Below are 72,089 nucleotides of genomic sequence, written 5' to 3' on the forward strand. Positions count from 1 at the left end.
GGTAGCGATCGCGGCGGTCAAGACTAGGTCTCAAGAGGGGTGAGGGTGACTGAAAGCCCGCAGTGAGCACACAAAGCAAGAGCGCGTACAAACTACTCCAAACAGTTGTTTATATCAAAAATAGATACACATTTATTATAAGGCCTTGAAACTAATAACCACAGTAAAAGCAGCAATATACAACGATATTAAACCAACACATACACTATCCACCCAATATATATACAGAATACACAGTTTCACAGCATTAGCAGCACGAAATATGTTATCCACCTGCAGGGGAAGGAAAACAGGCAGTGCGAACCAATGCGTGGGATATGTCCGCCTTCTGAGGCCCCTAACTAGATGGTAGTCCAATCCCTACGAAGAGTGGAGCCTAGCGCTCAAAAGTACCTGCACACGCCGGTGCCAATGGGCAGAAGGTGAAGCTCTTCGGAGGACGTTGGACAGCTCTGTAGGGTGCCCTAATGAAGGAGAACACGGTCCGCGACTCTAGCGCAGCCTCCACTGTGAGGCAGAAGTAGGGCGCGAGTACGGACAAGGGGAGCTGTATTTACAGCGGGGAAAAGCAAGGGGCACTGCAGGAGGGCGACCAGATCCTAGCTAATCTACTCACCGGTCCCCGAAGCAAGCAGGCCCGAGCTTCTCCTCGATAGATGCAGCTTCTGGCAGGTTCTGAAGAGCAGGGAACGTCTCGTCGTCGTGCAGAGTAAAAAGACGTCCCGATCGAAGAATCCTGCACAGTTTTGTCGCCACGGCAGGGCAACGGAACGGCCGGGTGTATTCAAGCCAAACGAGCACCGTTCACCTCTAGCTTAGGGTTGCTAAGCAAACGAAGCGTGTGAGCGTGCCCCGGACTCAGAATACCACCCAACCTGTCGGCGATTACAGAGCAGGACTCCTTAGTAAGCTGGTCAGTCAACTGGATGGCCCAGAGACACTTCCGAAGGCTTACGGCAGGAGTTGATGAAGGTGCCGGGAATAGCTGGTCCTGCTATTCCAATAGGTCGAAGCGCCAGTACAGGCCTTCTTGTTCGATCTTAGGTGGAAAGGGCTTCACCGGACGACAGCAATGAGGAGCAGAAGTTCTTCAGGGGGTCACCAGCGATTCCTCGGTCCAGCCTCGTGTTCGCAGGATACTTGGCTCCTGTATCCCTGGGTTCGTAAGAACTCAGGAGATCGACCTGGCAGTGGTGTTTCCAGCTCCCTCTTATCCACGGTTCCCTTCGCGCCAAAACGGAGGGGAGCCAATGGGAGATCCGCTCATCAACACACATACCATACGTGGACCAATCACGGACCACAGTGGTCCCAGGCATTCACACCACCCTAGACTCTCTGGCACCCAGGATGTGTATTGGGACCAGACAGCCCAGCCCACATCCTGGGGGCACTCAAACGACATGTAGAAGCCCGCGAAAGCAACCGTGTTTCGCGGGAAACTACATGCCCAAATAAGGAAGGCCCCGGGTCGCCTGACCCGGGGGAAGGTAAAGGGAGCAAGACGGACAGTGGACGAGACAAAGGAGCCTCGTGGTCCGGCCATTTTGGGTAGCCGGGCCACCCTTTTGTGTTCGCGGCAAAAAGGTGCTCAGAACGGCAAAAGGAGCTCAAAATAAACCAAATGATCGCTGCCACCAGCCCAGTCCCTGAATGACTTGCATCGATCCAAAAACCATCCTACAAGAGTGTCTAGGGTCTGTAGAAGGCTAGAGACCCAAGAGAGCTGTAACTTAGCTTACAGTGCCCTCTTGTGTCGTGTTGCACTAAAATGGCGACACGATAAAAGAAACTACGGGAAACAGCGTTCCCCGGTACTGACTGTCTTAAGGGCATGTCAGTTTCCCCGTAAGAAAGGAGCGAAAGCCCAGAGAAGTGCGGCAGAAGGCTGTACTTCTCTGGCAAAGTCAACAACAAGGTTAAAAACAATAGCAAAAAGTTTAGGGGTTGCCACATGGAAGGAAAGTTCCCTACAATAACGAAATCTTTCCTAACACTCGTCCCTCCCAGACTATGGACAGGGGGAACTAATCCACCCCTGGATGAGTCTCTTGTTCAGGTCGGTAAAACATTCTGGACAACCCATCAGCATTGCTATGTTGGACACCTGGCCTATGCTCAATAGTGAAGTCGAAGCCTTGTAGACTTATGGACCACCTAAGCAACTTTGGATTCTCCCCCTTCATGTTCATTAGCCACTTTAACGGCTTATGGTCAGTCTGCACAGTGAAGTGGGTCCCATAGAGGTAGGGCCGCAGCTTCCTTAGGGCCCACACAACAGAGAAACATTCTTTCTCTACCGTGGACCATCTGAGCTCTCTGTCCTTAAGCTGGCGACTAATAAAACCGATAGGGTGTTCCTTACCCTTCTCATCTACTTGTGATAGTACAGCTCCTATCCCAGTGTCAGAGGCATCCGTCTGCACGATAAAAGGTCTTTGATAATCAGGGGCCCTGAGCACAGGGGCCTGGCACAAGGAGTCTTTCAAGCCATTGAAGGCCTTCTCACACTCGTCAGTCCAAGTTACCTTCTTGGGTTTCTTCGGAGTTGTGAGGGCAGTCAGAGGAGCAGCTATGGTGCCATAGTCTGCCACAAAATTGCGGTAATAACCCGTGAGTCCTAAGAAGGCTCTCACTTGGGTTTGTGTAGTGGGGGTAGGCCAGTCTTGTACTGCTTGTACTTTACTGGGGAGAGGCTGTATCCTTCCTCCACCTACTTCATGCCCAAGGTAAACCACTGAGCCTTGTCCAATCTGGCATTTACTCGCCTTTATGGTCAAGTGGGCTTTCTGAAGAGCCTGGAGCACAATCCCGAGGTGTTTCACATGGTCTTCCCAGGTGGCACTGAAAACTGCTATATCGTCTAGATATGCAAGACAGAATTCGTCCAACCCATTCAACACATGATTCACAAGCCTCTGGAAAGTGGCAGGTGCATTCTTCAATCCGAACGGCATTACCCGGAATTGGTAAAGCCCGTCGGGAGTTGAAAATGCTGTCTTCTCCTTGGCATGTTCTGCTAAAGCTATTTGCCAATAGCCCGCAGTCAGGTCAAACGTGCTGAGGTACTTGGAGGCACCCAAGGTATCCACCAGCTCGTCAGTTCGAGGCAAGGGGTGAGCGTCTGTCTTGGTGACAGCATTCAGAGCCCTGTAATCCACGCAGAACCTCAATTCAGAAGTGCCTGCCTTTGGAACCAATACCACAGGACTGGACCAAGGACTACTAGAGGGTTCAATCACCCCAAGGTCTAACATCTTGTTGACCTCGGTCTTAATATAAGACCGTACTTTATCCGACATCCTGTATCCCCTACTTTTGGTAGGTACACTGTCTCCTGTGTCAATGTTATGTTTGCACCAAGGTGTCAAACCAGGCGACTGTGAAAACAGGGGGGAAAACTGCCTAAGCAAACTTTTCACCTCAGCCTGCTGATCAGAAGTCAGGTGAGGGGCCACTCGGACACCCTCAACGGAGCTATCTGAAGGACCGCTTTGGAACAGGTCGGGAAGAGGTTCTGACTCCTCTTCCTCAACGCCAGTAGCAGTGCTGCGATTTCGACTCTTGGGACGAAAGCCTTCAGCCTATTTACGTGGAACACTTTTGGAGCCTGTCCAGGCCTTCCAAGGTCCACTAAATAGTTCACCTCACCCAGGGGCTCCACCACTGTGTAAGGGCCTGACCATTTGTCCTGTAAAGCGCGAGGCCTTATAGGGTTCATGATCAGGACTTGCTGACCAGGGGTAAAGTGAATTAAGGAAGCTTTCTGGTCGTACCAATGTTTCACCAGCGCTTGTCCTGCCTTCAACTTTTCACTAGCCAAGCCCATCAGGAGTACCATCCGTTTTCTGAGCCCTAGCACATAGTCAACTACATTGGTAGTAACAGGGGGAGTGGGCATCTCCCATCCCTCTTTGACGATGGCTAAGGGTCCCCGTACGGGATGACCGAACAGAAGTTCGAAGGGGCTGAAGCCAACACCCTCCTGTGGTACCTCTCTGTAGGCAAACAGCAAGCATGGTAAAAGAAGATCCCATTTTCTTCTCTGGGGCTCCTCCAGAGCCCCAATCATGCTCTTTAGCGTTCTGTTGAAACGCTCCACCAGACCATTGGTCTGGGGGTGGTATGCAGAAGAGAACTTGTAGGTGACCCCACATTCTTTCCACATAGCCTGCATATACTTCGACATAAAGTTGCTGCCACGATCTGACACAACTTCTTTAGGGAAGCCAACCCTAGTAAATATGCCGAGTAAAGCTTTTGCAACTGACTTGGCAGTTACAGTCTTTAATGGGATGGCCTCAGGATACCTGGTTGCATGGTCGACCAGCACCAGGATAAACCTATTGCCTGAGGATGTTTGCGGGTCAAGGGGACCAACGATGTCGATCCCTACCCTTTCAAATGGTACCCCCACAACTGGGAGCGGTACCAACGGAGCTTGGATTGTCGCGCCAACCTTACCAGACAACTGGCAGGAGGCACAACTCCTGCAGTGACTTTCTACTTGCACCCCCATCTTGGGCCAGTAGAAGTGCATAGATAACCTTTGCTTGGTCCTCTTCATTCCAAGGTGACCAGCAAGGGGAACTTCATGCGCCAACTGCAGGAGGAAGGGTCTAACAGAAAGGGGAACCACCAACCTCCTATGGTCTCCTTCTGTAGACTCTGTGGGCTCACTGTACAGGAGTCCACCTTCCCAATAAATCCGATGCTTCCCAGGAGGTTCCCCCTCAAGCTGGGAGCAGGCCTGTCTCCTTAGGCCTTCCAGAGATGGGCACTCACGTTGGCCCTTACTGAAGTCGTCCCTATCAGGACCTCCTTCAACTAACAAGTCTTTTAGTTCAGGATGGTCGTTGGGGTCGAACACTTCAGGCATCGCCACCTCCTCGTCAGGCTCGGGCGATTGACCAACTCCCTCCACCGCAGTGGTAGGCGAGCTCGGGGGAATATTCTCTTTCCCCCGTCGGGACTTGTTGACTCCTTTCGCCTTGGGTTTCCCCTTCGGCTGGGGCGGCGTATTGGACTTGGCCAATGCTGCCCGTGCTTGAGACCGTGTGTAGGGTCTTTCGGCAGTGTCTCCTACGAGCCCTAGAGCTCTGAGATCATTGCCCAACAAGACCTTTCCCGGGACGTTTCTCTGAATGCTCACTGGAATCCTAACTGCTGTACCATTTAAAGTTAGATTAACAGGGATCACGGGAAACATACGGAGGGGGGCGTCAGCCAACTTAGTGGGCATCAGAGGAGCTCTGGCAACTTCCTCTGAGTCTACCAAGGTAGAATCCACTACAGTTCGACTGCACCCACTATCCCTAAGAGCTGGAGTATCCACTCCATTGATCAGCACACTGTCTTTAAAGTAGTGCTTGGTATTATCCGGAATCCTAGCATAAGCCTCTGCGACTTTAGGCTCCCAGGAACCCAGGGACACTAAAACTACCTCAGCCTCTATTCCGCTGGAAAATGAGTCTGAGGAGAAGGATGCTCCTGTAATCTCTTCTTCCTCGTAGGAGGAGAAGGCCAGATTAGCGGAGTGGACCCCCAAAGGTCTAACCTTACAACGGGGATCCCCCTTCACATGGTCAGTTGCTCCACAAGAAAAACAAGCCCCATTGGGTCTGTTTACGTAGGGAGGCTTATTATAACCAGAGTTCTGTTTCGGAGGCGAACCTCCGCTACCCTGTGAGTTCTCGTATGGCTTACCCTTATTTTTCTTTTTGTGGCCCTTTTGGGAAGAAGATTTAGCAGATTCCCCACCCACCACATCCTTGTACTTTTTCCCTTCCTCCTGCTTATCAGGATGAGTTTTGTCCTTATGGGACACTCGATGTGACACCCATAAGTCTGCTGCAATGGCCAGCTTCTTAGAATCTATCTCCTTCGAATCGGCCAAATGCTGCTTAAGCTCCGGGGAAGAAGAAGCAAAAATGTGTTCCAGCATGACCAGATTGATCATGCCTTCGAAGGTAGAAACCTTATAACCTTCAACCCAGCCAGTTAAGTTTTTCAGGGACTCAGCTACATACGACACCCAAGTACCACCTTCCTTTTTCCTATATTCTCTAAACCTTTTCAAATATTGGGTCGGAGTCTTCCCAAACTTTAAAATTAGAGTCTGCTTCAACATTGCAAAATCAGCGCGCTCAGCCTTCGACATTTCCATAATGGCACTGCAACCAGAATGGGGCAGTCTGCTGAGTAACCATGCAATCTTATCCGCATTATCAACCTCTTGAACCTCGCATGCATACTCAAACGCATTTAACCAGTCCATAATGTAATTTCGTTCCTCATACACACTGAGCAGATCTTTTGGAAACCGTGGATGAGAGGAAGCCCCAGAACCATGTCCAGGACCCTTGGACCCATTTGCGAACTGAAGCTTGGCCAGTTCCAACTGGTGATCCCTGTCTTTTTGTTTTTCTGCCTGGTCGATTTTCAGTTTGGCTATGCTGAATTCAAGCTCCTGCTGCCTAAACCGCAGCTCTTGCTTCTTGAATTCAAGCATAGCCTCCCCATCAACACTGGCAGAGGAAACGTTAGACATTACATCCTCCCTGTCCTCGTGGTCGTGATGGATCAGTGCAGCGGCAGAACCGTCGGTTCTGCCAGTGAGAGCAGCCCCACCACCTTCTGCACTGTCCTCGGAAGTTATAGCGTCAAGCTGCGCTTCTTGCCACGCCACGATTCTCTGGATCATTTCCAATTTAGTGCCTTGAGAGGAAACTCCTCTCTCCGCACACATCTTCTTCAATGTTTCAGATTTCGAAGCATTTAAGGTTAATAAAGTATTCGTTTCCATACTGTTGATAGGACTATGGCCTCTTTAACGTTATATTCAATACTTTACTGCGTGTTCTGGTTGGAATAACCTGAAAACGCCTTCGCTCGTGCGCAACACTGGATACCTTCAGTCGTATCCCACCGCTGTACACCAATTTGTTAAGACGGATTTCTGAACTCTGTCCTGGTGGCGCAGAAGTTCAGAAGGCCAACCTAATTACTTGGAACAGGGTAACATCTGGACAAGCCAGACCAATCAAGGTAGCGATCGCGGCGGTCAAGACTAGGTCTCAAGAGGGGTGAGGGTGACTGAAAGCCCGCAGTGAGCACACAAAGCAAGAGCGCGTACAAACTACTCCAAACAGTTGTTTATATCAAAAATAGATACACATTTATTATAAGGCCTTGAAACTAATAACCACAGTAAAAGCAGCAATATACAACGATATTAAACCAACACATACACTATCCACCCAATATATATACAGAATACACAGTTTCACAGCATTAGCAGCACGAAATATGTTATCCACCTGCAGGGGAAGGAAAACAGGCAGTGCGAACCAATGCGTGGGATATGTCCGCCTTCTGAGGCCCCTAACTAGATGGTAGTCCAATCCCTACGAAGAGTGGAGCCTAGCGCTCAAAAGTACCTGCACACGCCGGTGCCAATGGGCAGAAGGTGAAGCTCTTCGGAGGACGTTGGACAGCTCTGTAGGGTGCCCTAATGAAGGAGAACACGGTCCGCGACTCTAGCGCAGCCTCCACTGTGAGGCAGAAGTAGGGCGCGAGTACGGACAAGGGGAGCTGTATTTACAGCGGGGAAAAGCAAGGGGCACTGCAGGAGGGCGACCAGATCCTAGCTAATCTACTCACCGGTCCCCGAAGCAAGCAGGCCCGAGCTTCTCCTCGATAGATGCAGCTTCTGGCAGGTTCTGAAGAGCAGGGAACGTCTCGTCGTCGTGCAGAGTAAAAAGACGTCCCGATCGAAGAATCCTGCACAGTTTTGTCGCCACGGCAGGGCAACGGAACGGCCGGGTGTATTCAAGCCAAACGAGCACCGTTCACCTCTAGCTTAGGGTTGCTAAGCAAACGAAGCGTGTGAGCGTGCCCCGGACTCAGAATACCACCCAACCTGTCGGCGATTACAGAGCAGGACTCCTTAGTAAGCTGGTCAGTCAACTGGATGGCCCAGAGACACTTCCGAAGGCTTACGGCAGGAGTTGATGAAGGTGCCGGGAATAGCTGGTCCTGCTATTCCAATAGGTCGAAGCGCCAGTACAGGCCTTCTTGTTCGATCTTAGGTGGAAAGGGCTTCACCGGACGACAGCAATGAGGAGCAGAAGTTCTTCAGGGGGTCACCAGCGATTCCTCGGTCCAGCCTCGTGTTCGCAGGATACTTGGCTCCTGTATCCCTGGGTTCGTAAGAACTCAGGAGATCGACCTGGCAGTGGTGTTTCCAGCTCCCTCTTATCCACGGTTCCCTTCGCGCCAAAACGGAGGGGAGCCAATGGGAGATCCGCTCATCAACACACATACCATACGTGGACCAATCACGGACCACAGTGGTCCCAGGCATTCACACCACCCTAGACTCTCTGGCACCCAGGATGTGTATTGGGACCAGACAGCCCAGCCCACATCCTGGGGGCACTCAAACGACATGTAGAAGCCCGCGAAAGCAACCGTGTTTCGCGGGAAACTACATGCCCAAATAAGGAAGGCCCCGGGTCGCCTGACCCGGGGGAAGGTAAAGGGAGCAAGACGGACAGTGGACGAGACAAAGGAGCCTCGTGGTCCGGCCATTTTGGGTAGCCGGGCCACCCTTTTGTGTTCGCGGCAAAAAGGTGCTCAGAACGGCAAAAGGAGCTCAAAATAAACCAAATGATCGCTGCCACCAGCCCAGTCCCTGAATGACTTGCACCGATCCAAAAACCATCCTACAAGAGTGTCTAGGGTCTGTAGAAGGCTAGAGACCCAAGAGAGCTGTAACTTAGCTTACAGTGCCCTCTTGTGTCGTGTTGCACTAAAATGGCGACACGATAAAAGAAACTACGGGAAACAGCGTTCCCCGGTACTGACTGTCTTAAGGGCATGTCAGTTTCCCCGTAAGAAAGGAGCGAAAGCCCAGAGAAGTGCGGCAGAAGGCTGTACTTCTCTGGCAAAGTCAACAACAAGGTTAAAAACAATAGCAAAAAGTTTAGGGGTTGCCACATGGAAGGAAAGTTCCCTACAATAACGAAATCTTTCCTAACACCCGCCTCGAACCTGGAACACCTGTAAGGAAAGAAGAGAAGAGAAAGGTGAAAACCAAGAACTTATTCAAACTTCTTACCTGCATCCGGAATCTTCACGCCAGCATTCTTGAAGAAAGACTTCCATTTAAAAGCATTGCGTTGCTCGCTGCAGCGCCGCGCTTCACTCACCTGTCCTCGAGACATCTCCCGGCTCCATCGCGGCTGTCAGCACCGGTCGCCACATCTCTGCACCTAGGGGAGAGAAGAAGAGACAAAAGGTGAGCAGAGGGAACACAGGAGGAAAGCCGAATTTTCAGCCATAACACTTACCGGCTTTTCTTGGTGAACCATTCCACATTTCGGGTCGGCGCCGCTTCGTTGGCAGGTACCGCACCCCGGCCCCTATGGGGAAAGGACAAAAGACATTACTGGGGAATTATAAAGACATTTAGAGGGGTCGCCCTCATTGCTAACTCACCTGATTTTACCATCGGCAATTTAACCCCTCAAAGCATCGCCTTCGTTCTGCACCTGAAATAAAGGACAGATCACAGGTTAGGAAGACAACATAAAAAGAGGGTTACACTTGAACTTTTGAATCTTCATACTTACGGCGTATCGCTCAGAAAAGTCAAGTGGATTTTGCCAGCGCCATTCTGAAAAACAGTGAAGTAACTGGACGAACGCGCGCCCCTGCACCAGAAGCAGGATGGAGAGTTCATCCTTCCAAACCATAAGGTGAGCTTAAACCGGGGGTTTTGGAGGAAGTCAGAGAAGAACGAACGGGCAAAGGGGGGAGCAAGCACACTATTCTGCAGGCAGTTAATCCCCTTTCTCATCTGCAGAAGGATATTCCTACGGGCCAGACAAGCAAGATTTGGGGGTCCTGTTCAATCGGTGGTCCGAGTTCTGCGCATCACGCTTGAAGAGGCCACAGCAACCCAGACTAGACCAGCGCCTCCGTGGGAGCCAGGTGAGCGTTACAGCAATGGATGGCATTGTAAAGGAAAGAGAAATACTAAGACAGAAGATAGCAGAGTCTGACATATTCCCACCTGGAATGAAGGTGGAAAACTCTCGCAACCCAAAGAAGTACGTAGGGAAGTGGGTATGGTGCAAACCCAAAGGCGGATGCGTCTACATGTACTGGTCGTTTGAAGATCATGTTTACTACTATGGGCACATGGCAGGAATAACAAAGGTGTGGTGCCTCATAGATGATGGAAGAAGTAACAGTGGTGGGGTTGACAAGTCGACCAGAGGGGGGACTGAAGAGGGAAGGTCAGAATATGCCTTCCGTCCCGAAAGGCCCTCCAACCAGAAGAAGCACCAAAGACAATATGGATGTCGGTCATATGAGTTCACATCTATTCCTACTGCTCCCTCAATAGACAACTACCAGAAGAGATACCCTCTCACCAGACCCTACAACCCAGGATCAGTATGAACACTACCCAGAGCAGATGAAGATGAACAAGAAGGATCCAGAGACAGACTCATGGATAGAATCGACTAAAGCACCAAAAAGCCATGTCCCACGTTGTTAGTTACACCATGATGACACAGCTGCATTTGACAGGCAGCACACGTGCCATCCGTACATCCGGGACACTCACACACCCAACCACATGAAGAACACATGCGTCCTGTAAGTTAGAGGACAGTGACATATACATACTGTCTGCATGTTTATTATTTTTGCCATTAGCTTGCCACAGCAATGCAGGAATGCAAGAATCAAGAAGAGCATGTGTGAATGCTTGCAGATGCTTACATGCAAATAACCCTATGGAATGACAGGAGCACACGAGGGACCTGACATCCATAACGCACTAACCTATGGATACTATGGGAAGCACATTCAGTAGAAGCCACACCATGGCTTAGGAAATTCTAGTAAGCCCTGACCATCGTAGAAAACCTGAGGCCACACAGAATGCTGTGCAAGCAGAACTACGGCAATGAGACCAAAGCCACTGCCAAGGTCGCAATGTTGCAAGTGACATTCCTCACCCTGAACCAAAGTAACACTGGCCGCCGAAGAAGCCAGTCTCCTAAAATACAGAATAAATTCAGATCTCCTGGGCTCACAAACGTGATCTCCAAACATGTGATCTGGCTCAGCTGAGGAGCTGCAAAGATCTGTTGGCTGGGAAGAGCTCTCACGGCCAGACAATGGTCACAACAAAGTTGTTACAGCCAAGCTACAGTGCTGGGAATGAAGCACACTCACGGCAGTAATGGTCCACACATGGTTATGATGCTGATACATAGATGCTGACACTCCAGGAGTGTTGTGCCACCAATGATCTCTGCCTTAATGCCAGTAAGACTGTGATTCTCCTCATCGGCACACCTGTTCCCTCCTTTCCTATCGCTCTCTGGCCGGCCTCTCTTCCTTTCTTGGACCTCCTCCTTCTCCCACCTGTGAGGCTAAAAACCTTGGGGTCATCTTCGACTCCACACTCTCCTTTTCTACTCACATCTCTGACGTCTCTAAGAAGTCACACTACCAGCTGCACCTCCTCAGAGGTATTCTTCCTTTCCTCTCCTTCCCCCAGAAGCTCACTGTCTCCAGAGCTCTGGTTCTCTCTAGGCTGGACTACTGCAACAGCCTCTTTCTAAATCTGCCTGCTTCTACTCTCCGCCCTCTGCAACTGATCCAGAACAGGACTGCGAGACTTGTCCTTGGCCTCAAGCCCAGGGATCGTACCTCTCCAGGACTGAAATCTCTGCACTGGCTCCAAGTGGCTGCAAGAATTAAGTTCAAAATCCTCTGCATCATCCACAAGGCCTTCTGGGGCCTGGGTCCTCAATACATTCAATTCTCTCTTCCTAAATATCTTCCTTCTCAAGCTCTTCGCTCATCCGCCTGCAACTCGCTCAGGGTTAGTCGCTTCTCCAAGCAACGAGTTGGTGGTAGATCTCTTTCTTCTGCTGTGGCCTCCCTCTGGAACAGCCTCCCTGCCTCCCTGAAATTTGAGGAGAACCATCTCCGGTTCCAGAAGCACATCAAGACATTCCTCTTTGCCTCTCCTCTCCCCTGCTGAACTCCTGACTGAATCTGCACTGGTCACCTGGCTAACCTCTGATCTCGGGCCCAGGTCCCCTCCCGCAAAAGCTGCACATCTGCACTGCCTGCTGGGCAACCCCTGCACTTGGGGGTTGTTTCTGTATCCCTACAGTCCCCACCAGCTCTTGACACTTGATGTCTGCACTTACTCCTGCACTGGCCACTAGCTGACCCCACTTTTCACCTATCATTATTTTTATTTTTTTTATTTTTTTATTACTGTTGATCCTATGTACTGCACTGCCCTCTCTCCCTTCCCCCTGCACTTACCCTTTCCCCCTCCACCTGCACTTGTGTGATCTCAAATGCACCTGGCCTAGTAAGATTGCAGTCTGTCTTCGCTGTGTTCCCCCCTTCCTTGCTTCGTCGTGCCTTGAAACACTTGTGTATAGGCTCGTTATAAATGCCATATCATATCATATCATATCATAGTTGCACCTTGCAGACACATAATTGTACATGCACCATTCAAAGGTCACTTGCGGGCTGGGATCAGAAGTTGTCCCTGGCTTGGGAGGCCGCGGCTCTGCCACTCAAACTCCATGGCCTAGGGGTGGATAGCGGGGTCACTGACCAATCACATGGTCCGCACACAGTTACAATTCTAGAGTAACAGTTTTCGGGGATAGTCCAAGCCTGACACCTGGCATGGCCTGGGCCAATAAGCTAACATATATGTAGGATCATATAGGAGAACTACCACTCAGCAGCCTATCCATAGCGGGGATAGGTTTTGGAGAGGGGCCCGGATTATGACGCAAATTGTGACACTGTATATAATCAAAACTGGCCTGCGAGCCATAGCTCTCTGACAGGTGCATGGACTTCCCTCCGCGCATGTGATCCCTGTGGTTTGTTGGCTGCAATAAACCACTGTTGTACCTTGCTACTTGCGTGGACCCTGCGTTTTTTTTGGCAAAGGGAAGGAGTTAGGCCTTCCACGAGTTCGACATCCGCGGCCTCCTAGCACAGTTCTGCCTGCCTGGGGGTTCGCCCTAACACTTTGCTGGCACATACTTGTATTTTTTGTGATATTAAAGTTTGTTCTCCTGTTCTCCCTGCAAGACGTGTGCTGGTTCTTTTTCCCTAGTAGGTTGTATGTGTTCTGTTATGAGCGTTTAGAGGTTACTCTACACTGGTAATCATTCCTGTGAATCCTTCCTCACCCTCTACTAACTCACCAGTTGCTGTACAACATTTCTTTCTATTTTAGTATGTTTGGCAGTATGTTGGTGGGAATTCTGCTGGAATGCCACATGATTCCCTCGGTAAGACAAACATTGCCTTCTCGAGCTCTTCGCTCATCCACCTCCAACTCCCTCAGGGTCAGTCGCTTCTCCAAGCAACGAGTTGGTGGTAGATCACTTTCTTCGGCCGGGGCCTCCCTCTGGAACAGCCTCCCAGCCCCCCTGAAACTTGAGGAGAACCATCTCCAGTTCCGGAAGCACCTTAAAACCTTTCTCTTTGCTTCTGCTTTTTCTCCCCCTCGCCCCTGCTGATTTCCTGACTTATACTGAAACTGCACTGGTTTACCTGGCCACCCTCTGATCTCAGCCCCCCAACTCCCTCCGCCAGTCGCACACCTGCACTGCCCTCCTGGAAGCCCCTGCACTTATCCCTACAGTCCTACCACTAGCACTTGACACCTGATGCCTGCACTTACCCTTCTCCCTTGCACTTGCCACCTGCTTGCCATACTTTATTTTGTTATTTATTCTATTATCCCATGTATTGCACTGTCCCCGTCCCCTTCCCCGCCTGCACTTCCCCTTCCCCCTTCCCATGCACTTGCACGATCTGAATGACACTTGGCCTAGCAGGATCGCTGTCTGTCTTCCCTCCCCTCCCTTGCCACTTGTGTATAGGCGCGTTATACATGCCTTATCATATCATTGTGTGGTACAAACAGGCTCCCTAGCAAACCCCAACTTCCACAATTTGCATGTGGCCCTCTTTCTCCCTCCCCACCTTCAACTTGATATAAAGCACTAATTTCCCTCCTCCAATAATCCTTGTGATCAGTTTTCTTTTGGGCTTGCCTCAGGATTACCATGGAAGAGGATGCATCAAGAAAAAAAATATTCATTTCTGAAAAGCCTCAGGTACTGCAATCCACTTTGAGAGATATATTTTTTAAAAAATTGGTACCCCAGGACTTATCCTTCTCCATCAAAATGAAAAATGAAATATTGCAAGGTTTTAGCCCAAATAAAATAAAGACACATCTGAAGTGCATTGTGCCCACCTTTTTATTTGGTGCAAAAACTGTCCAGAAGCAACTTGTTCTCTATCGGACTATGAATGGGAGTAGATTGTAAACAGCTTTTATTGTTTTATTGATTACTTGTTAACCCTTTAACAATTTATTCCAACAAACTTTGCAGTTTGGAGGGGCCAGTGCAGTCTTTTCTTTTTGAAATTTTCATCTAAAAACGCCCAGCAAGTCAAACGTTATTAGCACTAGAACTTTGGGAAAACTCAATGCAAATTGGTTTTACCTTAACTGTAAGGTGATAGCGGTCCTGTTCTTATAGTTAAGTAGGTCCCCTCGTTTCCCAAAAATAAAGCACTGACAAAAATGTTTGGGAAAGTATTTTAAATCCAGATTGACTTGAATTTGAAAACATTCCTGTCGCTGGATGGGTTTTTATCAAACTTGCCCGAGGAGTGGCTTCCTTATCCCGAAAGGGGTGATTTTGCAAATTTAGTGGTAGTCGGTTCAGCACACGTTTTAAAACAATGGCTAAAAAGTAGGTAAAAGATTGATTTCTCAGTTCAGTCCATGGACTCACTTCCTGGTTCGGTGTCCACAGACATTTATGTACAATTAAGGGAAGTGTAATGTTTGTGAACATCACATAACGGTACTGATTGGTCTCTTGAGAAACGTGAGGAATGTCAACATGTTTCAAACAGACGCCATATTGGATTTGCATACTGTACCCCTAGTCAATGAACAACGTGGTAAGAATATATTTATAAATGCAGCATTACACTTGCCATATATTTGAAAAAGCATCTGGGGGGAAGTGGTGCTCAGTGGATGGTGTGGACTATTTTTAGAAAAGGGCAAAACAAGGGTGCTGTTTTTCAAATATTTGCATAGACACCTCAGATGTTTGCAGACATTGCTGTTAATGTAGCCTCAACATTAGACACCTTCGCAAGTATACATTTCCTAATTTACACAGGTACAGGTAAGCTGACAGAGAAGCATTGACTAGTGGACTGGAAGCATGATAGATAGCTGGACAGATAGGGAAATAGACATATGAGTACCACGCCCTAGGTGTTAATTTTCAGCTGTCTATAAAATGCAGTCAGGTATTTTGAGTTTGTCTGAGGCTTAAAAACCACTTGTTTCTATCGTCCTCTGTTACATTTTACATGTCACTGCAATAAAGTTGGCGGCGGCTCCGGGGAGTTCTCTGTAAAGTACAGTGCCCTGGGCTATGGGAGACGGAACCCTCAATAACTGATATGAAAGAACCCTAATTAAGCACTTAGCATTTCAAGGCAGCTATCACAGCGAGCCCACAGACCGAGCTGGCGGTCCGTCAGCACGGATAGGCCACCTCTCCGACTAACGTGGGTTGAGTGGAGTCTTTTGTACTTCAGGCGAGGAGCCCCGAGGCATGCTGCTGATCCCGTGACCCGCCCAGGCACACTTTCTCTGCCGGAAGGGGCTCGAGATCGGTTGTGACAACACAGCAGACAGGGGAGCGCGTTTTCTCACCCCCTAAAGATCAAGCCGCGAGGAGAAAGTTCCAGGAGAGTGGCACTTACTATGGGAAAAGAAAACCAAGCAGTAAACGGGGATGCATTATTAAGGCAAAGGGAAAACCCTAAAATGGCGGAGCATGAAATGATTTGAGAATTAGCAGTGACTTGCATCGGAAAATGGAGCAACAAAATAACTTTACACCATGTGCTGCATTTATCCTGTGACAGCTGGACCCTATTACAGAATGTTTGCACTGGTGCAAGTGCAATTTTCCACGATATTAGCACCAGGGGAAAAAAAGTGCCCTTTAGCTAAAAATATAGGGCCTGATTCATGGAATGTTTTGCACGTTGCAAAGTGACTTTTCACTGGTGTAAATTGACTTTGCACTGACAACAAACACCCTAATTCCTGCAACCATGCAAAGTGTCTTTTTGCCGAGAAATTTCACTTTGCACTGCAAAAATACACTTTGCACGGTTCCATGAATCAGGGTGGAACTGCACAAAGTGTATTTTTGCTGTGCAAAGTGACTGCACGGAAAAAACAACACTTTGCACGGTTCCATAAATCAGGGTATTTGTTGGCAGTGCAAAGTCAAATTTGCACCAGTGAAAATACACTGTGCAAAAAATGTCATGAATCAGGCCCATATACTTTACTACATGTCTGCAGTAGTTTCATTAATTTTCATTGGTATTAATGTGGAATGGTATTAGCACTACGGTAAACTTTGCCCTGGTGCAAAATTGATATACGATGTGTTCTTTGCCCTAGGGGAGTCTTTGCTTTTGTGCTTCAACCGTGCAAAGTTGCGCATGCGCCCGTGCAAAGTTTCCGTGACATGCTCGAGCCGCGGAAACCGACGAAGCCCCTTTCTCTGAAACTTTCTCCTGATATTTTAAAAAAAGAAATATACGAGAGACTTTGGCGGCATTAAAAATGAAAGGGTTAATGGAATGAACTATATAGATTAAATTGGAAAGCAATCAAAGAGAGCCAAAGAGTTTATAGCAGCCAGCCATCGTCTGGTGTTTGGGTCTGTGTCAAGGCATGGATGTGGAAAATTAAAGCCATACTGAGGAGGGAAATGAACCATGTCTAATACTTCCCCAGCAATAAAATGGTTTCACTAGGACTGTAAAAGTCTGCCTTACATTAGGAAAAAGAAAATCACACTATATGTCAATTCCACATCATGGGACATGAAGTGTCCACAAAAATTTATATTACTATTTAGAAGTGTTTCATTCGGGTGTTTTATTGTGATTGGATGCGGCCTTTCCCTTATCTTTTGACTGGTATGAAAATGATTTGAACTCGTCTTTTTTAGCATTTATTTCCCATCTATTACCTGTTCTATTACTTGTTATTATTTTATTGTGCTTGTGTAGAGGATTTTGCACAGTTTTCATTATAATGCAGCATTAAGTCAATTTATTTGTGCATTACGGGCTGTATAATTGCACCTTTTTCTGGAGCAATTTGGATTTTCATTACGTGAGAAGCCTGCGCTTTAACATTGCTAAAAGCTGGATGTAGGGGAGCTGAGTGAATCTTAAAAGCGAGGTCAAGATTCCAGCGGTACTGAGGGGGTCGCTGCCTCAATGCTGCGTTCACCAGGTGACGGCAGAGCGGGTGTTAAGGCAAGGCAAGGATATGTTGTTACTATGGGTGCTACCAGCAGAGGGCGCCAGAGTGCTGCTGTCAGTATCGATTGCGGGACCCTTGCCGGCGCAGGTGGCGAAATGCTCCGATAACAAAGCATTGAAAAGAATATCGCTGTTGTTGGGGTTGCAGGTACATCCAGACAGTAAACGATCGCAATTTCTAAAGTGTTTGCCAGATGGAAGCATCTTGAGCAACAGTGGAGGCCTGAGCTTGCAACACAAAATGGCGTCATTTTGTCAATCCGATCTCACAAACAACCTCTATCTACCTGTCTAAGCTTGTCCTTGGGGACCACAGCGAATCAGACGTTCAGTTTCGAATTATAAAACGAATACGCAAAATACATGCCCATCAGATCCACTGTATGCAGCTTTGTCTCATTAATAGTCACTGTAGAAATAGGATTCCAGACTGGATTTATCCCAGAAGAACCATCAGCAACTGTTATATGATATTTGGTATGACCATGTGCTGTGCTCGTGAAACAAAACGTTCACCATTTTCACCAGCGTTCCGTAGAATCAGGAAACAGAAAACCGGATTAAACCACAACTGTAGAGGAGACGTGGCAAAGAGGTGGAAGGCTGATATGCAGGCATGACAGCTAACATTCGCCTAAGGCAAAGCATGACCAATGAACTGAAAAGTATCATTTCACATTTTTCAACGACGACGTCTGTGTAATGATTGTCACTCGCATAATCCTCCGTGCATATTGTTGTGGGTTCAACGAGGGATGGGCTCCATTTGAAACATTGGTCGAATCATGTAAATCATTTTGCATACAATATAACTGTTATACTGAATTTCCAGCAGATACGAAATTAAAGAGTTGGCTGTACAAAAAACATGCTATTTGAATGTTAACTGGTGAATCACTTCTTTAATTTAAAAGTGCACATATTTCACAGTATTTACAGGTGGGGGCAGAATAAGGAAGTCCTTGTTCAGTGCTCAACCTCCAGGAACTCTGCCACTGATTTCCATTTACTGCTCAGGTGCTGCTTATTGCACAACGAAAGTCACAGGTGTACATCTTTCATTTTCATATTACAAAACGCTGTTGAAGCATCTTAGGCTACACACCAGGTGCTAGTTTCCATGGGAACTGCCTTGTTTGTACCTTCAGAATTGAAACATCCTTGGCAGGACCATCTTAAGCACTTTTGGGGGGCGGGCAGTTTTTCTGAACATTTTTCGCCCCGCCTCAGTATGCCACGTCCATGGTTCTACAGTTGTAAGAAGCTCACTGCTTCACGTCAAATCTGATTTCTTATCTATTGTGCATCCTTTTGTGATCAAAAGAGCATTGTTTCTCCTGTAAATAAATAAATACAGTTTGAGACCAGATCTGGAAGCAACTACTTTGCATGCTTTTCAACATGATTCCCAGACTTATTTGGCAAGTGAGGATGCAGGGATCTGGTCACTCCTCAGTGGACTTTTCATGCCTGGTATCCAGCTCTACTTGAAATGTAAGTAGATTTTCATTTGCTAGTATCCTGAGGGCCTGTTGGATACAGATGGAGGTTCTCATGAGAAGTTGCTCCAGGGTGCCCTACAATTGGTAGTGTTGAAGATTCCAAGGGCTTCAGGAACCTTCAGGGACTTAATTCAGCTACAGTTCCTTCCATTGTTAGGGAATTATGGACCCCCAGAACTTCCAATGGTTAAGAAATGGTTTTGGGAGTTTAGCATTTCTTTTGTGGGAGGAGGCTTGGATCCTGCTAAGGCACCTCCAAAAGAGGTATTGTAGGATGCTTTAATGGTCCAACAACTAGCTCGGGAGAATGTTCCACCCACCCCAAATCAGCCATGCACGATTTCCATTTATTGAATAAAGTTTTTTTTATGAATCTTGGACTGCCAATTTAACAATTCGTTTTCCCTAAAGGCTCCATCACCTTAGGGGATAAGAAACAGACAGGATTGCACAAGTGGTCTATGTATTAATAACATATAAATAAGTAAATCGATTAAATATCAACAAATTATACATCTATTAAATTCAAATGCCAATTGTGACTCCGATGTACAGTGATCAAAACACTAATGACTTCAATCTTCAGTGCTACATTTGCAGGAATAAAAACTCTTGTAACACACACATCACCATACATACATATATTTGGTTTACCCTAAGAGGACATTCACCATGTGTTTAATGAATGTGTTTCCAGGACAAAGCTTTCATTTGATTACAAAAACAAAATTGAATCAGAACAAACCTGCCTAATCTATCTACATCTCATTTATTGACAATAAATACCTCCCCCTTACTCAATGGACATGTCAGAATTCCAAACAGTGTTCTATACAACTCTATTGAAGTATAGGCTGTTTGATTCCCTTGCATGTAAATTGCTTGTAAATAAAACAATGGGCCTCATTACGACTCTGGAGGTAGCCGTGCCCTTATTACGGGCACGGCTGCCGCCGGTAATTCATTTTTACCGAAGCACAGAAAAGGGCAATAACCGGGTCATGCCGACCTTGGCGGACCTGGTAATTGCCCTTTTCTGGGCGCCGGTAAAAAATAATCCCCATTCTCATTTGAGACCCATAGGGCTCAATGGGAATGGGGAGGATGCTAACAACGGGCCCGTTAATGATGGGCCCGTTGTTAGCATCTTGGTTTTCTAGCGGGTCCCGCTAAGGACGCCTGGTCTGACCAGGCGTTCCTTAGCGGGACCCACTGCAGACCTCATAATAGGGTGGCCCGGAATGAACGGTGCCAGTCCCTTAACCGCACCGTTAATTGCGGGGCTGCCAGGGTCCTAATGAGGCCCAATGTCTCTTCAACATGTCTGTTTGCTGAATTCCCTTCAATGGTGTTTCTATTGCATTAATGTGTAAAAATGTACCTCACCATTCAATATCCTAAAGTACCAATGTTCTATTTGCTACACAAATTTCATACAAATTCTACTCATTATCCAGTTAGACCAATAGATGCTGCCACTAAAGCAATTATGCAACCCCTCTGAACATATATAGACTTCTTTTTACAGTCCATGATTAAACAAAAACATACTTGCATTAAAGACACTACTATTTTCTTCAGATACTAGAATTGATCCAATACAAGGCTGATGACATTGTATTTACCATTGACGTGAACAGCCTTTACATATGAAAACCACATGACTTAGGGCAGGAGGCTGTTGACTGGATATTGCTTAAAGAAGACTACAATAGGTGCATCTAAGGAATTTATCCTGTTACTCTTTGCCTTTAGTTCCAAGAATTGCTATTTTAGTTTCAAGAACCAATTTCTTCTGCAGATATCAAACTGCTTTAGTCATACATTTGAATGTGACCATATAGTCGGCCACCCTGTGTGGCATGTGTACATGAGATATTGGGGTTGGCATATCAATTATATGAATTCATACTGGCATGGTCCTTTGCCAACATTACTTGACCTCATAGAGTATGTCTTTGCTATTGATAAACTTAAACAATTCACAGCAGATTCAAGGAACCCACGTGTTTATTTTCTGGATGTAAAAGGCATCATTGACTAAGGTAAACTGTCCACCACCCTTTTTCAGAAACCCCCTGACAGGAATAATCTGCTTCACTGCTTTTTCATCCTCCAAATAATATAAAGAGTTTGCCATTTAACTATGTACTTTGAGTAAATAGAATTGTGAGCGATGAAGAACAAAGTCTTGAAGAGTTCAGTACATTATTAGATAGGTTTACAGGTAGAGGATATCTCAATGAAGAACTTAGAGCAGCCCGAAACCAGGCAACGGACCAATCAAGATTACAATACACAATACAGCTATTATGAAACAGCCATCACCAGAATGTGTTTCTACTTTCTCAGTACAGAGCAGAAGAATGAAGAAGTGTATACATAAACATTGGGAGATATTCAAGAATAACGTCAGAACCAGAGAGTTGCTCACCACACCTACTGGCTTTACTTACAGGAGAAGTAACAATTGATGTGTCCTATTAGTACAGACAGGTCATGAAAAAGGAGAAACATGTGTACACTCACAGGAACACACCCATGCTTACACTGTGGTAACAACAATACTGTCATAAAAGGTATTACTGTTTTACACCCTATGACAGGAGACAAAATACTACTTAGGTTCTTTTCAACATGTGACATGGAAAATGTTATTTATTCGATACGCTGCCCCTCTGGCATTTACTACAGACCACCAGGAAAGTCAGGATTAGATGGAATAAGCACAAATCATGTATCTTTATTTATATATATGGGAATAAAAAAGTAGTACAACAGAAGTGATTATATTGGCCTTGTAACAATCCTACCATGCAAGTGCATGACAAGGGTTTATTTGCAAGGGGAAGGGGAAGAGGGAGAAGTGTGCAGGATTGGGATAACCCCAGGGTGGGGGTGGGGAAATGCAATGTGGCCAAGACAGCAAGTGCCAAGGGAAGAGGGGGGGAAGGGATGTTGAGTGTGGTGGGCAAAGATGACCACGTTGGACAAGACTGCAAGTCTGGGGAAAGGGGCTGGGGTAAGTGCTGTGAAAGGACATGGGTGCACTGGTAGGGGGTGGTTTGGCCCCTGTAAGACTCTGAAGGGACCAGACCCCATCAAGGAGGCAGATGGCGAATTAGCATAGGAGGGGATAAGGGAAGGAAAAGGGGAAGAGGAAAGGCTTGAGAAGTTTCTGGAACTTAAAAAGATCTGGCTCAAGTCTGAGGGAGGGAAGGAGGCTGTTCCAAAGGGAGGACCCAGTCGAGGAGAGGGATCTACCTCCCAATCTCTGCTCGGAGAAATGTTTGTCATGTGTTGGAGACAGAAGACCGAAGGATTCTGGCTGGGAGGTATTTAGGGAGGGAAAGCTGGATTTAAAGAGGTTCCAGGCTCCAAACAGCCTGTCTACTGTTTCTTGTGAACGCGGAGCTTTAATATTGAAAGACCCTAAACCTCATGGAGCAAGCACAGTGTGGCACTGAGTGGTGCAGTCTGGCAGTCGGTCAGTCTGTTTCTGCTGTCTACTGTTTCTCTGTGAAGTCCGAGCTTCAATATTAAAAGACCCTAAACCTCACAGAGTGATGCTGAGATGTGCAGTCTGGCTGTCAGTCAGTGTGTTTCTGCTGTCTACTGTTTTCCAGTGAAGGCAGAGCTTCAATATTAAAAGACCCTAAACCTCGCGGAGCGAGCACAGAGTGGTACTGAGTGATGCGGTCTAACAGTCGGTCAGTCTGTTTCTGCTGTCTACAGTTTCCCTGTGAAGGTGGAGCTTCAATATTAAAATACCCTAAACCTCTTTGAGAGAGCGTGCAGTGGTGCTGAGTGGTGCAGTCTGGCAGTCAATCAGTCTGTTTCTGCTGTCTTCTGTTTCCCTGTGAAGGTAGAGCTTCAATACTAAAAGACCCTAAACCTCACAGAGTGATGCTGAGAGGTGCAGTCTGGCTGTCTAGGGAGCTGGGCTGTTGAGCTGCCAGGGGCTCTGGTGCAGTGGACTTCATACAACTCTTATGATTTATCAAAAGAGCTGCTGGGGACCCAGCAAGTGGGAGAACTGGTGAGTAACCTGTGCTCGCAGTCTTCTTACTGGGTTTTAGCCACTTTTGCATTCCCATTTCCATTCAATGTACTCTCATCTCTTGAATCACTTCTGCAAGCCGCATTCCACAACATTAGCACTCACCTCCTTTCTTCTCATTGTTGGCAAACAAGAAAAATGAAGAAAGGTTTGATATCGCCGAAGGGTCCTTGCACCTGTAGAAAGGGGAGAAGACATGATGAATTGTCGGTGGGTTGTGATCCAGACAATACTATGAATGTCTCGGGGGAGATCTATGATCACAACGTCATTGAGGTGACATCTGATTTTGTTCTGCCAACTAATTGTGATAATGCTTCCACTGCTGGCATGCCTGACAACCTGCAATCAGCTGAATTATTCCCCTTGCATAGCATTCTTAGTGAGGAGTCAGTGGAATTGGCACAGGAGATGGAGCTAATGCAATCCAAGGATACTGTGGACAGAAGATCTCACCTTTATACATTTCCTACACCTCCTACGGTAAACTCATCTAAGACAGTCCCAGATCCTATACCTTCCTAAGGAGATTATGGTGCAATTAACTAATACAACATACTCCATAACGACAAGTCAAACTAGTGACCCCATGAGACTTTAGGGGATGGAGGGGAAGGATAATACTACTATAAATGCCTTAGAAATGGTGGAGAAAACAAGGAATACCCATAGCTCTACTCTATAGCTGGACTGCTGATGTTATGCAGAGGAGTACGTAGATTAAAGGATGTTTTTTGCATACCCTGACTCCCCTGAATACATGCAAAACAATCATAATGATCAAACTGAAATGGATAGATGGCCCAATTCATCTATTGATTGTCTGGAGACACAGCATGCGGCCATTGCAGCAAGGCTGTCGAGGGATATTGATGAAATCAAAACTACAATTGAAAGCTAGAGTAGACTCAGTGAGGTCTGTAATCCATGCACACCTCAAAAAAGACATATCGATTAAAAGGACAGGAAGAGATCTTATTGAATCAAAGTAGGATAGAAATAATGGATCTCAAACAAAAACTGCTGAAGAGGGATGGTCGAATCCGAGGGAGGGGCGAATCGCACACCTTCTACCCCTCCCACAAAACACACGACCCAGAAGAAGAACATACAGGGCCATGATTGTTCATACCAGTTTGGACCGATTCCTATTGCTCCCTTGATAGACAAGTACATTGAAAGGTACCCACTCAGTCAACACTAGAGCCCAGGAGCAGTGCAACCATTGCCCAAAGTGAATGAGGAGGCTCAAGACACGTCTAAGGACCCCTCCATTGACAGTCTATACTAAAAGCACCAAGAGACCATGCATGACATCATTAGAGAAATCACGACATAGCAGCATTAGACATGAAGCACCCATGCCATCCACACATGGCGACACAATCACGTACCCGAACGCACGAAGAACACATACGTACAGGTGTATAAGGTAGAAGACAGAGACATATACATACTGTCTTCAAGTTTAATATTTTGTCATTACCTTAACCACCGTAATGCAGAAACTGCAAGATGCAAGAGATGTTGAACAAGCTTGCAGGTGCTTATGTGCAATTAACCCTATGGAATTCCAGCAACACCTACGGGTCCTGACAGAACCATGTACGACTAACATATGGAGAATATAGAATACCACAATATAGAAGCCCTGTTATGGCTTGGGAAAATTACAACAGGTCACAGACCCTCGGCTGGAGCCCGGCTGAGCGAATTAAGGCTGCACAGAGGAGCAAGTATGAGACAGGGCCTGTTGCCAAGGAAAAGAAGATACAAGTGATATTCCATTCACTGAACTGCAGTAACACCGGCACAGTAAATACAAATAAATTGAAGTAAATCAGAGCTCCAGAGGCCCAAAACACGGTCTTTGAGGACATGACCCGGCCGAGCCGATGATGAACTGAAACTAGCAGCTGGGAAAGAAGAGAGATCTCACGCAGCCAGACAGAAGTTGCAACAAAGTCGTTACAGGAGAAGCCGAGTGTTGCATGATATGGACGGGCAGTCTCATAGTCTTTGGTGGTGCACAAAAGTTACAATGCAGACAAATAGTTGTTCTTATTAACTTGAAAAGGTACACTTCAAGCTGAGAACCGATTCAGATCCCAGGCCTAGGGGGCGACAGCTCTAGCCAATCACTGTTCAGGACCCTAGGGGTGGGTAGCAATGGGCAAAAACCAATGATCAGACCCCTCACTTCAACATTATTTTAGGTGTAGCAATAATGGGACGGGCCAGACCTAACATCTGACATAGGAGAGCCAGTGAACTAACACATATATGGTCCACTATAGGTGGTCTACTAGACAACGCCCAATCCACCCGCTCGTGACGCAATAGTCTATCAAAACTGGCTTGCGAGCCAGATTTGAGTGAGATGGACTTGGATTTCCTTGTCCATGTACTGATCCTTGTTGGTTTTGGCTGTAATAAACCACAGTTTGAGCTTGCTGTCTGCCTGAGCCTCCGTTCTTTTTGGGAAAGGGAAGCAGTTGAGCCTTCATGAGAGCTGGGTCCGCGAACTCCTTGTAGGCCTCAAACCTGTAACAAAAAAATGAGGATGCTTTGTGTTTTCTTAGTGTGTTATGAGATATTTAAAGCTAAGAAAACACACAGCATCCAGGACTGAGGACTGTGTCCTGTTGGTGCAGTGGCCGACACTACTTGGCTTCAAGGTGCAGAGGGATCCGATCACCTCAAGCCTTTTCTCTAAGTGTTCTTGTAATTTATTGGGCAACATGGCCTGGGTGGGCCTGCCCCTTCCTCTCTTTGGAGCTAGGCAGGGCCGATCCCGGTTACTGCATGGATGGAAGTCCCAGATGCCGATCGTGTCACTGTCCATGGCCAGTGGTCTTTCACCCCCGACATCACTGTAGCTGTAAACAAACAAACAATATATGTTTCCACTCCCCCACCCTTGTAACCATAACTATGAACTACAAATACCCCTGGTTAATATTTTGTAGTCCTAATACCCACGGTTATCGGGAAAACCAGTTGGACAAAACATTCTTCCCTGCACTCCCAGACCCTCACCAAGTGCCCCCCCGCTTTAGTGCCTGCTCCCCCACTTCCCTGATAGCCTCCTCACCTGCCCTGACCTATTCCCCACACCCCACTTAGCACTTGCTGTTTCTGTGATGCATTTGCTATGAATTGTCAACTATTAGCGGCTATTCTGTCGGATAGTCAAGGTTACAGAAAAGCTTTGTGTTGCAATTTCAGTCCCTACACCTCCTTCAACTCCCAAATTTAACATGGTGTCCTATTACCCCCCTTCCCCCCCTCCAACCCACTGCACCACTACCATAAAGGCATTTCCCTGATTTTTAAATCTTGAATAAACAGGGTTTATAGCCACGCCTATCTCTCACATAGGGCAAAAAAAAGATTGCGGCTGTTTCATTTATAAACACCCAGTTTCTTGGCAATTTACCTGATAAATAGCTATCATGGAAGGTGCCTAGTATGATAGCAACCTCGTCTGTCTCCCCCTCCCGTTAATTGCCCCCCGAGCACTATCTGAAATTTCATCAGGTCTAGTACGATAGTCACTTGTTTTGTTCCTCCCCTCCCTTTCTGCAACCCTCTGCCTCACCTTTTGATTTTCTCTGGCTCTACCAGAATTGTCATCAGGCCTAGTACGGTAGTCGCCTTTCTGTTTCCATTTCCTTCCCACTTTGCCCCTCTCTTCCTATGTCTTGGCTCTTGCACTATCTGAAATGTCATCAGGCCGAGCACGATAGTTAATTTCACATATTTACTGTTTATGGCCTGTAAGAATGTCATTGTATTTACCCTTGTTCCGTCCCTTGCCTTGAAGTGCTTTGAAACACATTGTTATTAGGCGCTATATAAATAAACTATCATATCATACCTACGTGGGAGTTTATTCTCAACAAGTTAGTAGCAGAGATTTGGTTGGCTGCACCAGCAGTGCACCAAGCTTACCCCTTTGCTGCTGAACCTGAGAGGCTGTGGAAATCCAGTGTGGATTTTGAGAACAACAGGAAATGCGTACCTGTTTAAAGGCCAATGGGAGTCATTTGGAAATCATCCCACCTGGAATCTGCAAGTGTCCAGGCAGACCAGGATGGGGAGGTGAGAGCCTTGACAGGGGAGCCGGCAGCTGAGCAGCACCAGTGCAACACGGAAAGTAAGTATTGATTCAGACCGACAGCAATTGTGGGTGTGATGGAGGGTATTGAGTGTTGGGGAGTGTTGGGCATTGTTACTGTGTCCTGTTAGAGTATTGTTTAGTATTTTAATAGTGACTGGAGCAGAGTTAGACATATTTGTCTTACATGGTTAGGTTATATTCAGTCTTAGAGGGCTTGGATGATAAAAGTTTATAAGTAAAGTATTCCTGTAGGTTGGGCGTTTTAGCTCGGGATATAGATGATGGTATTCCCGTGAGGGTTAGCTGGAGCTATCCTAGATTGTGGAAGGTGAGTCGACTGGTTAAGTCTCCTGGAATGAGGCATTTCACACGCGAGGCGACACAACAGGTGCTGTTCAATCACAAGAGAATAGAGGTATGCCCTGCCCTGGATAGGTGGGAAGATAGCTGTGGGGTTTTTGTGTGTTTGGAGTAATGGGTCATTGTTATTTGTGCACGATCGTCCATCTACCTATATTGTGATTTTAGCTTGGTGACGCTGCCATTAGGTTGCACATAGGACAGAGAAATTTTGGGCGATGAGGAGCTAGTATTGTGAACTTGGAATTGGCAGATGAGGTGAAACAGTGGTGCTGCCCGGAATGCACGTGCGCAGAATTGTGGTGGTGTGCTGGAGAGAGGCAGCGATTGTGAAGGAGGGGCTGTGCACGGAGCACGCCTGGTAAGGTGCAGAGCCAAAGAGGCTCATAGGAATTGGACTTTTTATTCTTGTGCCATGACTTATTATCCCTTGAACAGCGGATTATCGAAAGCCTCAATTTGAGGTCAGGTGAAAAAGTTACCAAATATGTATCAGGGAAATAGCGGGGGAGTCACCCCTGTTCAGCATTTGTGTAATACATTGCCACTTTTTAAAGAAAAGATTTAGTACAGTTTAGTCTGAAGGAAAATTAACCAAACCATGGTCGCCCTGCGGCAGTTTCTCCAGAGACGTGCAGCAATCGCTATTGACACACATACAGGTACTTATTAAGAGAAGACCAAACGTATGGCCATATTTGAGTCATGGAGCATGTTTCAGGACGGAGAGGGGGATGCAGCAAAATGTCAATGGATGCTAAGCCAGCACGAGGTGAAGGAAGAGGGGTCTCACCCTTCCGCACCTCCCCCTACCCCTCCAAGCATAGTATCTGATGACACAGATGATGAACAGGGAATGTACCCAATTACCGAACTGAGAGCAGCAGAAGGGTATTCAAATCCATCATATAAGCCACCACCATACACTAGAGAAGAGAAACCAAAAAGGGCCAGGCTGCCAGCTAGTGACACGGGAGTGACTGAGGAGGGGCTGCAGCGCGCAAAGGCAGAGTTCACTGACAAATGCATGTACGATTGGATAGCAGCACATATACCTTTGAAGCTCAAAGGGAAGACAACTGGGGAAGCAGAAGAGGCGACTAGGGTGATCGAGAGTCTGGAACAGGATAGCGAAACACTTGACTGGGCAGAACAAATGGAAGAGGAGGAGGACGAAAGAAGGACAGGGAGGTGAGGTGGGAGCGTGAGGACAGGGAGAGATGGAGAGAGGAGAAATTGGAGATGGAAGATAGGGAGCGTAGATAAGGCGGAGTGAATAAGGGAGATAGCTGAGCATGAGAAACGCAAGTTAGCAGAAAGGGAACAGAGAAAATTGCAATTGGATACTGGCAAGAGAACAAGCATGTAAAGAGGAAGAGGAGCAAGCAATAAGGGTGATAAAAAGATGGTAGCAATGGACTGGGAGAGGAATAAACGTGAGGAGGAAAGACAAGCAGAGCCTGATAGTAAGTACCAATTCGCGAGTTAGGAGCTTGGTGGGAAGAAGCGGGGCAAGCCTAGGGGCTTGGGCAGGAGGCAGTAGATACAATCTAATAGACATTTACCTCAGCGTGAAACCTAACACAGACTCGATATCAAGGAGATTAATCTTTTCTAATGGGTTCTGTAGCAACATGGACACAGGGTCTGACAATGATGACAAACACAGTGGAGATAAGAGGGGGGAGAGTAGCAGGTTACCATCCGCGAGGATCGATCAGTGGGCCTCATGGGAATATAGGTCTCCTAGATGATGAGAACGAGGGGCCAATGCAGAAGAACGAGCACAACAAGCAAAAGACAGGTGCACCACACACAACACATATGCCAACAGACTTAGAGACCTCCCTAGACGTAGGAGGGACGGCACACTGATAGCACGTTCAAGAAGACAGTTGTTTAGGGCTTTTAGGCAGAATCATATGCAGTACCCTTTGGGAACACCACACACAATTAAGACTACAAGTGTCAGTACAAATTCACCTTTGGTACAAGCCTGTACTACACAGTAAAGTGGTAGCGACGGCTGAGCAGCCAGACTTATCTCAAGAGTGAAGTGAGCAGTATCAGAAGTTACACAAAGGACAGCAATTACTATGGTTCAAACAAACACTGACTCAAGGTTTCTGAGTAAAGGAATATACATTTATTTATACATCAGTTGTAAAACAATTCACTAAGTAAAGCAGCAGAAAAATCACACTCTTAATATACTACACAACACCCACTGAATTCTGGACAAGTTAAGCTCAAAATGAAGTATGAGCAAAATGGCACTCCAGCAATTCAAAAGGGAGAGAAAGACAAGGTTATACAAAATTAAGCAGCACCAACAAGTAATTATGCAGGGCAATCTAGAAAAGGCTTGCTACAATGAGGATTCAAATCAATAGGTCTGGGACAATGTTAATGGTTCAGAGGATCACACAGTTCAGAGTAGTTTGCGGTTAAGTCTTTGCCAAGAGTTTGAAATGAAGTTGGTCAGAAGAAAAGTTACTTAAAAGAGTAGAAAAGGACAAGCCCTTGGATTGGCGAAAGATTTCAAACACTTTCACGGCAGTCGGACGGAATGAACAAGCGGGTTAGACCAGTAACTTAAATGAAGAAGAAGGCTGTAGCTGAGGCAGAAGTTCCTGGCAGGTCCTGCAGGCTCACGGTTCCTGAAGTGACTATCGGATTGACACAAAGTTGGAAGACTGGAGGGTCCTGCACTGCCCAGGTAAGAAACCAGCAGCAGAGCAAAGCAATGAATAACAGGTGCGCTCCTTAAAACAGGGACCAAGCCTCCTGGCTATCCGCTTCACTGCAGCGATGTACAGCAGATTCGACCAGGGGAGTGAGGCCTTGCTTGGTGCTTGGCGAACTGGTTGGTCCCACCAGCTCTAAGGATGAAGATTCCTTGCAGATCTTCTCTGTCATCGAAATTTGGAGATTCGGACCCGCAGCAGGGCTTCAGCGGGAGGTTCAGTCATGGTAGTGGTCCTCTTCTTTCAGCTTCTATTCGGTTTCTCTCGATCCAGTGGCGACTCTGCCTTCCTAGTCCCAGAGACCTGCTTTTTATGCAGTTTTCCCCTATTCACACATCCTGGCTGTCAATCACACAGCAGGGCAGCTGTCCTGGCAGGACAGTCACCTAGCCAATCAAACCAGAGTGCGACTTGGGTTTCCAGATTCTCAGGCGCCTAAGGAAGGCTTCTGTACCGAAACCCGCCAAAGGACGGCGAACAAAGGAACCAAACCTGGTTTGGAGCGCAGAGTAAAACACGAGAAAGACCTTTACAAAAAGAAATGGTGAATGAACCCAGCCGGAACCAAATAAAAGTAAATGGGGTCCAGTGGGTTTAAGTTCGAGGCTACCAAGATAGCCTAAAACAGCATCAAGGCTATTAACATAGACCGCGGTAGGAAAAATATTGTAGATACCACTGCCACCAGCCAAATCTTAAAGAAAGTGCAACAAAATAATGTTCGATGAGAGACAGACAACAACGGATCACTATGAACCATTTCCAGTACTCTATGTAAGATAGTTTGTACTGGGTCTGTGAATTTCAAAAGACTAATAAAGTCAATGGCAACTTTACATGTTCTGAGAGACAGTAGTCAGTCCCAGAATATGGTATTTCAAGTGGGATGTCTGAAAAAGACGATCATGTGTCACTGCACTAAGGGTGCTGTGTAACACACAGTACAAAGATGATGCCTATGGAGTAGGTGAAGCTCCACAGTCTATGAACCTAAAAATGTTAAACACACACAGCAAAGCACATGTAAAAGTGGGAAAAAAGGCTCACACTCTTACCAGGTGAAAATATAAATCTTATAAATCCAGCAAAGCTGCTGAGGGACTCAGTAGGTAAGGGAAATTATCCATTCTGGAGAATTCTCCCTAACAAGGGCCTATGAAGAAAGCAAACGAGTACCTACCGTAGAACCAGTAGACATATGTACAGACATTGAGGACAACAGGGGACCTATACAGATCAGACAGTACCAGAGGAGGCGACAGCATATTGACAGGTGCCATTACTAGAGAGGGGAGAGGCAAGGCCTCGGTATGTGCCATGGAAACACACTGACAAGGAAAACGTCAAATGCAGGTGACCATCCCTAAGTGCAGGGGCTGTGAAATGGATTTATGAGGTGGAGAAGCTGAGCGCGGGACTCAGGCTGGCAGTGGGTAACGTAAAAGGGTTGTTGGTTTCGATCCTGGGTGATGCAGCTGATGACCTATGGAAAAGGGCGGGTTTCCCAGGGGTGATGATACAGAACATGACGCATGATGGGTCACCATTTGCAAACTGCAGAGCAGCAGTTTGGTAACCACTACAAACACAATACCCAGACACGTCAGACATTGGAATGATTACATCACACTAAATGCATGAAGACGAAGACCCTGATCAATACATTCAGGAGATTCAAGAGCTTTGGTGCCTTGAAACTCTAGAGCCTTGGTACCAAACTATAGCTATATTCTATCACATTTTAGGACAGGGCCTGCCAGAGCCAGTAAAGAAGAGTTCAACAAAAATTGGTGGAGATGGAAGCGAAAGGATGACCATAAATTCAGCTCACAATAGTGCAACAATGCAGATTAGGGCAGGAGAAGGTCAAACAAAAAGCAGAGAAAGAAAGGCAGATAAGGCCAAGCTAGTACAAAATAAGCTATCGAAGTATGCGATGGAGGGTGCAGTCATAACCAGCTGCACCCCACGGGCACCAGCACCACAACAACAGGGTCAACAGCCACAACAGTACGCACTGCCCATGGGAGCAGGGTACATAGAATTGCTGGAAAAAAGTATACAGATAGAACATAGGTAAATTAATAATCCCTAAGAAACGGGAACATATATTGCAGCTGCACGTGAGAATAACTGTGAGCAACATACCCTGATGCTTTTGCACGGGAAAGAAATTAACAACGTTGTCTGCCTTATGGTCAAGCGTTGCCAATGCTGTGTATTATTCTGAACCCAAATGTTCAATGGGTAAAAATCTGCAAAGGGTAAATACCCAAATATATATAAATGAACTCCTAAAAATATCATGAAGTCAATTAGAACTAAATAATTCCAGAAGCAACATTTATGGATATAGAGTAAAGTGGGTCTTACCAGACTTAAATAGTCAACACGCTCATATGATGGTTGGCGAATTCAAAGGGTTTCAAATTTGCGGGTTAAATACCTAAAAAGAATGAGGATCAAGCGTTAGTTAACCAGTGCCCAAATCATTGTCGGGTGTAGCTTAATCTAATAAGGACTAATTCATGTCCAACGAGCTAGAAAAATAGAAGCGCCATGAACCCCTTGTTACCAATATCTCAATGCATTATTAATTTACCTATGTTCGATCTGTATATATTTTTTCCAGCAATTCTATTTGCATACCAGATTAGGGTGAGCGTGCCACTTATCTATTTTGGAATTATTACTCACCACTTAATCTAGATGGTGTGCCTTAAACTATTACGCCCTGTTATAATTGTTTCTTCTGCTCCCCTTTTTAATCTGCACCGCTAATATGCCTATTATCAACATTGTTTTCCTGTTTGGCCTTTTTCGTAATTATTTATTTGCTTTGATCCTCTCAAATTGGCTGTTTTCATGACCACCAATCTGGCTTCAGAGTGGCCAGAAGCATGGAAACTGCTCTCCTGAACATCCGTGAAGATCTGCTCTCCAACCTTGACTCTAACATTCCCTCTGTCCTCATCCTACTCGATCTCTCCTCTTCCTTCGACACGGTCAACCATACCATCCTGCTCAACCGTCTCTGTGATAACCTAGGTATCACTGATCAGGCTCTGGTCTGGCTGACCTCTTTCCTCTCTGATCGACCCTCCCAGGTCTCTGGCTGGCCTCTCTTGGCCCTCCTCCTACCCCCACCTGCGAGGCAAAGAACCTTGGGGTCACCTTTGACTCCACACTTTCGTTCTCCTCCCACATCTCTGAGGTCTCTAAAAAGTCAAACTTCCTACTGCACCTCCTCATAGGTACTATGTCTTTCCTCTCCTTCCCCCAGAAGCTCACTGTCTCCCAAGCTCTGGTTCTCTCCAGGTTGGACTATTGTAACAGCCTCTTCCTAAATCTACCTGTCTCTACTCTCCTCCCTCTGCAACTACTCCAGAACAGGACTGCAAGACTTGTCCTTGGCTTCAAACCCTGGGATTGTATCTCTCCAGCCTTGAAATCTCTCCATTGGCTCCCAGTGGATGCAAGGATTAAATTAAAAATGCTCTGCATTGTCCACAAGGCTTTCTGGGGCTTGGGTCCAAAATACCTTCAGCTACCGCAAATACCTACCCTCTTGAGCTCTTCGTTCCTTTACCTCTAACTCCCTTAGGGTCAGTCGTTTTTCAAAGAAATGAGCTGAGGGTAGATCTCTGCCTTCGGCTGGTGCCTCCCTCTGGAACAGCCTCCCTGCCACTCTAAAACATGAAGAGAACCATCTCCGGTACCGGAAGCACCTCAAGACCTTCCTCTTTGCTTCTGCCTTCGCTCCGCCTCTCCCCTGCTGATCTGCTCTCTCTTGGCACTGTGCGCCTGGCCACCCTCTGTCCCCTGGGCCCAGGTACCTGCTCACCCTGCCACCCTCCTGCACTGCCACCTGGCCACCCCATGAAATGGGGACTGTATCTGTACCCATACAGTCCCGCACCCCCTGCCCCCCATTTTCTTCCTTTTCTGCACTTACTCAGACCTACCCAGTCTGTTGCCGTAAACACTACACTTGTCACTTGCGGGCTGCACTAACACTGTTTATTGCCTCTATTATCTATTGATTTGTATTTATTATAATGTATCTGTTCCCCTCTGCTCCACACTCTCCTCTCTCCCCCTTCCATGCACTTTCCCCTCTTTCCCTTTCCCATGCATTTGCACGCTCTCAATGTCACTGGGCCTAGTAAGATCGTTTAGTTGTTCTCCCCTGTTCCCCTCCCTTGCCTTGTTGCAAACTGAAACACTTGTGTATGAGTGTGATACAAATAAAATATCATATCATATCATAACCGCAATCAAAAGGGGGGTGTGAATGCCTCAAAGGACTCATGAAGGAGTGCATTGTCGAAACTCAATAGAGCACCAAGAAAAACTGGCTTCACTCTTAGCCTTTGGCACTATTTGAATTGCTCAACAAGCCAGGGTCTGACCACCATTTAATGCTCCACGAGATGGTGACAGGACAGCGCATGCATCTTCCCCTGGCCCCTCCCACTAGGGCATTGAAGGATTGTGAGAACAGTGTGGATGTTTAGGGCAAGATATGTTTGAATATATACATTCTCTGGTTTCCAGTGCTTCTTTTATCTCTCACCAGATACAGAGGACTCATGGAAGGCCTGAAGACAACGAACAACCAGACTCTGATGACACAGAACAAGTACTGGAAGTAAACATTTAGTGCAGTTAGGAGACCTAGGTCTCATAAAAAAACATTATTCGGTATTGGAATATGCCTAGGTTCACGGGACCTCATGTCGTGGAGGCCGTGACAGACAGAGCTGTAAGACTTCAGGGGAAAACAGTTTGGAATCATCTCCAGGATGCCAAACCCTACAAAGCCATGGCCTCTCCTGGCAACAGAGCAACAGTAATCGACATGGCCAACGTGAGGATCTTGATGCAACACTCCCAAGCAGCGAAAGTAGCAACTGAAATACTTGTGCACATTGCCAGCTGAACCACAGTCTGTTGTGTCTTTTTTCTCGCACATGCAGGTTGAGGCGAATGTTGTTAGAATTGCATAGGGAATTCTCCTAATGTTACCTCCCATTGACCCCCCCTGAAACATTCTCTAACAAATTTGTGCACCATATAAGGAGATCCAAGTGGTTCAGAGCCCGATCCTCTGAAGTATACTTCCTCGTATTCATAGAGTATCTGGACCAAGCAAATCCACAACTTGAACAACGTGCTTACCCTGTTCAGCCCACTCTCAGAGACTCCTCAGAAAGTAAGGTGTGGGAGGAGGTCTTTGCTTTTGCTATTAACGATTACCTAGTTCGCAGAGCTTGAGGGTACTGACAAGTATTAACACAATAATGCCTTTTTGTGATTTTCAGGTGCAAGGATCACGCAGCATAAGTGGTCAAGTTGGAAAACAATAACATTTATTTGAACTCTGGTGTGTTTATTGATTCCCACTGGAGTGCTGGGCATTATAGTCTGGCTGTTCTACTTTTCTGTGAGCGATACCGTTGTATCTACTAATAACATTCCCCCAACCAAGGCAGGAGGAGCTACCATGTCAGGTGGAAGAGAAGACATGGTTTATAAGTTAAAGAGAGATAAGCGCAGTGTTGACACAGACATGAGGGGAGTTCATATGCATTTCGCAGACACAGCACGAGTAACAAACAACATGTGTTATAAACACATGTCCAAAGTTGGTAGGGACACCACCGGGGAGAACTGTTATGTCAGCTTTTTAATCCCCTATGCCATGAGTATTTTTAGAATGTTCATTGCAACTGAACTGCCCGCAGAAAAAGCAAAGTACTATATGTACCTCGCAATGGTCCAAACATGAGGCAGATTCCAAGGGAAGACAGCAACCTTACGATGGATGTCAAAGAGAACCTTCCTGTATGAAGATTGTTACATAAAGACTCTAGACATGATGAACAATTACTGGTAGCTACATGAAGGATTGCAGTACATAACTGACAGACCTGAGAAGGAGAAACAAAGACTATTACACTGAAGGAATTGCCATGTCCATGGAGGAGAGTAAAGGAGATAGAAGGAGAGCCTGGGTGTTGAGAAAGACCACATATATTGATTTATGGACTTGTATACACTAATGATGGCTGGGAAGATGGAGTGGTGGGAAGCAAGGCACTGACCTTAGCCAGATCGGCAGTGAACAAGGTGCAAGAAGAGAATGACAAGTGCCTGAAGGAATGGGACAGAAGAGCAAAGTTACTAACATGGTTGAGAATGATGCTGGACCAATGCCAATAATTCCCCTGAAAACAAACACCAGCTCTATGCTACCAGCACAATGGTGATGTGAACGTTGGTGAGAATGTGGGATACAAGACGATTAAGACTATCCCGGCAATGGGAGCAGGAACGGCAGTGCTGATGGATAACTACTGGGCTTGCGGGTCTAGAGCATACAAGAAACTGCCACCTGACTGGGGATGGGTATGCTCCGTAGTGCACATCAACATGCCTTCATTGGTGGTACCCAAGAAAGAGGTGAAGCTTGATGAGTTTCCAAAGATGGAAAACAACAGGCGGAAGAAGAGGTCACTAGAGATAGCACCACCTGTTCAAATAGAGAAGGATTATGAGCAAAAGGGATTGAGCAGAGTGAAAAGATTGGGGAATTACTTCTCAGGCAAATGAGAGGCAGCATTGGACGACGTACCAGCAGGGCACAGACTATTCAGTAGACCACAGATGTTCTTTGCATCACTGATACCAGGAATACAGACATACAACAGTGCCAAATGGTTACAGATCAATCGTTGTGAGGTGATGCTGGCAATAAATTCAACAGTGAATGGGTTCAATGGCATAATGGAAGAGCTGAGAGCAATAAGGTTGGTGGTGCTCCAGAATAGGTACAGTCTGGATCTCCTCACAGCAATGGAAGGATGAGTTTGCGTGGAGTTTGCGGAGTTCATGTTGCACATTTATACCTGCTAACGATGAAGATAATGGAAGTCTCTCAGACTCAGTTGCACAATTAGCACAAATGCATGTCAAGATGGAAGTACAGGCACATGGTACAGGACAAAAGCTGTCTAACTTATCTATGGTCTTGTATGCCGTTATGACTATCAGATGGGCTGAAGGTGATTACTGGAACACTCATACTAGGATCAGCATCAGTATGTGGGATCAAGATATGCTTTGGAAGGTGTAAGAAATCAGCAGAAGAGGTTATCAGAATGCAAATCCTGATGGATGTGAACATAGGAGAAGTGAGAGATGAAATTGTGTGTGAGAGAGAGAGTGAGAGAGAGAGAGAGAGAGAGAGAGAGAGAGACTGACTAAGGGAGAAAATTACACTATGTGACTTATTTGCAGCAGGAACAATAAAACAGGATAATCCCACTGACCTAAGGAAGTATGAAGGGAAGTGGGTTTTGTGTAACCCAGAGGGAACATGCTGCTACATGCACTGGTCCTTTAATGATCATGCAAGCTATTATGGACACAATTGAGGAGTAACAGATATATGACAGCCCAGAGGAGATTATTGGACATTTCTAGGTGTGGTCGACAAATCTACCAGAGGAGGGACTGAAGAGGAATGGTCAAATTCTACCCTTGCTCCCCCTCCCACCAGACACACGACCCAAAAGAAGAACAGAGGGGCCATGATTGTTTGTTCCAGTTTGGACCAATTCCTAGTGCTCACATGATAGACAAGTACATTGAAAGGTACCCACTCAGTCAATAATTGTAAAGGAGACTGAGCTATAGGCCACAGGTTGTACTGGTTAGGATGACATCATGTGGCAAACTAAAGTAAAAAAACAGTAACAATGTTTTATTCATTTTGAACCATCATTAAAAGCTTATTAAATTGTGTGACAATCAATAACATCAAATGACAAATATATAAAACCACAATTCATAGGAATTCATCAATATTCAATAAATGATTCGTTTTACAGAAAAGGTGTGTGCATCAAGGTGTTCTCTCATTGTATACACTTCTCAAATTCTTAACATGTAGAACAGATTTAGTATCTCAGTTTAAATCCAAAGAATAATTGTCTCAACATGTTTCTGTTCTGAATAAATAAATAATGAACATTCATCAGGAGGATAAATTAGTAACGAGAATCCTATTCAAAAACAATCCAGCTCGTTAGAAGTTGGAACAGTGCAACCTGTGAAGTTAAAGGAAAGAACAAAGGATATGCTCTAAATAGCTACATTTCTTTGTGTAGTTTCAAATAATGGAACTAGAGAACTGTAAAGGAGTGAATTACCTTTTTGGGTGCTCGTGGAGGCACACAACTTCTTAAGTACAGTTGTTTGGGGCTATTCATTAGGCCCTTGGTTGCATAAACTGCAAGAAAAGCATAAACTTCAGCTTTTCAAAACTGCAAAAGCAGTACTAAAACAGGTCTATCATGTAGTGGCAGTGAGTTGATGGTCTGCACTTGAGACTGGCTTTGTTAGGGGAGTGTGGACAAGTCTCAACCTGTTCCTGCAGAGCAAATATATTTATCTGCGGACAAATTCTAAATTATATGTGGCCTTGATCGACCTTGAGCAGGCCTTTGATAGCATAAGCAGGGAAAGGTTGTGGCGAAAGCTGTTGTGTTGAGGATGTCCGAGAGACTTGGTTGTGGCAATTATGTCCCTATATTCGAACATGAGTATGAGGGTCAGACTCTCCAGGCAGGGCCACCTCATTGAGGAAATCCAGACATCCATGGGAACTGAAACAAAGCTGCTCCTTGGCCCCGACCTTATTTGATCTTTTCCTGGCTAATATTGAAGAAGCGCAGGCTCCAATTCAGGCTATTACTCCAAAGCTTAATAATCAGCCTATCCCCTGGGTTCTCTATGCCGACAACATTGTGATCCTAGATCAGACACAAATAGGCCTGCATCCGGAGGCTGAATGAGTTGATAACATATTTTGAGTGGAATGATTTTAGGATTAATGTCAAAAAGATGAAAATTATGTTCTTGGAATACAAAAGGGGGAAAAGCTGGGTTTTAAATAGAGGGTAGACAAGGTTTATCTTCACTGAGTGGATACTATGACTTACCTAGGTGTGACCCTGAATCAAAGTAGTATTGAAAAACAATGGAGGAACAACATTAGGCTTAAATGTGAAAGAATTACGATGCAGGGGCTAATGTTACACAAAAGGTTGGGAACATTTTCGTTGGTACCTGTATGCACCTTATTTAAAAAGAAGGTGGTCCTGATCTTAATGTATAGTGCAGAGTACCTCCAGAGGTACCCTAAAGCCTTCTGGGCAATCATGGAGGGTTATTTTTGGAAAGGAGTGTTTTGCCTTCCCCAACCTACCCCAAATGCATTGATCAGATTCAAATGAGTGCTTCAATCGTTGCAGTCTAGGATTAAATGAAAGATACTGGCATTCTATGGGAAGTGTTTTGATTTAGAGCGACACCCGCCTTTTGAAATACTAAAAATCAAACCAAGTAAGGGGAGGAAAGATCTGCTAGATAACTGGAAAGCTGAATGTTTGTCTTGGTTGGAGGAACTTTGATTCATGGAGGAGGTTCTTCTGAGGACCTGGGTAAAGTAAAAAAAAAACAACTCCTCTACAAAGACTGGATCGATAAAATTGGCCAATGGTCAAAATATAGAATCGCCCTAAACTTGGGTCTGGAAGGTAGATGGGTGAATCATTTTCCATTGTACCTGACTAAATTCCCTTGTCCTTGGTACCAACATCTGTTCCTTAGTATAAGATTGAATATTCTACCAACTAGGGAGGTTGGGTGTATTCCCCCCCGGATTCTCAGTTTTGTGACCCCCATGATTGAATCTCTTGAACATCTAGCCGTAGATCGTGAAGCCTTAAATGGATTGAGGAAGACATATTTCCATGAGATCGTAAAGGGCTGCAACTCTCTAGCACAAAAAGAATGGTGGAATATCTTTCTAATTGGTGAAAATTAAACAGCCATTATAAGTGTAATGAAATACATGGAAGAAGTGTTGATGCTGCCTAATTACAAGCAAATGGCTGACCTCCAGCGAAGGCGGATGAGGAAATTGTAAACTGCAAATTGACTGGGATTGGGTCTCTATTAAGTGTAATAGATGTGCATTCATTTTCGAAGGTGTGCAACAACATTATTTTGTTTTAATGAGATGGGAAAATATTTGATTTTGTATGAAGTTTTTATGTATCTTGAGTGATTACATTAAAGGATTTTTTTCTGGTTTTAATGAGATAGAACAATATGTGATTCTGTATGAAAGGTTTGAAATAAAACAATCATACATTTTTAAAAAAAACTATAGTGATATTTTCATCTAGTCATTCTCTTGAACTTTTATTACTTGTCTGTGAATTTTCCTGGTTACTCCTTTCTGCTTTATGTTTTCCAGCCTTCATTTTCTTCAATCCTAAATTTGGATGGCTCCTCAATCTTTCTCATATCTGGTTGAGAGCGACAGCTCTCCAGTTTATTGACATAGACCCCTGTGTCCTCAATCAGACAGCCTTTTAGAATACAGATCGCATAGGCAACAGCAGGTGTGAGCGTTTAGAGGCTTGCCTTCAGTTGGTTCTCAGCAAAATCATCTGTGTTGGGCCTTATTTAGACTGTGGGCTCCAACTTCAAAAGTTGCTGTCCTGTCCCTATCTCCGCTATCATTGGAGGGTCAGTTGGTTTGGTAGATTATTGTAATAATTTCAATCTTAGAAGTCACCCTCTGTTTCTCATAGAGAGGGGTTTTCATGGGCTGTCCAACGGGTTTAGCAAAGACTACTGTTCCACCACACACCCTGCCATGTGTTGTTTGGATTTATACTGGACGTGAACAATTGTAGTTTAAATCAATCTACTTTTTAATTTTCTTACAGGTTTATAAACTATCTGATGACGTATGTCTCTTTCTAGAGAAATTAGTACAATCAATCTGGACTCTTTAACCTCACAAACACCAGATTTATAAAATTCTATCCTTTTAAGGTAGCAATCCTAGTTGAATTTTGAATTTTTATTATTGATATTTTTTCAGATTCAGCTGATCATTTCAATCGAGCCAAAATAGTTCATTTATTTCTATGATCCTGAGTTACGAACATATTTGTGAATCACGTTGTTAACATTGAATGCAGTCATTGTGATCAAATGCATTTGTTTTTCTCTCCCCCGTTTCCCGTGTAAAGCATTGTTAGAAGTCTGTCAGCCTGAACTGCAGCTCTGGGTGATGCTGATTGATTTGCTCAATTTATAAATTTACTTTAGTTTGAAACTGTCTGGCTGCAAATGGCTTCCTTTTTCCGAGGCTGATCAGAATTAGAAAATTAAGAGAAGACAAGGTGGAAAACCATTGGTTGTGCCAAACCCAATTTTAATAGCTTTTAAGAATTGCTACTTCTTAAAGGTAGACTTTGCTGTGCAACGTTGATTGTACTTGCAACAAAAGGAACATATCTTCCTATGAAATGTGCAACAGATAAATATCTTCCATATAGAATGTGCAATAAAAAATGTACTTTCCTCGACGCGTGTTTCTCCCTCTGCTAGTTCAGACAGTTCTTCCGGAGGGTAATTTCTTACATCAGACTGTAATCCTTGAGTCTGTTTGGACTTTGCCCGTTGGTATTTCTATAAAAAGCATTATTTGTTTTCAAATTTTAATTATGTAGGGATTATGTTGATTGATTAGCTCAATTTCTTAAGAAACCCCTTGTAACCCATCATGGTGGCAGTTCTGCGATTTATGTTACTGGATGAAGTTCTCCAGGTTCAGGAAAAAGACAATCGCAGCATGGGTAACCTAAAAAAAAACATATAGGTTCTTTTTCCCTGGAGGGATCATTTAAGATCTACACATTCTGACAGTACCTGGCGTCCTGATAACTACTCTTTTCAAGATCAACTCCTTCCCTTTTCATCACAATAAATATAAGCTAGTTAATATGTCCAACAAATATTATCTTCTGCAGCTTGTTGGCTCATGGACTTTCTCATCTGCGATAACAGAACACATGACCCTCCAGACTCTTAGTGACCCCTTTGTGTACGGCACTTGATGTGTTGGTTGATTAACATGTGAATCTTACGGGCAGATATAGGTTTGGAAAAATCAAGAGCACCACTAAAAGAGAGAATCTAGCTGTATTTCTAAAGCTAATTTTCAAAATGAAAGCTGGATCGGTGCTCACTACCTACTCGTGTTGGCATAAAATGGAGGTCACAGGGATATAAAACACTTCAAAAGCCACAACTAAGGCTTGTGTTTGAATTGGCATTTTATTAATTATGTAGGGATCAAATAGATTTTTTTCATCAGCAGTCCCAGGAAGCTTATCGTTGTTGCAAAGCTTAACTCAGTATATTGGCTATAAAGGGCCTGATATCAGAAATATGTGAAATGGTATAAACACTTGTATCATTCGACAATACCTTACATTTTAAGTAGAATAAAAATGTATCTTTACATTATTTTTTCCAGCCTGTACTCACGACAGTGGACTCTTTCTAGCAACACCATTTATCAAATATTGACATTGGCATATACTTTGCACACACATTAATAATATTAGAAATCAATAAAGCTAGTTCCCAGTCACATATTTTCCCAAAACTGTCAGTGAAACAGGGTCATGTAAGTATACCAATTCCAAGAGACATAACATCACTGAAATTGCTTGCTTACAAACATCACTTTCCTAAACCAAACAGAACCCGAAATCAAGGTGCAGCCACATCCTGTTAGACATTGCATACTGGCATGTGCAAAGAGCTCCCTTACTTGCCTACTTCCACTGTTTAACATCTGCAGGCAGATTATGGTCTAGAAACTCAGCCACGTATACAACTATTTGAATGTCCTGTTTGTCCATGTCCTTCCCCATGACAACATGCTGGCCACATTTAATGGCATTCTGTCTGCACACTTAGGGGATCTTGGAAAGAAAAAACAACAGTCTAAGAGTAGGGTTTTCAGATCCACTGAGGGCTCCTGTTGCATCATCAGACACTACTCATCCTGAGAAGTAGTGTCTGCCAGTGGAGGGTGTTATGGTATCAGAGTTGGTGCTGATACATAAAGAGTCTGCTCCAACTCAACTTTCATCCTGTAAGAGGAATAAGAAGGGCTGGTTGGGGCGCATAAAATCAAACTGTGCTTAAAACCATCCCAAAACTTCCAAGTCACGACCAAAGGTAAAGGGTCCTTAAACATGTCTTTCATCCAAAATCCTTACTAGCTGGAAGCAGCTCTGTGGATGTAAGTGTGTTAATTGCTTACTCAGATGGCTCGGAGGGTGACTTGGATAGTTTAATAGAGGGAATCTAGTCTAGCCGCAAATATATCCCAGTGATAGCGGCTGAACAGAGGAGTTAAGTGATGTTGGGCTTGCGGTGAAGCAGCAGTCTTTGCCCCCAAATGTGTTCCCGACCTTCCTTCTAAACCTTGGAAGAAGAAACACAGAAATATGTTACTCAAATGGGACCAATTGGAAGTTCATATTTGGTAACCGGCAATAAAGAACTCAAGAAAAAACAACCTTTTAAATGAATTGCGAAGATGGGAAGATCTGGCCCCTGGGCAGCAAGTGATTTTAGGTCAAGTGAAAGGGATTTCCAAGAGGGAAGAATGTTCTTGTATAGTCCTTGAAAGACTTTTTCCAGTTAGAGGTGATTTCCCTTTGAATAGGCAGCATGTAATTACCTTATTCAGGCAAATCCAATGATTAAAAACACTCACTATGAAAGATTTAGCCCAGGTGGAATTTATTGAGAATTGGCGGGTAGATGAAGTAAGACTGGGCTTTTTCTCCAAACTGGTAAAAAACATAGTTTGGTTATAAGCATCTGCGTTTAAACAATTGTGCTATGTAATATCTGATTCAGTTGAGTCGGCAATGCTAAACATAGACAAAATACCAAGTAATCAGGTATAAATTCCCAGGGAGCCGTTAGTAATCCAAGTTAAACCAGCAATGGAAAATGAGAAGGGGGTACTTAGAATCGTATTGTTAGCGATCTGTAACGTGTGAGTGGGTGTTTATGTGAATTCCCTGATTGGGAAAGGTATTGATAGACAAAAGGAAAATTGAAGTGCATTTATAAAACTGGATTCATGGAACACGTGTGGATTTAAAGATCTTGGATGAAATTATGATTTATGGTCATCTTGAGATACATTCTTTATCCAAGAGACATGGTTGCTTGATATGACATTGCTGAATGGTTTCGAAATATGCTTTGAGATTGCAAGAAGGGGATGTACAGAATGACTCCAGGGTAGCTTGTTGTGTGTTGTACGGATGGATTCTGGTATTACTATAGAAAATGTGGAATCGGACATTAGTGATATCCTGGGAATGAAATACAAATGCTGGGATATTTTAGAGTTGAAAGAAAGAATGTGTGATATTTTAAATCTATACTACAATCCCGCCACTAGCCACTACAACCATAAGAGATCTACTCGAAGCAATATTAGCGATTCTAGAGAAATGCTCATTAGAGTCAGTTGCAAGCCTAATTCTGGTTGGTGACTTGAACAGTGAATGTCTAGATACTGCCTGTTATAATATTGAAGATGGTCGAAAGTCTGCCCTGGCCCTAGAGAGAGAGGGAGAGTCATGTGAATGGTTTAAGATTAATGGGACATTTCTGTATGAAATGGTAATCTGCCAGACATACCCGCCCCCATTACACTTGGTCAAGAGCATTAGCGAGACTTACGCTTGAGTGTTTTTCGAGCGAGTTGGTAGCATCTTGTAGCAGGTTAGAGGTCATTGAACATAGGGGGAGTGATCATTGCCAAATGATTCTACCTTTGGAGCGGCACGTTAATAAGGCATTAAAGGCACCATACCTTAGTAATGAAGTAAGGCCAAGAGACCAGGCAGTTATATCATGCCCGTGTATGCTACTTAGGCGTAACTCGTAGGTTGAATCCTATCATAGTAGGAGGGGTTTTAAAGGTGGGGCTCGAGCATAGTTTGCTCCATACTTGCAGTAGATACTTAGAGGTTTAACCTCGGTGAGGGCCCTGAATACAAGCTCTGGTGATACTGCACATGCCCAGTCATTTGATATGTGTATAATGGAGAAGAAAAAGCTGCTTAAGAGACAGGTTAGGGAGGCAAAGAAGGAAGGCCTCACGGGTATCCCTAAGATCAAAAAGATAAAACAAGCACATACAAATTGGCTTAAGGGGCATAGATTCCTGTTATATCAGAAAGATTCAGAAACAATTATACAATTCATAGGGGTAAGTAATGGGGCAGACTTCTGCACCCTTATAAAATCAAACAGTTTCCAAAATTCTAGTCAGACGAAAAAATAGTGGGCCTAGTATGGGAATCTTACTTCATTGGGCTCTATTCTATCAATGAAAGATAGAATAGGGCATTAATCACGAAGGAGTTGATACCCAGCTTGGAAGCATCATGGGACATTTTGGACATCGAATTGTTAAATGTCCAACGTGAAGTTGCAAGGGCAAACGTTTCTAATGCCCCGGGCCCATATGGACTTTCAAATCAAACATTAAAAGCAGACTCAGATCTATGGGCAACGTTTTTATTTTACCTGTTCTAGAACAATCAGCATCTTCAAACGTTTCCCTATCTTGGAGGGCTTCGATGGTTATAGTGATTTATAAAAATGGAGACAGGTTGACTCCAACGGTTGTAGGTCAAAGGATAAACAAAAAAGGGTCGAATGACAAAAGGGTCGAGTCAATTTGACGAAAAAAAGGATCAAATTTTCTTTCTTTTTTTGGGGGGTCCCCCCCTAACCACCATTTTTGGGGTAAAAAAAACCCTTTTAAAGCTACACTAGAGCAAAAAAAAAATATATTTTTTAAAAAAATGTGATCCTTTGGTTTTCGGTCAAATGCACTCGACCCTTTTGCATTCGACCCTTTTGCTTTCGACCCTTTAACTGGACACCGACTCCAACTCATTACCCTCAATTTCATTGTTTGATGTCAGCTATAAAATATACTCCATTTACTCCATTTATTTATTTTATTTATTTTTGACATTTGTTACACGCCCAGACCCTGGGGTATCACAGCGTGGTTACAGACATCTTGGTAATTGTTCATACATTTTGAGAAAAAGACAAAAATAATAGAAGCGTACGGAGAGTTATTTACAGTCAGCAGATCATACAGAATGAACAAAATAATTAAAGGTTGGGCAGCAATAGGTTGCTCTAGTACCGGGTCGCAAAGCACTAGTATTGGTTAAACAACCAGGTTTTCATCTCTTTTTTTAAACCGGGGAAGGAGATCTCTTATTTGATGTTGATTGGGAGGGTGTTCCAATGTTTAGGGGCTAGGACGTTAAAGTTGCCGCCTCCTGCTCTGGTATTGTTGTACCGGGTGTCACCAGATTTTGTCATTTGATCTAAGTGTTCTGATGTTTTCTTTTTTTTTAATGTAATTGTTAAGATAGATTGGGGCTTTTTTGGCAATACATTTATGTGTTATGCAGAGAGTTTTAAAGATAACTCTAGCTTTGATAGGTAGCCAATGGGCATCCTTCCTGATCTTGGAGATGTGATCGCGCTTTTTTATCCCTAGTGCTGCCCTTAGAGCTTTATTTTGCTAAGTAGCAGCGCGTTGCAATAGTCCAACTTAGATAATACCAGGGCTCTAGCCAAGGTGAGACAATTATTAGGGGTCAGGAATTGTCGACTTGGTGCGATAAGTTTGGATGTGTAAGCCATGTTTGATCATGGTGAGGTTGGCATCTAAGTATATGCCTAATGTTTTAACTTGCTTGAGAACAGGGATCAGAGTGCTGTCAATGTTAATGGATGTGTAATCTGAGTGCAGGGCCGCTATTTTAGTAGGTGATCCCACGATGAGAACTTCTGTCGTCTCATCATTGAGACAGAGGCTATTCAGCGCCATCCAGTTTTGGATGATGGAATATATTTTGTTGATGTTAAGGGTGTCCTGGTCTTAGTTCCCTGTGATAGGTATGAGAATTTGAGTGTCATCTGCAAAGTTAGTGTAGATGACACCCATATCGTCTAGAGCAGAGAAGAGGAGTTTAGTGTATGCATTGTAGAGTGTAGGGTAGAGGCATGGGTCCTGGGGTACTCCTATGGGTGCTGGTATCAGATCAGCAGCTTCCTTCCCTATGGCCACTCTAGATGTACGATTGGCAAGAAAGGATTTCACCCACATGGTGGCATCATTAGAGAAATTGAAATCATTGGTTAGTGATGTGCACAATTTGTTGTGATCCACAAGGTCAAATGCTGTGGAGAGGTCTAACAGCAATAGTATACAGAGTTTCCCAGAATCTCTGATAGCGTCCATGTGTATTTTGAGGTCCAGGAGGGGCGTTTCTGTGCTATGATTGGGCCTGAATCCAGATTGTCTGGTTCCTAGGAACTGGTTCTGTTCAAGATGTGCTTGAATTTGTGTGTAAGATATTTTGGCTATGAGTGTAAGTAGGAAGGGGACCGTTGTTATTGGCCGGTAATTGGTGTGTACTGTGGGGTCCAATATTGTTTTTTTTTAGAAGTGGGGTGACCCAAGCTTCTTTGATATTGGCTGGTACTGAATTTCTGTTGAAGGAGGAATTAGTAATAGTGGGTGTGAGTGTGGAGGCGCAAGCTTTCACTAGTTTAGCTGGAACGCTATCTCCTTTGCAGTTGGAGGCTTTTAGTTTGGAGATAGTGTTGAGTACCAGTTCTTGGGTGACTGGGGCGAAGTGGAATAGGGAATTCGGGGTTTCAGCTGAGAAGGGGGGGTGGTTGGCGATAGAAGCGTTTTTATCTGCTAGTAGCAGTCTTTTGGTGGAAATGATGTATTGAAGCAGGGCAATTTTGACAGACAGTGCGTCTTAAATGGTGGTGCACCATTCTTTGCTGGAGTTAGTGTGGATCGTGATTAGAATGGGATTTTAAAATTCTCTTATAATAGAGAAGAGTTCTTCTTAAATGTATTCTAAGAACGCTTAATAGCGAGTCTTAGGGTACTAAGTGCTCTGATTACTATCAATCTGGATTTAAAAGGGGCACTAGCACCTCGTTAAATTGTGTTGTGATTCATCTTCTAACTAAACAAGTCAAATGTGCAAAAGGACAGCTCTATTTGGCTTTCTTAACTATTAGTAAAGCATTTGACTGTGTGATAAGAGATAGACTATGGGAGAAGATGAGGGAGCAGGAGTGCCCATATGTGTTGCTAAAATGATGACCCTACTACACACAGACATAAAATGAGGTTCAGGCTGGATTTGAATGGAACATTCTCAGTCTGGAGATCTACAGAACGGGGCCTACACTAGGGTGGCATTCTGGCCCCGTTCCTGTCCAATGCATATATGAACGAATGGTTGCATGGGGTAGGGGCATATCCTCCAAAGTTAGATTCTCTTCCCATCCATTATCTCTTGTATGTGAATGATATGGTCCTCTGTGACTATACGCTAATCAGACTCCAGCGCACACTGACAATAGTACATGAGTACTTCCAGCAATTAGATTTGGACCTTAACATTCCTAAGTCAAAGATTTGGATTGTGAATCCTATTAGAAAGACAAGAGGCCAAAACAGCTGGATTGCTTGGTAGATTGGTAATTCAAAATTAGAGTGTTTTCAGATTGTTAAATACTTAGGGGTTCATATGATTGGTAAAGAAACAAGAGAGGCCCGAAAGGTTGCACTAAACATTGCAGGAGTTGTTGTTGCTGCACAACTGGGGGCTTTGAATTGAAAACGCGACCAATTCTCGTTATATCCAGTAAACAAACTCTACAACCAGAAGATAGTATCAAGAGGCATATATGAAGCAGAGACACAGGAAGGTGAGGCGGAATGAGCAAAACTTGAATCAAAGTTGTGTAAAAGAGTATTCAACACGAAATAAGGATTATCTCAATAAATGCATGAATAGATTGGCGGCATATGCAGTTTATGAGAAGTCTGCTTAGTCCACCAGAGGGTACTCTGTTCGTCAAATTAAATTAACTATGGCAAGTTAGTACCCGGCAGGGGAGGGCAGCCAATGAGGAGGCTCGAACAGGGTGATTACCACGTGGTAATCCTGCACCTTGAGCCTCCTCAGGGCTGGAAGCCACCATCTTCCCCCACCGGGGAATGAGGTAAGTGCTCCCTCCCCTACCTTCGTTCAGGCCTGCAACTATGGGCCACGGGGCATTACCGGAAGTGGTAATGCTCCTGCTTGGGGCTTATTGCTTAAATGCTCATGTAGAACCCTGTAGTTATGGATGGGTTCTGGTCTAATATTTTTGGTACGGTGGAATCTTCAGAAGATGAATTGTTGTTTTCCCTTTATAAAGTGATAAAACAATCTTTGAACAAGACTGGATAAACAATAAACACATTTCATCTGGTTATACGTTATTTGAACACTTTAAATTTGATATAACATCATTTAAGTTTTACAATCATATTCATGGAGACACCCGTCTGAGAAATTTAGAAATCTGTTACTAAGGTTACGTTTAATTTATTACAGACAATTAATGTTTTGGGAGTAAAATCCCTAAATTCAAAGGAGTATGTCGCTTTTGTAATGAAGCTGTTTAAACCTTAAATCATTTAAATGTGGGATGTATGGGACTAGTTGATGTATGTGCCCTTGTATTTGGTTATTTTATGACAACAACGGGCGTGCCATCATGGGAATTGATGTGGTACTCCCTGCTATCTACACCAACTGATGAGCTCTGTATTGCAGCGGGGCAGTTCACAAATCAAATCATTGGGGAAGGAGATGTCTGAATGACAGCAAAATCAGGGCATAGTCCGTTCTTCTTTTACACCTCAATGCGGATTTTAAGATGTTTTGTAAGTAGGAGGATGATCTTTTTAGGATTTTTTTTTTTTAAAAGAAATGGCTGTTAGATGTATTTATACATATTTATATGAATGTATATGTATTGTCATACGTTTATAGGTGATCTTAGATATTTATTGTATTGCATGAATTGGTTTCTCTTGTGATCTTCTTTTAGAACTGTAAAGTGTTAAAAGTTTCTAACTGCTGTATTTCTTACTTTGGAAACAAGAACACACCATATATAAATAAACATAGTGCAGCATTGGTATTCCCAGCCGGCAGTGAGAGGCAGTGTCTGCCATAAAATGTGTTTATTCTGCCTGACGTGTGCTGGAGACGATGGGAGGAGCTTCTATCAGCAGAGACTCCATGCCAGCAGGACCTTCAGTATATCATCAATGACCTGGACTAATGGCCGCTGCCATCTGTTCTATAATAATCCCACTAGGTGCCGGTGTGGCAGAATGCCATCTACGAGGGTGTGCAATCCTGAGCTTTTTCCATGTTTACTTGCAAAAAAGATGCTGTTTCTTTTCTCTCAAAATGAGAACAAAACTCACTTTCCAAATGCTCCATGCTAAACATTGTTTTTCACACATGTGTACTGTGCTGGACCATGTCTCTGGACACACCAGTAGCTGTGAAGTGACAATATGCGGAAAGCAAATACTTCCAACAGACATGGGATGCCTTTAAGAGTGGGTAAACATGATTAAAATTACATTTTCCTGCTGATCTTTATGTCCTGGTATCAGAACTTTGGCTGAATATCAATATTAAACCCAATCTGATGTATCAACTGGTTTCCGGTGTCCCTTGTGGCTGCAGATCCATGTGTCTATTCTGCCAGGTCTTCAGATGCCCAACCACTACAGATGGTGGGCATGCACAGGAATCTCTGTGTTCTTTACTGGGAAGGCTTGAGACTGAACTGGGAGAACAGGGCATACCACTCCCTGGGGTGGAGAGAGCACAGGGCGTTATAAAGGACCGTCTGCCACACGAATGGGAAATCATATACAGGAAATAATGGCAGCGAGGAGAGGGGAAGGCATACTGTAGATAGCGAGAGTACCTGTGCACATGAGAAGATTTTAGACAACGTGTACATGCAGACAAGGCACTCTGGGAGCTGGCAACAGATAGAATAGCCCTTGTTACAACAGTAAAGATTGTCCTGTTGCACAAGGCTGGGAATGTACTAATTCACTGGAGTGAAATGACAATATAAGGAAGTGATACCACCCCCATTAATTAAATTTCCTTTGAAACATCTCATGGGACCATCACCTATAAGCTTCTTCTAAGATTTCAGTGGAACCTTCTTGCGGTAAAAACTGGCCAAGGTCTCCAGACATTGGAGTGATGATAAGGACTGCCAAGGAGGGTGCAGACCTTCTCTTTGAACATTACAGGGCAACATTTGAAGCATTCTGCTGTTCAAAAGGCCCGACTGCCACTTTGCACTTTTAACCAGTACTCTGCCTGTCGACGTGGCACACCTTGTAATTATCCCTGTAAACCTTCTTGGATGAGAATGCCTTTTCATCTTAGAGTCTGTGTAGAGAGTCATAGCAACCCAATAATCAAAGAAAGCTGTCTTTGGCATTGTCTGCCATTTCGAACCTGTGTGAGTGTCTGCTAGTACTCCAGACACCTTCAAGCTGCTGAAAAGACAAGGCAGAGCTGCCTTTGACACTCTACACTTCAAACCCCTTTGAGCACCTTCACACTGCTCCACCCAAAAACCACATTCCTGTCTCAAGCTTCTGTAAGGTCCGACCCTTTGCTGCTTGATGGACCCTATTGCGTTGATGAACCCAGCCGAGCCAACTAGCCGCCAAAGTTGAATCACTGCTTTCATGCATCAGGGCCCAGTTGAAATATCGAACCACATGAATGTGATCATTGCTGCTGGTCCGAGCATTTTAGAGCCATGAGCCATTGCTGCTTGTTGAATTGCACAGCATTGTTGAAACCGTCAAACCAGGTCAGCTGACTAACACCTCATTTGATGCTCCAGGAAGCACCCAGGATGCCAACCTGACCACTGTTGAGCTACCGAAAGGAGACAATAAGGTATCCAACAAAGATTATGTTCCCCTCGCTTTGTTCTGTAGGCAGGGTGGCATATAAGACACACGTTATACTTCTAAAGACAAATTCTTGAACTCATTTAACTTGTATGCTATATTGTTTACCAGATGAACTCTGTTTCTCACTACTCAGAGTTCCTCTTTCTACGTCAGTCTTCATTCACTGTGTATGTCATTACAGGAGTTGGTTGTTTTTGAATAGCTTGTCTTTTAACTTTAAATAAAGTCTTATTTTATAGAAGATTGAATGGACATTTCTTTTTTGTAGGCACGAGCAGCACTGTTGTTGTTGTGGACGCTTCCTTGCCGGCTCACACCCTCTTGAAGAGTGTAGCCCATGCCACCTTAAAGAGGAAAGGAGGTGCACCAGTCATGCTGTGCCTCTTTCACCCCTATAATTGGTACCACTCCTCTCCTAGTAGAAATGCGGGGCTGAGTGGAATTTAGAAGCCACAACTCATCCCTGTACACTTGAAGGGCAATAGTCATTTTGTCACAGCCAGGCAGCAGCAGCAGACATCTGTTTTATGATGACGACCTAAATGTTTACTGCAATACTGGCTGTCTTACAGTCAAGGCCTCCTATTCAAATCTCCCCTTCCATAGTGTACCTCCACTGCCACTGGGTTATGCCCATTTGTGATTCACATACAATATTACGAACCAACGCAAAAACGGACAAAAATTCTGTTTTTTCCTAGATTTTGCAAAGGGGTTTTATTTATTTATTTAAATTTTTGGTAACGCGCCAGCTCGCCCGAGGGTCCCAGAGTCAACAAAAATTACTAGTTATCTGAGCAGTAACTAAATTTAAGAGACATTTTTATAATGTGTATGCAAAAAATAAAATAGGTTGACATGTGTATCAGTCATTTTAAGGGTGTATCCCCTCTCACGTGGAGTGCAGTCCTCCGTTCTTACCCTGCTGCACACGGCGTGTAGTACATTAATATTCTATTCGAATTTGCAATTCACAGAAAAATTAACTACTAAAATATGAACGAGGAGACCATCTTTCGGTAAATGATCAATAGTGTAGCTAAACACTTTTAACCCTAATTAGTCGCCACATGATAAGATATCTAATTGTAGGTTCTCTCTCTGTGTGGTGTAAAATAAGGCAAATGTGGTGACAGCCATGATGGCGAGCGGGGGTCGCTTAACCGTGGTTTCAGCACGCAAGAGTGCGGCCTCTCTGAAGTGGGTTTCCAGCGGCGCCAGCACGTCGATGTTCCCTCTCTTGTGAGGAAGATGGAAGCTGACATGTCAGTGCAAGTCTTCGTCAGAAATATACATCTGCATGAAAAGAGCAGAGTTAAAAATTTAATCTCCAAAGCTATTTACAGAGTGGATAGGCCTTGACAGTCCTCCCAAATGGATTGAAAGAACAAGAACAGCAGAGATATGGGGCAAAAAAAAGCTGTTGCAGCAAACAGAATGAAACTAAGCTTTCCTGACAGAATCAGTTTGCCAAATTACTTTAAAGCTGCTCTTTCCCTTGTAAGATGTTTCTTCTAAAACTGACTTTCATTTATATTTCGTAAAGAAAAAACAAAAGGTTAGTCAACGCATAACCTTCTGCTGTCCAGTCATAGTTTTGGGAGACAGTATTGCCACTATATTCTTATATACACTGTGGCAACTCGCTTTCAGATATATGACAGAGTGAAATAGCAGAAGCTCTACCTGCATCAGAGATCAGGGAAACAGGCCCCCATCTGAATATCAATGTTTAGGGAACTACTCTCTGGGGGTTTGTGAACTCGCGATTATAGCTATACCAAACCCTATCTTTAGATTCTAATGCATACAACTGAAACTATCTCGTAGCATATCAACACACCGTTGCCCTCCTTTTAATATACTATTACATGTGTATTGTATTCATTTAAAAACAATTTGTCATTTGAAACAGAAAGGATTACCAAAGTCAATGGCAGACTGCAGGAGCAATCCTTAGATAAAATCTCTTTATATAAGGGAATTTCTTTATTTGAATAACGTCTACCAGTTAGTGAACGTGTATGAGTTGAATGTATGGCAAGGGAAGGGACTGAAGGACATTACAGTATTTGTAACATTGAGAGGCCAGGGTTCACATTTTTACAAATTAAAAAGAGGAGTCCTGTTGGGTTGGTTGGTTTGGATAGGAGGGTGAAGAAGGTTGGTGCTAGCAGGAGAGGTTTGAGGATAGTTTTGAAGAGCTCCACTGAAGAGATGGCTTTGATTGGGGGTGGGGGTGGAGCTTTCTTGTCTCATCGAGAAGGTGTCATTTCAAACAGAAAGGTATGATGAAGCCAATGGGAGACAGCCCATATTAAAGAACATTTTTGATTTGGAAGACTTATACCAGGTGGTAAAAGTGAAAGGGGAAGGGTAGGAACATATTCCAAAGGCAGGAACTGGAGGACATTAAAGTATTTTTTTTAAATTGAGAGCCTGAGGCCAGTGTCCACATATTTACACATTAGATTGGCTAATCCTGGTGGGTTGGCTGGTTGGTTTGGATAGGAGAGTTTGGCGAGTTTGGTGGGTCTTTCAATTGAGCAGGAGAAGTTTGAGGATAATTTTGAAGATGTCTACTGAAGAGAGGTCGTTGATGCCACATGGGAGGAGCAGGGGGAGGTCCACAATGTACTCAGTCATTCTATTCTCCAAATATACGTCTACATTAGCCCCTTTTATTGTACAAAGTTGTTATTTAATTTAAGATGTGTTTCCTTTTATTCTGGTGCTTGACGTACAGAACATTATAATAGTCTGGCATGGTACTACTAAATACAGTGGGAACTTTTGCATGAGAGATTGTCTATGATTGCACCTTTATTCTAAACTGGTGGTCGAATACAACTCAGTGTAGATCGAAGTATTGGCTTATGGAGGAGCTGGGATCGCGGCTAAGCACACAGAGCTTCGGGTAAAACTGAGAGCTATGCAGAGCCCAGGGAAGGCCAGGAAAGTAAGTCTGCAGTCTTAGCTCAGCTCAATGATGCTTTCCTACATGTGGTCAGGAATACCGCCACACAATGGCAGAAATCCTGCAGGCGGCTGCCCCTGCAGATGCTGGGTGGCTCCGTGCAGATGCAATACACAGCAAGGGCTGTGGGCGAGCTCCACTCAGTCTTTATATGGCTCAGAAAAGAGGCAGAACTCTCAGAGGGAAGTGGTTCAGCCCTCTCTCACTGACACATGTTTCCTGATGCCAGATCGGTTGACCTAGAACATAAGGCACGTGACAAACGGATAGGGTTTCCAAATAAGGAAAAGAGAGTGCATGTGTGGGGGGAGGGTGCATGACTGTGTGTGTGTGTGTGTGTGTGTGTTTGACTGTTATCATGGAGCAAACCTGTGTTCAATGGTACGTGGCAGAAGCAGTTTTGGGCAATGACCTATTACATGGTCCATTCTGGGGACATTGTCACATGTCAGTCAATGTATCTTTATGTCAGAGAAAAAATAAATACTCCATAAAAGTGCAAATAGCACGACATCACCAGTTCCTAAAAACAATCACTACAAACAACACAAGTAATTCCTGGATCATGCGTTCAAATTATTATTAGTGAGTCAGACGTGTATAATATTGATTCTTAAGAATTCTAATCCGTTATACATGAGCAAAATCCCACATGCAAACATTACAATCATATCTGCAACTCCTAAAGCAAAGACTGGGCAAACTTTAGGCACTAAAACATATTAAATCCTAGGAATGCATACAATCCTTAATACTGTCATTCTACAACATGGCCCATGACAATTTCATTAAATTACACAACATCATCAGAGCTTTAAAAACTTTCCTTGATCTTCCAGTCTTTAGTATGTACAAGGGACAAAGCCAATGCTATTAAAGGCATCTCCACATTCAGCAAATAATAGCGTGCTGGATGGCATTGAACAAATCTCTTTTTCAAAACAGGAATCAATAACCTTGTTCTCGAATGTGTGAATGCAGACCAGAATAAGAAACACATGTGCCAGGTCCTCTACCTCGGCTTGGCACTTGGGACAATATGGCTCAACTTCCTGCATGGCTCTTTTGGGCAACAGCTCCCTCAATAAAGTGCAGTTAAATTGTGCTCTAGTTGTAGGGCTCCTTTTTACTGTATAGCGATGGAGTCTGTCGCTAAAATCATAAAACGCCTATTTGCAGGTTTGCCCATCTCACTAGTCTCCCTTTCATCCCTCACCCTATGCTTTATCCTGCGTTTCAAATCTCGACTTTCTCAGGAGTTGAGTTGGGTTATGGAATGAAAGTAGCTGCCTGCATTCCTTTTATGGCGCATGCATTTTGCATGTGCAGATCATCTGCCCCTTAATTGACAGCTACATTTGTCTCCAAATATTGCATAAATGCTGCGTGTGGGTTTGCCCAGTCTTAACCAGAGAAATATGGGTTCCAGGGCTAAATCATGCTGTATAATATTTAGCCCGAGCTCACTATGGTTTGCAAAGTGAGGTGCTGCACCAGGAAGTCTCAACCAGCTTTTCAAAAAGCTATTTTCTTCCCCTTGAATTGCTTGATAATCAGAGAATCCTACACTTCTGCACCATATTTCAATGCACCTCTGGTCCGCGCAGCATAGATTTTCTTGTTTATATTGAGGGGTTGTTGTTTGTGTGGTTTGATAAATAAAAAAATACCCCCTAAGGAGTGTCTCATTCCCAACACTTGCTTTGCAGCCGACGGGAAAGAATTTGAGAAGCGAATACCCAGGTAATCAAAGTGTTCTACGTTGGGCATAGGTCTGGAGTTGCACCACATCGTGGGGATTTTTAGCTTCATTCTAAAATGCACACATGCCATTGCCGCTGATTTTTTTTAATGTACTTGTTAATCAAGATCTGGACAGCTCTTGGGGTACGAGCGAGTACAGAGTGATCCCCATGTACAAGTGATGTGACCAATTTAACACCTATTTTTGGGGCATCAACTTTACATTCTAAAAGCTCCTCCTGAAGTCTAGTTCTATACAGGGAAAATAATAATGGGGCTAAAACACACCCTTGCCTCACCCCGAAGATATAGCAAACTGGGGAGTGCAGTGTCAATCAATACCCCTTCTCACACAAGTATGTCCCTGAGTATCTGAGTATATCCAGAATTGATGTCGGGCAATTATTTGACCCAAACACCTGCCATAGTGTTTATTTATTATCCAAGGCAGTGCTTAGGTCCATAAACACCAAATATACTGTTTCCTTTTTATAAATACAGAATCTACTGTAAATGCACTTTTCTTGTAACTTTGTATCTAAGTAATGCGCACAGATACCTTTGGGTTCGGTGGGCTATACAAGTAAATAAAAGAAACAAACAAACAGAGGGAGCAACCACTAAATATAGATGTAGGCCTTGTTCCATTGTTCCAAGAAATGGGCAAAAACTTAGTTGTATGGGTGCCAAAATTAAATGATTGACCCACTCCTCCATGGTATCTACCAGATATCTTTCGAATGTTTTCAAACTGGTATTCAGGAGAGAAATTGTCCTGTATGCCAGGGTGCTACATCTATTGCCCTTTTTGAAAATTGGTATAATTACTGCATTAAAAGATAGTGTTAAGAGGGGCCCCCCAAATTTCAATTAAGTCTTCAGGGATGACATCTATCTCCTGAGATATATTATGTGCCTGTGACTTGATAGTCTTTATGACCTCTTTAAGGGTAAAAGGGGCTTCTCCTGGGGGGGGGGGGGTCCTCAATGAGTTCTCAATACTCTTCAAATTTCCCTTGTTACTCTCACCCATCCTTCCTTCATGGATTCCAGGATTTATTTATTGGACATTTGTATGGCGCCTACACATAAGTGTTTCCAGGTGCCACAAGGCAACGGGGGTGGGAGGTGGGCAGAGGAGAGTCAATAACAGTACAGAACGGTCTGACTAGGCCTTGGGGCAGTCTGATCATGCAAGTGCAGTAACAAGAAGTGCAGTTGGGAGGGCGCAGGTCAGGGAGGATGGGATGGGTTGAGGGAAGTGGGGGAGAAGTGCAGGAAGGCAGGGGAACCGGTGCTGGGCAAGTACTGATGGGGGACCGGGAGGACAAGTGCCAGGGATAAGGTGAAGGTGGTGTGGGGAAGGGGTAGTCCAAATGCAGGCTGGTCAGAGAAGGGTACCCGAGGGTAAGTGCTGGTAAGGGGTACTGTGGTATACTGGATGAGAAGGGCCGGGCCCCATGAAGGCACTTGAGCGTCTATGCACCAGTCACAGCGCCAGGGGGACAGTTTAGCAGGAGGGGGAGAGGGAAGGAGGAGGTGAAAAGGAAAATCTTGCTACATTTCTGGAACTTCAGGAGATCCTACTCAAGTCTGAGGAAGGCAGGAAGGTAGTTTCAGAGGGAGGCTCCTGCCAAAGAAAGAGATCTACCCCACACTTTCTGCTTGGAGAAGCGTCTGATCAGCAGAGAGTTGGAGCTAGAGGACCAAAGGACTCTAGCAGGGGGGTATTTAGCGACAGACAGTTGGATGTAGCGATCTGCAAGGCCCCAGTAGCCTTGTGGAAGATGCAGCAGGTCTTGGATTTGATTCTAGCAGCAACCAGGAGCCAGTGGAGAGATGTTATAGCTGGAGAGATGCAGTCCCTGGGCTTAAGGCCAAGGATACGTCTTATTGATTAGTTGAAGAGGGTGAAAGGAGGAATGAGGCAGATTGAGGAAGAGGCTGTTGCAATAGTCCAGCCTAGAGAGAAGCAGAGCTTTGGAGACATTGAGCTTCTGGGGAAAGGTGAGAAAAGGGAGAATTCCCTTGAGAAGGTGGTGCAGAAATGTGTAATTCTTGGCAAGGTCCATTATTTGAGGGGAGAAGGAGAGAGAGGAGTCGAATATGAACCCCAGGTCTTTTGCCTCACAAGTGGGTGAGGGGCCAAGGAGGTAGGCCAGAAAGTGGGATGTGGGATGGAAAAAGGGAGCAGGCGTCCCAATGAGAATGATCACAGTCTTACTGGCATTAAGGCAGGGATCATTAGTAGAAACCACACATGAATAGCATTCAAGCAGTCAGGTAGGAGAGTGGAAGAAGAGGAGGTAGCAGAGGGAAGCTGAAAGGAGAGTTGTGTGTCATCAGCATAGCACTGTGGTGAGGAGAGAAGGTGGAGATCAAGTGGGCCAGAGGGGCAAAGTAAATGTTTAAAAGCAAAGGTGATTGGATAGATCCCTGAGGAATGCTGTATGTAGAGAGTGAGGTGGAAGAGAGGAAAGGGCTCAGTTGAACTTGGGAAGGTTGGTTAGAAAGGAAGGAGGTCAGCCAGACCAGTGCCCGGTCCGCAATGCCAAGGGTATCACAGAGACAATTTATCAGGATGACATGATTGAAAGGCAGAAGGAAGATCAAGTAGGAGCAGAGCAGAGGGAGAGCTGGAATCAAGATTTGAGAGCAGGTCTTCACAAGAGTTCAGGAGAGCAGTTTCTGTGCTTCTCGCTGCTCTGAAGTCAGACTGGTGGTCATGGAGACTGCCAACAGATTGGAGGGTCAGTTGGGGGATGACCAACTTCTCCAGGAGTTTGCCCAGGAAAGGGGTGATGGAGACAGGGTGATAGTTAGCCGGGCAGAAAGGGTCAGCAGACTGCTTTTTTTAGGAGAGTCTGCACAAAGGAGTGCTTGAGGGGTTGTAGGAAAGAACCAGTGGTGAAGGAATGGTTGCAGAAGCCAGCCAAAGCAGGGCAAGAGAGAAGATGTTGTCCTTTATATTTCTGGAAGAGCAGGGGAGCACCTGTTTGCAGGAGACTTTCATAGAGAGGACTACTCTAGAGACCTCATCAGGTATTGTGAGAGAGAAGCAGGAGAGTATGGAGGAGGGCGGTAGGGAGGACAATGGAGGCAGGAGAGGAGAAGAGGTGTTGAGGGGAGTAGAGGAGAGAAAGGGCTGGGTTTCCTGAGTTTTGGTGGAGAAGTGGGAGTCCAGTGCAGTGCAGAGGGCCTGGGAGGGAAGCGTTGAAGAGGAGACTGCAGCAGGATTGGCGAGATCCTTGTAGCATTTAAAAGGTTGAGCCGTGTTATTGGTGGCTGCAGAAATGTGTGCTTGGACATGGGCTCTTTTCTTAGAGTGGATGGAGAGTCAATATTGCCTTTGGAGCAGGCAACAGGCCAGTTTATCAGAGGATGTGCCCGAGGCTTGCCACTACCACTCAACAACTTTGTGCTTGCGTTTCAGACCAGCCAAGTCGGAGTCATACCAAGAGTTACTCTTGGCGGCAAGCTTCTTGCAGATCCTCATGACAGGGATGTCCAGAGTGTTGGAGATGGAGAGATGGAGGTTAGCAAGAGTTGAGTTGATATGAGAGTCGAACACCGGGGTGGGAGTAGGAATGAATATGGCGGCAAATGCAGCAACTGATGCACGCTTTGTTGGTCGAATGATGGAGAAGGAAACTGTCAGTGTGGGTCGAGGCAATGCCAGGGGACCAGGGACCTCCAAATGGGAGGAGAGAGTGATCAGAGCAGGAGAGAGGAGTGGTTAGAGTGTTGGAAAGAGTGATATCTGCTGAGATAATAGAATCCAGGGTGTGACCAACAGAGTGGGTCGGGCCAGAGGGAAGAATTGTGAGGGAAAGAGATTCACAGAGGTTGCAGAAAGATTCAGTGGCCGCATCCAGAGAGTCAAGGTGAATATTAAAGTTCCCAAGGATAAGACATTTGGGGGAGGAGGTCTGGAAAGAGGAAGAGAGGTCAGCCCATTTAGGGAGGAAAGGGGGGTAGGTCTGGGCGCCCTGTAGATTGTGTCAAGAGGGTGGGAGAGACACCCAGCCTACAGACGAGGTATTCAAAAGAAGAGTAAGATTGAGTGGGAATGATAGAAGCCTGGATCCAATTAGTGTAGACAAGGAAAACTCTGCCTCCAGACCAGTTAGGCCTAGTATTGGAGAGGATCTTGTAGCCCTCAGGAAGGAGTGTATAAAAAGCAGTGACAGAGATGTCATTGAACCATGTCTTGGTGAGTGCGAGGATGTTGAGGTTAAAGTCTTCAAGGAGGTGACCGATATCATAGTAAGTGTTTAACAGCAGAGTGAGAGTTGAGGGTAGCTAAGTAAAGCTGGTTTCCACACTTAAAAGTTTTCCGAGGAGGGGTACAGGGACGTGGTACATCAGTTCGGGGATGAGAGGCAAGAGGGAACGCAGACGACAGGGTGGCAGGAGAGGGCAGGAAGATAATGAGAGGTGGGATACACCTATCCAGAAGGAAGAGATAGGGACGAGAGCCCTTGACCATGATAGTGCCATTTTGATAGACATTAATGATGCACCTTGAGGATGAGATGTATGCCAAGAGAACTTCCCATCTGGTTCCGCCTTTAACGGGAGAGGAGCAGAAAGGGGAGAGGGTAGAGACCATATGGGGAGTTCATAGGTCAGGAGAAGGGACAGTGAAGAGGATATCAGTGATAGTGTGGGTGGAAGACACATTGACGTAGGTTTCGGCAATGGGGAGGCCCGAGTTGGAAGCCAGGAGCGATTTATTAGATCTTTCACTTCCAGACTTCAAAGGAGAGTTAGGGGAGGTGATAGAGTAGCATGTAGAGTAGATAGGTGAGACAGAGAGCACCATGAGAACAGGCGTGGTCAGGTGGGGCGGTCAGGAAGAGAGACTGCACGATGCATGGGGAATATCACCAGGCTGCCCAACAGCCAATGAAGGAGAAGTGTAGAGTGCAGCATGTTGTCAAATCGTCCACTAGAGGAATGCTAAAAAATCATGATCTACAGGGAAGAAACAGTGCTGGCAATGAGCAGATGGAGGCAGCTGTAACGCTCACCTGAGTCCCGTAGAGGCGCCGGTCTTGACTGGGCGTATACCGTATCTTCAAAGGTGATGTGTAACACACGGCTGGCTCTTTGGGCTGGACCTCTGTGCACTGTATGTCTGGCTTGAAGGGTAAGATGTCTGCAGATAGAAAATGTGGGATTAATGAACTGGGTTATTGAATGTCTCTCTCTTCTTCCCTTTCTCTTCTCCTGTAGAACCCCAAAGGTTAACGCTCTCACCTTAGGTAAGTGAACGCCGTGCTCTCCATCTGCCTCGAGGCAGGGTGCTGTAACCAGTTTCTTCACTGGATAAGGGGAGCAGGCCTCTTGACTTCAGAGGACTGCTGTCCGTCGTTTACTGCACGAACGGTAAGTTTCGAGTAATTCTAATGTCTTTAAAGTCTTTAGTAATGATGTCTCTTGTTTTGCAGGGTTCCGGCGATGGCGGATGGCGGGCTGAAGTGAGTTGAAGATGGAGCCCGTGTGATGAATAGAAGCGCCTGGAAGCACGTAAGTAAGCGCTTGTTGCCTGCTTCACGATGCGCTCTAACTGTCTTTTTATTTTGCAGGTACAAGTTCGGGGCGGCTGCAGGGTGCCGGAATACCCACTGGGTTAGATGTGGAAATGGGTAATGGCACGTGAGTATTAAAGTTCCCCAATGTCTTTAAACGCACCTTGTTTTGTCTTTCAGATGCGGGATGCAGCGCCGAAGGCCTCCGGAGCGTGCGAAGAGTTGGTAAGATTTTGTCTTTCAGATGCCGGAATGCAGTGTGAAGACTTCCGGAGCGCACGAAGAGTAGGTAAGCCTTTGTCTTTCAGATGCCGGAATGCAGCGCGAGGCGTTGGTGACAGCCGATGGACCAGGTAAGTGAAGAGCTGTCACTGAAGACCGTAATGCTAACCTGTTCTTTCTTGTCTTTATAGGTGTTGCTGAAGACTGGATTCAGAATGGTAAGCCTTTTTCCTTAGGCCCAGGATCAGATGCAGAAGACACGATGAGCGTTCTGCTGCTGAGGATGCAGAATAACGCAAAGCAAGATTCATCCATCAGGTGTGGTTTAAATAGCCTCCTGTAGTGCTTAGGTGTCTCCTTCCACAGCCACGCCTAGGTAAGAAAAGAGTTCCTGCTTTCCAGAAGAGTTCCAGTGTTCTGAATCTAGGGAGTGGCTCCTGCCCCACCCAACAGGAAAAGTAGTTCCATACAGAAGAGGATCAGAGCCTCAACTGGCAGGCAAGTAAGCAGCATGGTCTGCTGCAGGTAAGTCCACCCAAGCATTATGAGCCCGGCGCTTCCAGCGCTGGGACTGGGCATATTTATGAGCCTGGTGCCACTGGCGCCAGGACTGGGTCCAAAAGGTCCCAATTGGGACTGGTTGGCACTCGGAACCTGGGTTATGGATCTGCTTCCAAGGGAGTTGGGAAAACCCTGACCTTTTGGAAGCAGAGATCATGACAGCAGCTGGGAGATCAGAGTCACACACATTGGGATCAAAGAGGCAGTTTCTGAGTTTCTGGTGTGGAATTGAACAAGAAGATGGTACATGCGAAGTCACAATGAGAAACAAAAGAAATTGGCAGGCTAAAATATGCCAGGGAAAACACGACAGGCTTGGACCTGGAGACTTTGTCCGCTCTGTAAGGGCAGCAAGGGCTTTGAAGGTAAGATAATACTGGACAGGGGGTGCACGAGGGAATGAACCAAGAGGCGTTACCTCTTAGAACGATGCAGGAACAAGATGCAGGCTCCCAGAGGGCCTGGAGTAGCGCAGGTAGAGTGAAAACCTAGGGTCATGGTGCCCACAGCCGGAAAGGCGAGACAGGGGCCTTTTTGTGGGCTTTCGTGCTGGGGCCTGCTCGCGCCTGGCGGCTCCTAGTAGGCCCAAAAGCACACTCGGAAAGCCAATCAGGAGCACCATGTTATGGCTCCCTGGTTACCCTCGTAGGCACTCCAGTGCCGATGATGAGGGTGGCCATTTTCTAAGGGAAAAAGAATCGAAGTATAGATACATAGCCCACACGTGCTGTGAGTGAATAAAGTAGGCTAAATGAATCTCAGTGCCTGGCATTTCCTGGTGATATTCTGCAAGTTTATGTAATTTTTCATAATGTTTAAAAACACAAATGTGTGTGATGAGGCCCAAATGGGTTTATCTGGAGGGGTGATTTTCAGCAGCCATCTGGTACCCTGCATGTTCAGCAGGGTGAAGGGGCATGTGGGAGCAGGCTAGCGACCACCTCGCTCAAGTGAGGCTGGAACAAGAGAATGTCTTTAACGATCCTGGAAATGTTCCCCCCAAAGGTGATCGGGGGTCATGGTTTCCAGGCCTGTCAATTTTCCTTTATATAGGGGCCCTCTATTAACTGTTTCCCAGAATTTCTTTGAGTTATTTTCTGAAACCGCTAGTTCCAATTTATTGCATGCTATATTATCGATTTCTAGTTTCTGGTTTTTAATGGTGTTTTTATAAAGGGCTCTTGCCGATTTAATCTGACATTTTGAGGCAGAATGACTTTTTAACTGTCAGAATAGGTCCTTTTTAGACTCTCTACAATTATCATCACCCCACCCCTGTTCTTTTGGCCATTTAGAATTGACTGCACGCATCGCTGTAAATGCTTCAGATAGACATGGTAAAAGCATCATGAATGTAGATAAGATTACCTCTGTCTTTTCGTCTTCATGCAGTAGGGTAAAAAAAAAATAATGCAGGCTTGGATTGATTATATGACCATGTACCATTTGTGTATTCAGAACTTCCCATCTCAAACTCTTAGTTGATGCCTCCTTACAAATAACTCTAGCCACGTGCAGTATTGTATTCTTTCTGTGTGGATCTCCTACTGCATCTATAGGATTTTGGCATGATGGTCACTGAAAAGAATTTGGTGTATCCAAAATGGATTGATATTTTACCATAAATTAGTTGTAACCATAAAGTAGTCAATAGCGAAGCTACCTGTCTGGCTCCTAAATATTAAGCAACCGGGACAGGCGTCCATTGTCCTACCATTAGTTGTTCTCATACCTATTTCAAAAAGCCAATGCCAGAATTTTAAGCCTTCACCACAAACTCTTGGATCTATCATGTTTGGTTCAGGTATCCCAAATTGTTTATCCTCCTTTGGATCATAAAGGCCTTCTGGGGGCTCATTCCGTAATTTTATATTTATATCCCCACCTACAATCACTAGCAGTTCTTTGTGGGGTGATTTCTTAATGAGTTCCTCAATTTCACATTTTAATAATGTGAGGGATGTTATTGTGTGGGGTGATGTGGGGCTATTGCACATATTTAATGTGCACAAGGATTTGCCACACCTTGCCACCAATTCGAATACTTCGATTGATGCATAAAAATGTCTCTTCCGTTCTATCCCATTTCAATCAAGTGATGTTTTTAAAAAAGTCACCAGTCCACAAAAGAATCTACCTCTATCCCTTTTGTGTGCCTTGGTTTGGTATGCCAAATACCCATCTAACACCAATTCCCCTCCCTCCCATGGCTCCTGAGGTAGAATGATCTCATATTTAATTAGGAGGGATTTAATTGCCATATCAGCCAATTATCCCCGTGGACCAGCTCTATTCCAGGAAAGGATTGAAAGTGTACACATAGAGGGATGTCCACTAGAGTCATTCCTAGACTCCATACTAATAAGGTTGTCAGGTACCCTCAGACCCAGGGCCTGTAGTTCTTTAGGAGTGACCATTGCATATATGTTTCTATCCTGAGTTATCTCTGGTAATCAGTCAGTTTATTCTAGGTATGCTAGGGCTTCAAACCTGTTCTCCAATACAATTCCCCATGCTGCTTGGTCATCAGATTTATTTGCCTGCCAGCTCTTTCCCATAAAAACATCCCCCTTTGCCCATTCATTAAATCCCCCCCTAGGAGCTGTGGGACGGGTCTTCTTCCCTGGACTGGAACTCTACGCTCCGATTGGATTTGTTGGATCAAAGGTCTGCAGCCATTTGAGTTTGGTTTTTGCAGCCCACAGACTCGTGGTAGGTTTTGTTCCTGAATCTGATCACCTTTCTGTGGGTAAAAAAGGAAAGCAAGACTATCCTTCTTCTAGTTAAATACTGGGCCGAAAATCAGGTTACAGTCTAGTACATAAGCTGCCACTTTCAGTGACGAAAAGGTCAGTAGTACACACTCCCCTTCACCAATTGTGATATGGCTAATGGAAAAGCTGGGATCACTGTAAAATGGCTTAAGCACATCAGGGGACAATGTGATGTGGCAAGGGGCACTGCTGGGGCAACATAAACACAGGCTTGATGATGAGTTTAATTGCACAACAGCAGCCTTGCATGTTTAGGCTGCCTAACAATTTTCTCGGGTGGGGAACATGGCAATTGTAAAACGGCAATCTGTGTCTCTTAGAGGATCACTTTCAATGACCTGCTGAGAGTGGCATCAAAATAATTTGAAGGCAATGTATTCCAGGGTGATAATCGATTTTACTGGGGTTATGAGTGCACAGTCGGTTTTTAGACAAGTATGTAGATGTGTCTACCATGGGTTTAAAACATATTAGAACACCACAGCGGGTGATTCACAATCTTGATTGGTCAATCTGCCGACTATACAAACTGGCATAGCCCGCAGATTGAATACAACCCGCAAGTAGTGTATTAATTTCTTACCTGTTGGAGCTGCCAGCGCCCCGTAAGCCTCGATAGTTGCTGCACTGGTGTCAGTGTAATGTCGGAACGGAAAGAGTTAACTTTCCATTCCGACATTACACATTGCAAGACCAACGTGTGCAACGGAGCCTCAGCCACTGCAAGCAAGGCGGAAGAAACGCTTTCTGCTTTCCCTTCTCAAGGAAAGCGTTTAAAAAAAGTGCCAAATTGCAGCGGAGGAAGAGAGCGGCATGTTTGTTTGAAAGGAAACGTGGCATGTATGATAGTTCAGCGCAATGACGTGAAGGGGAACCTTGCAGTCACTTCGTCACGAGATTTGGTTGTTTTCTGCACCTTACTAATGGAAAATCAGAGGAGAGAAATGTAACTTAATTAGATGCTTAGTAAAAATACATGCTGTGTTTGTTTGGGATTGTTTTGTTAGTGTGCAGTCATTGGAAATGTAAGTTTGTGTAGGGGGAAAAGAAAAAAAAGCAGAATTTACCTTAAGTGAAACACTGAGCAGGCATACCCACCCCTGATTTCCATTGCATGGCATACTCCTCCCACCCAATAACCTTCCACCAACCTATAAAAAAAAATGTGACATGTTTAATTGAAGTACAAAAAATTGCAAAATGGTAAACAAAGGTCTACGACGTTTATTTACCATGTTGCAATTTATTTCACTTCAATTGAACATGTCTCCTTTATTTTACTTTAATTAAACACTGAGAGTGTTCTAATAGCTTTATAGACTTGCAGCAAGGGTCGTACCGGGCGTATTGGTCCCTCATACCTCGTTCAAGGCCCTCGCTTCGTCTGGCCATTAACTCAGTCTTCAGGGCCCATAAAGCCTGGTACGGCCCTCGCTGCAGGTCTATAAAGCTATATTAATCCAGTTTAACAAATATTGTTCCAGTGCTGACCCAGTAAATCTTATTATGTGGACGTGTGAATGTGCTTAACTGGTACAACACTGATATTGTGTCATAGGCACCGTCATCACAATTTTCCGTGCTGATGCTGACACTAAGACTGGATGAACTTAATCCTCCCTGCCTGAAACACCATATTATTGGTTGTTTTGTCAAATTAAGCTTCTCCAAATATGATAAGGCATTTCTGAAATTTTGTTATGGTGTTCCAGGCTGGAATGGTTTGAATAGGACATGCATGGTTTCATTTCGAGGTAGATAAGTGAGTACATTCAGTGTCTTTATTCGAGTTTGTCATCTTTTCTGGGCAGAAAAAATACTTGTTGCTTGCATAGAACAAGTAAATGAGCCTGAAACATGTCTGGTGTTGCTTGTGGTCCTGCACAGAAGAGATGTGACCAAGCAGTTCAGGCTGGACTGCCCCGATTGGGGTGAAACCAAGTCTGATTTCCATTTGGTCTTTCCCCTATCTGTAATGGATGGCAGGCTAAAGAATGATGGTCTGGCTGGTTGCTATCTCTACTTTTGTTTTCGCCGAAGTCACACAGAATGGGAAGGTCATGCCCAGACTGGGTAGCGAGCCTGCTGTACCATGAGACCCAAGCTATGCCTCACTGATGATGCCCAATGAGGCTCACACATGTCTGGGTTTGCCTGTGGTCTCGTGCAGAAGTTGTGGAACCCATGAAGGCTGGCCTGGACTGTCCCTTTTGAGGTGGGACCATGCCTGATTTGCATATGGTCTTTCTTCTTTCTATAATGATTTGTCAGGCTGAATAACAGTGGTCTGAATGGTTGCCCAGAATTATGCCAGAAGTGCATATTAGTTAAAACCCTTCTAGCCATCAGCTGAGTGCGACGACTATGCCGATGTGGGTCCCGAACCTGCTGGGCCGAGAAACCAAAGTTACCTCTCACTGATGGCTCAATATGAGGCCGAATCATCTCTGCGTTTGCTTGTGGACTTTGCTTGGCTGCCTGAAGAACAATTGTCTTGATGGTTGCCAAGAGTGATGCCAGAGGCTCATAATTATTCAAAACCTTACAGTCATCAGCTCAATTATTTTGCATAGAACAAGTGTGGACACCTACAATTCCACTGCCATGAGTGAAAAGCAACCTGTCTCTTCACTCTGAGCTTCTAGATGATGTGAATGCTATATGCCAAGATATTAGCATTTATGGGGAAAGAGGATTCATGTATTTGAGTAGATATGGAATGCTGAGTGCAGGGTCAAGGTACATGCATTACAGGGGCTGTGGTAGCAGCCGTGTAGTTATGGTTAAGTTGCCCATCTCGTAGGAAGAACAGTTTTTAAGTGGCTTATAACTTCGCTCCCCCTGTATGAATCCTCACCTAACTTTGCAAAAAAATGTTTTTGGCCCGTTCTGAATTTCTTTGGCAAGTTTGGTAAGGTTTCATTAAGGGGGGTGGGGGGTGCCAAGTTACAGGGGGGTCCCACATTTTCTTTCCATAGACTGAATGGGAAAATCTTTGCTCTGGCCTACAGCCCAAACCGCTGGATGGATTTTCACCAAATGTGTAGCAGGAGCAGCGGCTTGGTCCCAAAAGCCTGCTTTTGTACATTTGATGAAAATCTGTTCAGTAGTTCTTTTTTAAAACAGGCAAAATGTAGGTCCTTAAAGATTAGTGATATCTGGCTCTGCACAGCGGACTCACTTCCCTGTCCGATCCACGGACAGGATTCCCATTGGCTAGAAAGGCAATTTAATGTCTGTGGACATATGACGTGCTCGCCGATTGGCTGGAGGGAAGCGCGAGGTGTGTCACATTTTTCCAACATGCCCGCCATGTTGAATCTGTGAATATCCAGGGGTAGCCCAGCGGCAAACAGGATCGAAAATCAATTTTGGGGAGTGTGCTGGGGGAAAGAGGGGCTGAGAGGGCGGGGGAGTGAAAGATGGGTCAAATGATGTATTTGTTTAGGTGGAAGAAGGCCGTGTTGTGATCACAGTGTCTGCTGACACCGCGGTAGTCCGTGGACAGAAGCTCAGTCGAACAGCTTATGTGGGGACTGCAGGTAGGATTCATTAGGGTGGGGGAGTGGAATAGAGAAGATATGAGGAAGGATATAGAAGTGGAGCGGGCTTCAGGTGGCTGGGTTATGTGTGTGGGTTGTGGTTAGTGTATAGATTGTTGGGTGCAACAGTGGGTTATGCTGTGTTCATTGTGACCAGCTATTACAGTCTTGGGTGCATTGGTGGATGTGATGCACTGAAGAGTCTAGTGGTGTGGCCACTCTTTACAGTATTGTAATGGTATGTGAGGAAAAGTGTGGCAGGCCTCAGTTGGCCAGTTTATTGGTCTGAAGAGTGTTCTGACTAGTTTCACATACTTGAATGCTATGTGCACTGTAATAGACAGGGCTTCAAGTGGATGTCTTATGTATTTGGGTTGTGACCACGGGGCAGATTGTTGGTTATTTTACTATGTTGTGATTTATTGATTTTGGATAGTTAGTATTGGGTGTAGAGGGTGGATCTGCGTGATTTTTCCGTCACGAAAATGTCAGCGACAGAAAAGTTTGCATGAGAAATGTGCGAACCACAAAAGGTTCAGACATTTCCCATGTGAACACGCATTCAAAAGCCCTACATACCCACACCCCCACCCACACCCACCACATATCCACAACACTCCCCCACCCACACCCTCAACACACCACCACCCACACCCCCAACATAAACAAACCCTTATTACCATTTTTACACGCTGAGTCCCTGCAGCGCCAGTTCCCTTTTACTTCCGTGATCAGGATCGGGATCGGGGACGCAGGGTCCTTTTCTTTTTTTTTCTTTTTTTCAGGAGCTGCCGGGGTGTCCCCCGCACACACCCCGCTCACTATACCTCACAGTAAAGTGAGTGGGTGTTGCAGGGGACACCCCCCGTAGTCTTTTTTACTTACCTACAATGCTACCACCAAGGGTTTGAACATTTGGTGTTCAAACCTTTCGTGGTAGCATTTTTCAGACTTTTTGTACGGTCAGACCTTTTTTTTTGTCCTATCGTACAATTCCGTAGAGAGCATGTTTGTGCTTTGGCTGCAAGTACTGTAATAGCATGTCAAGTGAAGTGGATAGGGCCTGAGGTGGCTGTGTTATGTTTTTGGGTTGTGGTAAGTGGCCAGGTGTCTGCATGCATGGATGTATTATGCTGCAGTGGTTGTGGCCAGGGCCTAGAGTCTTGGGTGCATGGCTGGAGGCTGTAGGCAATTTTGTCCTCACTATTGGAACTAATCAAGCTGAACCATACTGACGCCAACATAATCCTTGCAGGAGACTTTAACACTGATTGTTATCATACAACTAGTGTCGCAGAGAGGTCACCCCGAAAAGGTTAACAAAGAAGGGTTGAATTTGGCTTGATTTTCTGGACTCTTGTGGGTTGAAAATGTTAAATATGTCTTCAGAGGGAGACTTAGGTGCCACTGTCACGTGGCATCACGGTCAGTCCAGTCATTTTGGACTACATCTTTGTCTCCCCGGGCCTGTTTTTCTGGTTTTCCCTTCTCGTCATCAAGCAGGACGACATAAGCGACCATTCATGCTTAGAGCTACTCTTCTCTGATCTGCTACTATCAGCTGTAGAACAATATCCACAAAAAATAATAGGTACCAACTCAAGCAAAGTACGGTTGGCTTAATATAGGAAAGAAGTGAAGGAACTAAACAATAGGCTAAAGGGAATACCTGAATCCATCCTATTAGATTACTGCTCTCTGGAAAACTTTGTCAAAGCAATCTGGTCAGTCCTTCCCCCAAGTGAACCTGGGAAAGGCAAACAATGTACTCATGTACATTGTTTTGACGACGAAACACGGGATAGGAAGAGAGCCCTTAGAATTAAAATCAGAAGCCTTAAAACTTTGCACTTTAGTGCGTGTCAGTACAAGATGGAAATTAAAAAGGCACGGCAAACATACAAAAACTGGTCACAAATTTAAAGAATACTTCGGTTGCACCAAGATGGAGAACACATGCTGAGGTTGTTAAGTGAAAGTAATTCCAGAAACATTTGGTCTGTGTTTGGACAGTTGGAGAAAAACCACAGTAGCACTCTCTGTAATTTAATTCCCAAATTGAAACCGGTGGACCATCTAACCAAATCATTTAAATACCCAGGCCAACAGTCGGAGATCGCACAACCTAATGTTGCATGACATCTGTCGTTTGAGGAAGATAATATCAAGTACATTATTGCTAAGTCCCCAGTTTCCAGAGCGGCCGGCCCGAAGGGTCTGACCTATCAGGTACTTAAAAATAAGCCAGAATTATGGTCCAGACTACTGTATCGTTTTTTTAAGGAAATACGTAGCCAACGTCAACTTCCCCCATCATAGAAGACCACAATAATCATACCTTTCTTCAAGGGGGGAGACATATTAGACCCGGCGAATTATCGCCCCATCGCCCTCCTGGAGATAGAAAGTAAAATCTTTATGAAACTGCTATTGAGGGAACTTACCAAATGGGTAGACACTGCGCAAATTCTTTCTTGCCATCAAACAGGTTTTAGGCGAGGCATCTCTACCACCTTGAGCAGCTTTTTCCTGAATCTGGTGAGTGGACGAACAATGGCTAAGGGAGAACTGCCACTCTATGGTGCCTGGGTAGATCTGTCCAAAGCTTTCGATCAGGTGGATAGAGCTCTC

The sequence above is a fragment of the Ambystoma mexicanum genome, chromosome 4p (assembly GCF_040938575.1).
Source record: "Ambystoma mexicanum isolate Mex_15411 chromosome 4p, UKY_AmexF1_1, whole genome shotgun sequence".
NCBI classification, from domain to species: Eukaryota; Metazoa; Chordata; class Amphibia; order Caudata; family Ambystomatidae; genus Ambystoma; species Ambystoma mexicanum.